General features: G+C 37.4%; 4 protein-coding genes across 4 annotated transcripts; all 4 read right to left on the bottom strand.

The window, feature by feature from the left end:
• Positions 1-1,103: 1,103 nt before the first annotated feature.
• Positions 1,104-34,363, bottom strand: LOC129755713 (cryptochrome-1-like). The gene is made up of 6 exons (XM_055752329.1): positions 33,932-34,363; positions 29,269-30,498; positions 20,151-20,448; positions 7,072-7,323; positions 6,112-7,009; positions 1,104-2,421 (listed from the first exon to the last, which is right to left on the bottom strand). Coding segments are annotated over exons 2-6 (2,640 nt in total). The 5' UTR covers positions 29,270-30,498; positions 33,932-34,363; the 3' UTR covers positions 1,104-1,230.
• A 6,624-nt stretch (positions 34,364-40,987) lies between these two features.
• Positions 40,988-48,857, bottom strand: LOC129753885 (uncharacterized). The gene is made up of 2 exons (XM_055749736.1): positions 48,460-48,857; positions 40,988-43,073 (listed from the first exon to the last, which is right to left on the bottom strand). The coding sequence occupies exons 1-2, from the start codon at positions 48,855-48,857 to the stop codon at positions 40,988-40,990; spliced, it is 2,484 nt and encodes an 827-aa protein (XP_055605711.1).
• Positions 48,858-48,896: 39 nt separating this feature from the next.
• On the bottom strand, positions 48,897-52,403 carry LOC129753884 (uncharacterized). Its single transcript, XM_055749735.1, has one exon. The coding sequence runs from the start codon at positions 52,401-52,403 to the stop codon at positions 48,897-48,899; it is 3,507 nt and encodes a 1,168-aa protein (XP_055605710.1).
• Positions 52,404-53,137: 734 nt separating this feature from the next.
• Positions 53,138-60,260, bottom strand: LOC129753883 (uncharacterized). The gene is made up of 4 exons (XM_055749734.1): positions 60,120-60,260; positions 59,949-60,056; positions 59,754-59,893; positions 53,138-53,286 (listed from the first exon to the last, which is right to left on the bottom strand). Exons 1-4 carry the CDS (start codon positions 60,140-60,142, stop codon positions 53,138-53,140), a joined length of 420 nt encoding a protein of 139 aa, XP_055605709.1. The 5' UTR covers positions 60,143-60,260.
• Positions 60,261-60,948: the final 688 nt, after the last annotated feature.

Below are 60,948 nucleotides of genomic sequence, written 5' to 3'. Positions count from 1 at the left end.
CCACTTCCTATCGCATAAATTTCGTTTATCTCCACTCGCGCGGGTCAAAACTTTTTCTGAATAAACAAACAGAATCGTTACCCGGGACGATGCAAATATATGGTTGCTATACTCCCCCTTATGCTTACCCCCAACACTGACAACTTTTACGGTGTGCAACCGCCTGCTTGAGGTTCAAATCTCGGGCAAAACTAGTGGACTTCTGAATTAATAACCGAACATAATAACAGCAGTTAGGGCAAAACTCGTGGGCAACTAGGTTGCCACTGCCAATAAACGAAAACACTAATAGTTCAGGGCGTTTTAATACTTTTTAATCTTGGGAACACGTAGGTACCTTATAAACGACCTTGTTTGTCAGCCGGCTGCCCAATTTTTGCACTGAAATTTTTTGAGGTTAATTTTCCCGTTCTCGTCCGTGTACACGCCAATGGGACACCAGTTAATGTGCGTGAGAAACGTCAAAAACAGCTCTATTCGACCACGGTACAAAAACAAAAACGGCAAAACCTTTAGAAATCGTCAAATTAACCGTTTATGATGTGCTCAAACGTTTGAGGGAGCGCCTCAAAGTAAGATAGGTAACAGAAAATTGAAGAAAAGTTTCGTCACCAAAATTCGAGTTTGGAGATTTGGCGAGTTAGCTCTACAGTCGGGTAGTCATTTAGTGGTACTGCGATAACAACGTAGATGACCGAAATGTGACCGAATGACAAACGTTCCAAGGAAGTTGAATTCGGAGGTGTGCAGCGTTCGATGGAAAGAATAAAAAAGAAAGTGCGAATTTTTATTTAAAATGGATAGAAATTACTTGTTTTGTACGTCAATCCGTTACTGGGAAACAGATCATTGCATTTTTCCGGATCCTTAATGGCCATAGCTTCACCTTCTTTATAGTCTTGTATAAAAGTTTTTCTTTACAAGACAAACCCTTCTCCGTATTTAGTTGATCTCGGGAGTACAAGGCGCGCGTTTAGTATCGTTCCTCAATGGCCGTGAATTAGGTTTCTCCTAAGTTCGAATACGTCATATCGTAAACCATGGTATGATCGAATTGTTTTGGATACAGTCATATGCTTGAACGTAATGAAACTCTTTACAACTACAATAGGAAAATAATGCTGTATTTTCTGGAATACGTCTACAACTACAACAATATTTCATTTTTTCATAAAATGCAAATCACAAGCCAATGAACATTCCTTTAACTGCAAGAATCAATCAATAAATCTAATCCGGCGAGTTCAGCTTCTCCTCCGCCATTGGTGACTGTTGCATCGCATGTTGCTGTTGGTCCGAGAAATGCTGCTGCTCTTGGCCTCTGTTGGTTATACAGATCCTTTGTTGCTGTTGCTGTTGTTGTCGACCACCGTCCTCGCACGATTGTAGTCTGCGTTCTGACGAGCAGTAACGTTCGTCGCCACCTTTCTGAGGGTGCTCGCTGTGTTCCGTCTGATAGACCATTTCGTACTGTGCTCGGTTCATTGGTTTGCTATTGTTCTGTGACTCGCTGACACTGTGAAATTGTTGCTGCGTCTGTTCTTCGTCTCGCTCGCGGCTGTAGAAGGCAGCGTTTCGCATGCCGTAGCCCGAGTTGAAGTTGTCCGTGTATTCCACCTTGAACTGACTGTTGTACAAATTCTCCTGGTTTCGCTCGTACTCGAAGGAGTTGTTCTCGACTTTCGTCGATGCCCCCAGCGATATCATACTGCTGTTCATCTGCTCCTGGAGGGTGCTGAAGTGTGCATTCATGATGTCATTGTTGTTCACAATCATTCCGGGGCTTTCCGGTTTGATCGATACGTAGGTGGAAACCGGTTGCGAGAGAATATTGTTATACTGATCGGTTACAACGGGTCGACTTGTGGAATTTAGCTGTTGACGTTGAAGCTCTTGCTGCTGGTGCTGGTGATGCTGTTGCTGTTGCTGGTGCTTAAGAAGAAGTTGCTGTCGCTGTTGTTGGTGGTGCGAGATTTGTGTTTGTTGTTGCTGTTGCTGTTGTTGATCATCACCCATCGAGGGATGATACGTTATAATCTTTGGTGGATTCGGATCACTTTGTGCTGACGGATTGCTCCGGCACATGTAGTGACCGGAACTGTTGACGTTGGTCATGATGGTCGTCGGACTGGGGCTATCGTTCAGGCTGCTGGCGTTCATGTGCTGCACCTTGGCTGCGGTCATCACTCCGGCAATGGCCGAGCCGCCCTTGTCGTGGCCATCGTTCTCGTAATAGCTGGCCGGGTTCCGGAACTTCGCTAGCTGCTGGTAAACCTGCTTGATGCGCTCCATGTTGGCACGACTTGCGATCGCATGGTTTACCATCGGCAGTGGGTAGTCCTTTCCGATGATGCATTTGGCGGTTCTCTGGACACTTTCCGGTGCGTTCCATGGCTCGTGAATGAAGCGCGTTGGGAAGTTCTGAAATTACAAACAGAGAGGTCATATAGTGTTATTTAAAAGAAACGATAACCGTATTTCTATTAAGGAGTGTATTCGAAAAAAATGCAACATTTTGTTTTGTGAATAACTATTGAATGCATGAATGAAAATTGATGAAATTTTAGTAATGTAATGTTTATATGTGCATATTTTGTGACATTCTGTCAAGAGGTTTTTGAAATAGTGTCCAATTTAGAAGTTCATTGACTATAATTTTTGAGCGCCACGTTTCAATTAAAACTTTTCACGCGTCAACTTTTGTTTTTTTTTCCTTTAGAGCAAAATTTTATTTACCAAATTTCTCAATTTTTATTCCATATTCCACATCTTTATTCTCCATTCTACAAATTTTATTTAACTTCTGCTTATCCTTCATCTAATCTCTACATACCTTCTCAACTCTATTCTCAATAGAATCTTTAATTTACAGACTTTTGTAACCCAAATATCACTCATCTCAATCCTACATTCCATTCTTTGCAAAAGCTTTTCAAATCTTAATTTTTTTTTGCATATTCTTCATTTCATCACATTCTTCACAAAAGCCTTCACAATTTGTGCTTTCCCTGTCGCTCTGCTTTTATTTACCAGAGCCGGAACAATCCGCAATAAAAAAAAACATTCTTAGCAACAGCTTTCTCAAACTGTGCTTTCCTTGTCACTCTGTCTCTGATTACCAGAGCCGGAATAATTCGATAGTATTCTTAGAAACAGCCTACCCAACCAGAAGGCTTATTCAAAACAAACAATCAGCAGCAGTAGCCTTAAAAATCCAAATCAAAATAAAAAATCAGAAGCAGCAGCCTTAAAAATCTATGTTTCTTAAGCCAATTCTGTCCATTTTTCACCAGAAGTCCACATTAAAACAAACAATCAACAACATCAGCTTTGAAAATCTGCGCTTTTAACGTCAATTCTGTCTTCTTTCACCGGATGGCCAAATCATAACAAACAATTAGCCGCCATAGTCCTGAAAATCTGTGCTACCAAAGCCATTGCGTCTTCATCCACCGAAAGGCCAAATCAAAATAAATAATCAGCAGACGCTGCCTGAAAATCTGCGCTTCCAAACCCATTCCACCTTTTTCCACCAGAAAGCCAAATCATAACAAACATAATAGAACAATTCCGTCTTATTCCACCGGAAGGCCAAATCAAAACAATCAGCAGTTTGCCAAAAAAAGCTTCTCATTGATCAAAATAATCCGGAGAATCGATTGCACTTTTCTGTAGGGGAGAATGAGGATACTTGATCCCTGGGGATACTTGATTCCTTAGCTATATCTCGAAACTGGAATGTTTTACAAAGATCAAATGTTCTATAAAAATGTGTCAAAATGAGCAAAATAACAATGCTTGTAGTTTCAATTTTTTTAACAAAATAATTGTTTGAGTAATTGAACATTGTTTGAAAAATTTCACAATATGTAACTTGAAGATCTTTTTTCATCACTTTAAAATGTTCCTTACATGGGAAAATTATGAAAAAAATATTTGTTCCAATGTATCAATCGTTCGAGCGTAAAATTAACTTCATAATGCCATATTTTCAAAGCAATGGAAAACTCTCAACTTTTTTCAGAAAAAGTTTTCTAAAATGTTGATTATGGGTACAATTGATCCCCTAGATTTGGGTACAATTGATCCCCCTTCCAAACGGCATATTCTTCTTCTGAATTGATCGTTATGATTGCTGATTACGAAATTACTAATATTTATCCAAAAACTAATATTTATCAAGCAATTGTCTGAAGAAAAGAGCAAAAATAATTAATTTTTTCTTAATGATAAAAAATAGCGCCTTTAAGTATGCAATGTTATTAGCATTGAGACAAAGTTATAGAATTTTCTTCTTATGTCTGCTATAGGGGAAAAGTTCATATAACGCCCCATGTGGCTAATACGCGCCACCCTTGTTTTAAAGAATCTGAAACATTTTAAGCCTGCAAAATATTACCAATTTGTTTTAAATGCTGTGATTTGTCATGGCAAGTATGAATTTTTCCTTAAAATGCCCCTATGTCGTGATAATTTCTCAATTTAGGTTTTTCTTAATTTCAATCTAAATTTTAAAACACTTTCAATAAGGTGTCACCAAGCATAGAAAAACGAATAAGACAATATTTTCTGACACATCGACAGAGGAGAATCTAAACTATCATTTTATGGTAGAAAATCATACCGAACTCGCTAAGGCATGCTTTTTATGGGTATGTTCTATCACGGTCCATGCGCTCGTTATAACGCGCCAATCGTAGCAGGCTGAAAAAAGCATTAATTTTTCAAAAAGGCCAATTTTCATTGAAAATGAACAATAAGTCTAAAACCATATTTTGAGCGTTAATTCAGCCCAAAAAATCTATTTTTCATTTTTTTTTTAATTTTGATTAGTCCATTTTGATTTTCGTTTAAGTCAAATTGTCTGTAAGTATTGGTGTGTTTTCGGTCTTCGGCTGCTCTCGGGTGTGTTCGGCTGCTAGGCGCGTATTGAATACACAGCGGCGCGTATTTGCAACACAGTTTTGTTCTGTGGCATTGAATATGGTTTTTAAAAATCAAGGTTTTGAAGCAACCATAGCAATTTGAGTTATAAAAAATCATAGGCACTTGTAGAAAACACTTTTCTTCAACGATTACACCCATTTTTAACACAATTTGTACGTGGAATACAATGAAAATCAGCGATTCGCTTAGGTGGCGCATAATAGGGCATGTTCCCCTAAATTGTGAAATGAGAACAAACATGACCAAAATAGTCAATTAACATTCTATCTTGGGGTTTTGTTTGATTTTTATACAAGGATTAGGGCTTCCTGAATAAAAGATCAAGTCTCCTTCAATCAAGTCTCCCCTAACTTCAGAAAAATCGCATTTTTTTACTCCCACGAAAATGCTTATAGCTCATCAACGGGTTCAAGTATCGTTCTAATTTTTGGAGCATAGAAACTTGAAGTTACAAGCTGTCAGAAAATGTCAAAGACGGCGAGTTGCTAAATTTTTCCAAAAAGATATGGTGAAAATAAGAAAAGGGGATCAAGTATCCCCACTCTCCCCTATTGTTTCAGAGCCCGCACGACCCTGTAAACAAAGATGTGATACCTATTTTGAACCGATTCACCACACAAATTTTATTAATCCGAAGACTTCTACTTGCATCGTATCAATCAAATGCGATAGATTTGTGTAAAATTTTCTAGATATTCCAATTTCCAAAAAGCTAATTGAGCTGCCGAACATGTAAGATAACCCCAGGTTTCTCTACTTTTTCAAATAATTCAAATTTAAGCGAGTTCGAACTCTTAAATATTTCTGCTATCATCGTAGAAATTTTTTTATGATGAATATTGAAGATATTTCTACCGAACAAGTTTGCCTAGATAGATTTCATAAAGATTTTACAGTAGTATTGAAAAGCAATTATGAAAGGCTTTTTTATGAAAAAATAACATCATTTGCTAATAAACACTTTAAGAGTTTATTGGTTTGCTAGGATAGATTATCATGGTAGGAACGTCGGCAAAACGTAACAACTTTACTTTTATGTAACCAAAAAAAAATTTTTAATGCGTCAGCCAGATTAGCAGAAACAATCGAACAAACTTCGAAGAATTTTCCCTTTTTCTGCACAAACTTTCCCCCGTCCCTTTGTGTGTATGTCTGTGAACTTACCTTCAGCACCGGCAGGTACCGCCGAATGTAGTCCCCGTTCGGGTCAGCCTTGCGTCCAAACTTCACCGGACAGTAGCAGTGAAAAAACTGCTGAAAGAATGACGAACACGACAGCCACATCCACATGCCGGCATTGACGGACCAGTCCGCATCCAGCAGCAGCTCCTCGAACACCTTCATACCCTCCTCCCAGGAGATCCACAGGTCGCCACGTGTCAGGAAACATGCTACCGCGTGCCGGGCCAGGTGATGAATCCAACCCTCCTCCCGCAGCTGCGTCATGATGGAATCGATCCAGGGGAACCCAGTCTGGCCGCTGGCCCACTTGGCAAGGGCTTCCGCATTCCGGTCCCAGGGAATCTGCACACATATAGGGTTGCCAGCCATCTTGTCGAAGTTGGGATTACTGGTGGCGGCACAGTAGAAAAATTCGCGCCACAAAAGTTGGCCATGAAGTGAGAGTGGAGGATAAGCCTTTTTGATTTTCTTGTAGAGATCCGTCAGCTGATAGTAGAATAGGCGAGTACTGAGGCACCCAAACCTAAGGTAAGGAGAAAGTCCTGTTTGGCTGGCGAGCAACGATTGGGGCGTCATTTTTGGTCTTCCGAAGGACGCTACCCAGGCCTTCCGTTCCAGGTGCCGTTCAAGTCGGGCCAGTGCTTCCGTTTCTCCTCCGACCCAAACCGGAGGTTTGAGGGCTTCCGTTTCGAAGCCCAATTCTTCCAGCGTCGGCACTCCGTACTTGTCGTCATGATCGTCGCACATCGGTGTCGATGCGTTCCCGATTGTTTCCAAGGTTATGGCCGGTTCCGGCTGAGGTGGCGCGTCCATCGATGAGATTATCGCCTGAAACTGATGATAGGTCAGGGGAGCTCTTTCGCCATTCTTTTCGATGATCCTGTAAAAAATTGAAAGTCGTTAATTTTTCTACAAGATTGAAGAAATTTATTCAAATCAAACCTTTCCAATTTATACAGGGTATGAGAAACCGCCGAAATGACTTCGATATCCAGTTCCTTGCACATTTCCGAAATATTATGATCCCGCACCTTCCCAAACGGTTCCGGATCTTCCTCGAACGTCAAACAGGTGGTGCCCCATTCCTTGAACAGCTTCGGCAAAGCATCCGCCGGTTGACCCCGGATCACAAACAACCGGGAGTTCAACTTCCGCAGATTCCGGTCCAAATCTTCCAAACATTGTAGCAGAAACCTGTACCCATTAGAAAAAAAGAAAGAAAAAAAAGTTCCATCATAATCAATGCCATCGGTCGATTGTCAATAGAAGCTATAGCTAGTTGTCGATTATGCCAGTCGCAGAGAATATTACGACGACGAAAACAAATTCATTCACTCCACCTCGAGCTGGAGCAGCAACAATTACACATTCGTCATCGTAACACAGTCATCGTCGTTGTTCAGGTCTTTCTACGATGCGCGCCGCCACGCCAGTGGCATGCCCTCCCCAGCCACCAGAGTAAGCTTCACATTGCCGGCCACGTGACTGAGCGCGGGCTAGCAAACCTGTGTTACATTCGTTCAACGGTTGGAACCGTTCAGTGGGGGCACTTTACTTTGCGTAGGGAGGATTTGAACAGTATTATTGAAATGTAAAACAAACTAAAGTGATTTTATTTCTCTTTTTTTAACAGTTTAATATTATTTTTATCATTTTTGGTTTTTTTGTATTTTTAAAATTTGTACCATTTTTGTCTTTTTTTTTCATTTTAAACATTTTTGAATTTTTTTCCTTGTCGATTTTGTCAATTTTAACAATTTCACTATTTTTTCTATATTTTATAATTTATCTCATTTTAGTAATTTTTTATCAATTTTGTCATTTTTATAATTTTTTACAAAACTCCGTGTTATCTCTCTATGAAAAACGTTGCTTTTATCGTTAATTTTTTAAATTTATACTATTTTTAGTAATGTACAGTAGGGTGGCAAAGGATGTAACGAAAAAATGCCATGGTCGAATTTTGAAAAAACGACCATTGAAATTTTGTAGATTGGTCCAAAAAACTGACCTGTGATAAATTTCAGCTCAATCTGACTTGATTAGAGGTGCAACCGATCAAAGTTTCAATTTTTAACCCTCAAAAATCACCAATGGAAATCGGATTTTTGTCAAAAAAAAAAGTTGAATAGGTTGATAAAATACGACCGCAAGGCTTACGAAGAATTACGTCAACTTTTCTTTTTAAAACTCAGGTCTATTCACTTGTGGCTAATTAAATGGTTTAAAAGGAATTTCATTTACCCAATACATAAATACATAATACTAGATTACGCTGCTAAGCATGAATAGAAATTTCCATGATCCAATGTCCAATGTAAAATTGGAAAATACGAAACTAGAAACTGTTTTCTATCGCCGAACACAGGGGAAAACGATGTAAAAAGGTGATCAAAATTATTTACGCTAAAACGGAGCGTTTTAGACCCAGAGTGTCTTCGGAACATTTTACCTACATTTATAGCACTTTAAAATGAGTTTTAATAAGGAAAATGATTAAATCACCTTGCAGTGAGATAGAAAAATTATTTTTTGTATTTTTCATTTTAGGGCACTTATGTCTTTGGCAAGTTTTTTTTTTTTTTTTTGATTCGGAGTTTAGCATTCGTCGGGTGCGGTCGCGTTTTTTTCGAGCTCATATGTTGCTTGATTGTGTATCGTTTTTTTTGTTACTCGCGATAGATAGTGGTCTGATTAAGGACAGACTGAGGTTCGGCAGTACGAAAACAAAGGGGTTTCAAAACATTCCGAAAGTTTCTACCGGAAAAGGGTTTTTTTGGGATCGAGGGGGTGAAAGAAAAAGTTTTCGGTTGTGTGGTTACCTTACGCGAGCAAAGGCATGCGAATGTGTGTATGCAGTGATGCCAACTGTTTTTCCGAAAAGTCTGGAAGATTTTGAAAAAAAGTCTGGAAAAGTCTGGATGGCTAAGTTTATAGGTGACGACCTTTTTTTTTTTTTTGGTCGCCAGATCGCAATATTGTAGTAGTCTAGGGATCGATACTCATTACTTGAAAATGATAAATGTCTGACTCTATGCGAATGAAAGCTTAAACAACCGAAAGCTTAGACCCATTCAGTTGTCAAAATAACTTCTATATTCTGCTTCACAGTAAATTCTTGCCGTTATGAGCTATTGGATTTCAAGTATATTTTTTTATTAAAACGTTGAGCTTATAGAAATTGCTGGACAAATCTGGATAATTTATGAAAAGTCTGGACCAGACAACATGAGGTCTGTATTTCTGGATGACACATAAAAATCTGGAAGATTCCAGAAAAATCTGGAAGGTTGGCAACGCTGTGTGTATGTATTTCCATTATGCGATGTTTTCTTTTGCACGGGTCACGCACGGGTTGCTTCGATTATCACTTGCGATGTTTTCGTGGATTTGTGCATGCCGGCCGCTCGAAGTTTCGCTATCCCCCGCGTGGTGTTTAATGTTAAAGGAATTGGGGGTAGTGCATAAGAAATTGAAAACCAGCAAAGAAACATCAAATAACCAACACTACAGCTAAGTGAAATATCTTATTACTTTATATTGAACTTATGTTAATTTGTTCTTGCAAATTTTAACAAGAATTCGTTAGGAATATTCAATTTATCCCATTAGTTACATTCTCGAAATTTTGGAAACCAAATTAATGATAACGTCGTTTGACACTCTACAGCATAAACAAAATATTTAGTGCTTACATTATATTTCTTTTTCTCATCATTTGAATAAACAATCCACGTATTCGGAAATAGATTATCTTAAACTCAAACTAATGCTCACATCATTATGTTTTTTTTTATATAACGTGTGTGCATGTTTTATTTGTACATTAGTAGGATTATCGAAAAATAATTTTCTCGTTTATCAGCGGACAACGTTTAACATTTTTTAGTTTTATTTTTAATTTTATTTATGAAAGGCATTTTAATCTTTGGATTCATGTAAAAGTTTTAGAGGCTAGCTAGGATTCACTTCATTATATGTCTTTGGACTATGAAGAATTCATTTGATAATTAATGTTTCTTATTTTACTTTTTATTAATTCCAAAAATATTCTTTGTTATTCTAAATTAATTAATAATCGAGATGGTAACATAAACATTAGTGCACGGAGTGCTTCTTCAGAAGGAAAAATAGAGACAATGTTCAGGTTTATTAAAATTTTGGAAATCATTTGACAACGACACTTTTCTACAATTTTTTTTAAACCATCTCACATTTTACAAGTTAGTTATTAGTTAATCCACGTTGGGAATTTTCGTCTGATAGGATAAGAAAATAATCATTTCTAATTTTAACAGCTTTATTATCTACCTTTGGAAAATCTTATGTTAAATATTATTATGTTTTTAAACGTAGATATAGTAGGTTTCAATAATAATGTTTTAAACCCACTTTCTTTGGCAGCACTCTTACAAAACCAATTCGGCATCGAATTTCGAATACGGCAAATGCGCCAACATCTCTGTTTCCAGAAAAAAACGCGTCCGAAGTTTGACAGCTCCCAGCAAAAATTTCATTTTGTTTTCTAAAACTAATTTTACTTCGGTTAAGCATTGTACTTTATCACCATGCTGATAACTCCATTCATTTGCATTTGGCGCATTCAAGATTCAATACCGAATTGCTGTTTAATTCTTCAGGGTTACATAAACCGAATGTTGCAGAGCACCTTCATCCGCTGAAAACCATGATGAGTTCATTAGGATGAGTTCAACAGCTAAGTTGATTTTTCCTTAGCAAATTAAAATCTCATTTCAGCTTTACACCAGAAAATGAAATGGACTTATCTTCATAACCAACCTTTTTTATTTTTAAATAATATTCTTTAGTTCTGTTTTGATATTTTGATTGTAAATTATAATTATACCATTATTTTTTATAATAACAAATTCATCAATAACATTGTTGAAATACCAACTTTTAATTTTAATCCCATTCAGGTATTGTTGGTGGAACTATTCTGAAGATGTGTATTTGAAATTTTTAAATGAAATTAGTCGCAGAATGGCATTATCACTGATTTAATATGAAATAATGAAAAATATTAATTTATTTATTTTTAATTGTTACATATTTCAGAAACAATCACGAATGAAAATACATTTTATATTTTAAAATTACACAAACAAAAATATATTAATAATGTTTATATTCCTGCTTCTCCTAACAGCATTTACATACTACTTTATAAATTTATTAATTAAGATTTATGTATTATTATATTTTTCTTTTTAACTAATAGCATAACAGAAACTCATTTTGGGTCGGACCCACGCATGCAGAATACACTTGAGTAGTTATTGCATACATTATATGCATATTTTTTTCAAATTACTCTATTCAATTATCACGTTTTATAAAACATATTTTGTTTCATTCGCAGATAATATTTTTGTTCATCGATATATTTTACTATAACATTTTCAATTGCATTTATAACCATATTTAAATTTTGATATTACCTATTATTTACAGGTATTCGTCATGTACTCGTATTCATATGTTTATATTTATATATTCATATCCTAATATATTCATATACATTCACATTCATTCACATACACTGGATTTTATTTTTAATATTTATTTATCTCAAACTATTATTTTTATCGATTTCCTCGAAATAAAACGATTTTCATGTTATACATTGTGGAAACAGGTCCTAAACACTCTTGCGTTTATTCAAACCACTCTTTAGTTTCAGCTGAAATGGACGAAGCTTCTTGGCAGAGTCATGGGCATCAAACTTTTCAATTGATATTTTTGTTTGTTGAAATTTTTTAAAATGAGTGTGAAAGCACATTTTGATTTTTTATTTCGAACTCAAGTTCCTGAATTATGAAATTTATACAGAGTAATTTTTAATTTAGTTCTTCAGGCCTTTTTTTAATATTTGGAATGAAACAATGTTGTTCGGTCAAGTATCAAATACCAGTTATCCTAGAAATTAATACCATATTTCAAATTCAAATTATGTATAAAAAATAACTGCTTAATTAGGAATTTTTGTAATTGGAAAAGTATACTCATGTTCATTTGTTACATTAAATTGTAGCAATCCAACTAACCTTTTTTATATCGTAGCCTGAGTAATAGGTCATGTACTTGAGTAGAGGCAGTAAAAAATGTTAAAAAAGCTGAAAGACGGAGTCAAATTTTCTAATAAAAAAAACAAGGTAGAACATAAATATTTACCTTTAATTTCATACAGGTAGTGTCGGAGCATGGATGGACTTCGCAATCAATACTTTATTTGCAACTATTCCAAAATAAATAACGATAATTTTTTACAGGTCTGATCAGCACTCATGTATTTTCTTCGTAAACTAATTTTTCAATATATCAACCAATAACAAAATGAAAATTATTACTGAATAAAACCATAAACTAAATACGTGTCTATCTTTTATTGGACATATTAGGGTGCCAATTCTATATAGTTAGACAATTGTATTAAATTTGTATCTGGATATGTCAACAATAAAAGATGGAAAGTCAAATCATAATTACATGACCCAATTGGTCTTGCAGCTATGATTGGACGGGGCTTATTGGCAATGAAAGTAGCCTCGGGATGTGCAGTTGCCATTCTGAAATGGGTTACTGGAATTTCAATAGAGCTAACACCACCAGCACCCGCGATTGAACAATGTTTATCAAATAGATTAACATTGGCTCTTTTGCATAACATACCTGCCAGCTCAGGGGGTCGTTGGATGGATTATACATACATACATACATACTTATGTCTTTGGCAAGTTTTTAGATTGTAAAATATGTAGCAATTTTGTTGAAGACGTCAACATCGTAGAAGCTAACCCAAAAAAGTTAGAAGGGTTCAAAATAAAAAAAAATGTATTCAAAATTTTCAGTTTTTAAACGATATCTTTTAAGGTCGAGCTTATTTAAGCAAAGTATGTTTGAAAGAGTTTTGAGACACTCAAAATCGAACACTTTTGTGGAACACACTTAATAAAAATATACCTGTATCTTTCTAGTTCGTTTCTAGTGTTTCTAGTGTTTATTCTGTAGCTTTATAAATGATTTGAGTTAGAGATTTTCATTGATTTCATTTGACTCAAAACTGATTCATTTTTAAAATCATAATCTTCATATCATCAAAAAGTCAAAATCTGAATAGAAAATCCAAGTGCAGGGCCCCAAAATCTACCATAGGTATCCAAATGTTGTCTTTTGAGTTATAAATTAAATTCTTCAAAAAAAAACTTTTAATAAGGTATAGAAAAAAATCTTTCTAAAATGCTAAAGCGTATCGTTATCATCTTCATAATATGTTTAAATTTATAAAGAGTTTATTCACCTTTTATTATTAAAAACAAGGATAGAAAGTTAGAAGAATTGAAAAGATATTGAAAATGAGCGAGTCCTTGTAGAACAAATTTTCATTTTTATAATCTTGAAATGTTTTTACTAAGAGAGCATAACTTTTACCAATAAGGCCGATAAATTAAATAAAATTTTTATATTTATTTTCTAATAAATTTTCCAAATTTTATTGTAAAGTTTTTTTTTAGTTAGGTTTATGTTATCGACCGTTTTTGATGTTTAATGTTCTAATTTTGGCTATTTTTCGTCCTTGGATTTCAGGCAAACAACTTTCTTCTGGAAATGCCCGACTGTTCGACCTTTTTGGTGGTCTTTCTCAAGGTACTGGAATTCAATTAGTTTTAAAAATTACAATGAGCATTGTTAAGACTCTGATTTAATGTCTGAACTCACTTGTCTAACAATTGTCATTGTCAGATTTTGTTTTTTTTCCAACGTTTAGGTCTTCAGTGTTCGCTGTTCTTCTGTGAGTATACGTTTGTTATTTTAATTTTTTTTTTCTTGACAATCAAATTTCTTTTTTAATCGGAATTATAAAACAATTTCTCATAGGATTTTCGATGGCACACTGTAACTGTCATTCCGTAACTCAAAACGCATATAAATATAAATTTTTATTTATAAAACTTAATTTCTTGCTTTTCTCCTTTCCAGGACCCAATATTCCAATTGACAAATTATTCCTAGCTTGAAATTTTAAACTATAACCATGCTGGAAAATTTATAAAAGTTGTACAAATTTTTATTATGTTTTAATGTGTAATGTTAGCAAAATTAGTATTTACCTTGTGCTTTCAATATTTGCAACAAAACTCGGAATTCCTTGTTTTTTTATCAGTTTCGTGTTTTTGGTCATTGAAGAAATCAACCATTTCTTAACCTGTACTTTGCCAGTGAACATGTTTTATTTTCTTCTTCTTCTTATTTTGACACTAACATGGTCGAAACTTGAATGCATCTTTTTTTTTTTTAGTTATTCGTTTATTTCAATCGGCTCAAACCTTTTAGTATTACGTTGAATGCATCTTGGAAAATGAAAAACTTACGTTCTTCACTTTTCTTTTCAACATAGCATCTGATACATAGAATATGCATTAGAGTGCCCCAAATCCGATTTGCGGTTTGCATTTTGATAAGAGTTAAGATAAAAAAGTTATGAGGCTTTAAAAATGGGCTAACTTTTTTTACGGTGGTATTCATCACTGTTAATGAGGCGTCAATATGTTCGACCGCCTCGATTCATTAACAGTGATGAATACCATCCTTAAAAAAGTTAGCCCACTTTTGAAGCCTAATAACTTTCTTATCTTAACTCTAATTGAAATACAGTCTTCGGATGAAATATTTTTCATAGTTTAGGCTTAAAGAAAAACCGTTTTGAAAGAAATTGGCCGACGGGAACAAAAGTTATTGATGAAAAACTGGTTTTTCATGTTTCTCCCGAAAAAAATGTCTCAAAATCCCATACAAACTTCAGGCTTGTTGAGCGACCCCTTCCCGTGATCCGATCTGGCCCAAATTTGGCATGAGATCTTGTACTAGGACTAGAATCAATTTCAGCCTGCAGCGTATAACATTTCACAGGTTTTGAATTTTCCATACAGATTTGGGGCAGTCTAATATGCATTGCAGATACTACTACGGCCAGGCCAACGATGTGATGTCAAACGCAAAAGCGTGAAGCGTGGTCTTCCCTGCCAAACGCTTCTCATGATTAAGTAGGGTTAGGTTATGAAATTTAAAAAATATTTTCAAACTTTGAATAAATGAAAAATTGAACAAAATTATTTAAAACCAATTCAAGGGACCTGGCACGATTTAGTCATTTTCCACTTGACGCGCTGTATTTTATAACATGGAACGAACTCACCAATGGAAAAAAAACATTCGTCAGGTTTTCGGAAACTAGTTTCAGTAGGTCTAAATCTTCCATCCCGGGCCAATTGACGTCGATTCTTGGGAAATTCTAATCCTATCTAACGAAGCTAGATTTTTTTTAAAAGTGGCATCTCCATGCTTCTAAAACACCGTAATCTTCATAATACTTCAAACTTCGAAACTTTCTAACTTGTTTTTAAATTTTCAATTTTTTCGGACCTTCTCAAAATTGCACATGTTGTATTTTAAATATATAAATTTATCATTGTAAACTTCAATCAATCATGACCTTTTGTAGCCATTTATTTTGATAATTGGAAGAATTTGAATATAATAAAGAATTTTATCTCTGACTCTGATCTCTGCCACTCTTTAAATATTTTTTTTATCACATTGAATTGTGTTTTTTCTGTAAGTTCTTTATTTGAAACGGCTTATACCTTTATGCTTTAAGGAGCCAAACTCGTTTTGTTTCCTTACAATTTGTATCCTTAGCTCAAGTGTTAAGCTAGGGATACAAATTGTAAGGAAACAAAACGAGTTTGGCTCCTTAAAGCATAAAGGTATAAGCCGTTTCAAATAAAGAACTTACAGACGAAAAATAGAGGGTTGAAAGGGAAATATGAAAATAAAATGAATTACAGACGAAGATCAATAGCTTTTAGGAAAAGATATATTTCGAACATGTAGGCCGCCAAGTCTAGCACAGCTAACACATCCCTCACTGGAACATCGGGTGGTTTATCTATGTGTTTTGAATAAATTTGCTGAAGTTCAAAATGGATTTTTTTTTTCTAATCGAAAATTCACATTTCAAATCTTGATCAAATATTATTTTTAATTGAAAAACATACATAAAAATTTCAAATCAACTCTTGGATTGAAAACAAAGAAACGAAATGTAATTTTAAATGATTAATAATTAACCATTTTTAACATTTTGCTAAAAAAAATTAATGGTTTATTTCTGAACTAATCTGAAATTTAATTTAGAATTGGAATTTCATTTCTTTTCAAATCTGATTATATATTCTATGTATTCTATTTCTGTGCACTGATTCTCATGTCCAAAGTTTAAAATTCTGGTTTAATTCAAAATTAAAGACTGAGTCGATTTGGGGTCATTTTTGAATTTCTCAAACCCTGGGGTCTAAAAAGCTTCGTCTTGGTCGAAAACTCATCCATGATTTTTTGTAGAATTTTTAAGAAACGTTTACATGAGTAAAATTGAACTTTTAGGTTTGTATGGGAAAATTGAAAATTTTGTACTGAAAAATCAACATCGTTTTTGTTTCTTCTGTGGAACAGATCCAGCTGCCTGTTATTGTGCCAATTTATAAAATTCCTAAGGGAAATTTTCTGCTGAACAACTGTGTCGAAGACCGTAACTTCGTATCTTATTAGGAAAAAAAAGTTATTAGCTGTTTATCAGAGGTATGTCTTTTCGCGTTGATAAAGGACAAATTCAATTGACATCACTGCTGGAGCATAGCAAAGTATTGCGAGAAATGTAGTCATGCAAAACCTCGTTAGGCGTCCTGCAGGGATGTCAATTGAATTTATTGTTTATCAATGCGAAAAGATATACCTCTGTTAAACAGCTGATAACTTTTTTGCCTAATAAGATACGAAGGTACAGTCTTCGGCAAAGTTGTTCAGTGGAAAATTTCCCTTAGGAATTTTATAAATTGGCACAAAAACTGTCAGCTGGCTCAGTTCCACAGAAGAAACAAAAACGATCTTAATTTTTCAGTACAAAATATTCAATTTTCCCATACAAACCTAAAAGTTCAAATTTACTCATGTAAACGTTACTTAAAAATTCTACAAAAAATCATGGATGAGTTTTGGACCAAGACAAAGCTTTTTAGACCCCAGGGTTTGAGAAATTCAAAAATGACCTCAAATCGACTCAACCTACTGTAATTTTTTAATTTCGGGAACCACACTGACGTTCAGGTACCAAAAATTTGGTAGGGGAAAGGTTTCCTAAATGGGCCTATCGGGTTAAATGACCCTACGGCTGTTTGGCGAAATGGCTGACTAGACAGTTTATCTGACCAATGCATTTTGAGGGTGATACGCTTAGAACATAAGGCAAGAAAGAATTTTATGAATTTATATACTCAAAAAAATTTAAAAAATCATACAAGGTTTTGATACATTTTGATGTAATATTTCGACTTTTAAAAATTATACGTAAAGAAGTTTAAAACAAAAACTATGATGGTTTTTGTTTCTTACTCAAATGAACTTAAGAAATTAAACATATTTCAGCTTTTGTGGACGTTTAATAATGATTATTTAGTGGAATAATAGAGTGTTTTTGTATGCCCCCTTCGTGTTTGTAAAATGCCTCCATCCTAAAATAACAGGTTAAATAGAATAAATAAATGATTTTTATCACTGAACCTTCAAATCTAAGCTTTGAATGACATCTTAAGAATGAATTGAAGATCTAAAGACAGATTTGATAAAGTTTTTCTCATGGATGAACTGCCTCCATTGTATGGCAACCCTAACTTTTGTTTTATTCCACAAAATTATAATATACATAGATTTTTATAAAACTTCAGCTTTGTCGTACGTAAATTATTACCGTCTAGCAGTTTGAATGCAATTATACGGAAATATTGCCCAAAAAACAGAAATTTTGTTCAAAACATAAATAGGCGCATTTAGCCCGCACAGTTTGAGGTTAGGCATTTTAGACAACACTTACAATAAAATCGTTTTCTTGGAAACAGAAGAAAATTTTAACATAAAAATTACTCCATCGTATAGAAAACAGATGCCTGCACACGTGTATCTAGTTTTTGTACACATATTCGATGTGATATTTGATTAAATCAGTGTTCTGCTTAATAGGCGCATATAGCCCGCTCCTCCCCTACGGTGCGTTTGCTAGCGATTTTCATCTGTTTCCGTCCTCTGCTAGAATGGCATTAAATGACGTTTCGAAATTGTGTTTATCTGTCGAAATCGACTGAAAAATGTAGGAGTTATTCTATGTTGAAATCGGATACATCCAGATGGCACATCCTGTATCAAATACAGATTACAAAAAAAAAATTAAAGTCTTCAGTGGTGACTTTAGTTGCTTTTTTTAGATGTTTATGACTAACTCTTTAATCCTAAAATCTCAACAATCTCTGATATGACTCCAAAATATTCACGTGTTTTCAAGATACATAAAGCTTAGTTCTTTTAGAAATGGGACACTTTCATTTGCTAATAGCTCGTTAACTAGTTATTGGATATTAAAAATTTGAACAGCATTTTGTTGCCTGTAAAAAGTACTATTCGACCTATTTTTTTCAAAATTTAAAATTTACGCGTTTTTGAGATATGTACGATGCTTGAGAAAAAGAAAAAAAAATTTTTGCACAGATTCCTTTAAAATTCGTCATTATCAAATTGATAGCTGAAAAAACCGTTGATTATTCAAAGAATTACTGAGTTTATGTGGTGGATAAGTATGCAAACACTGTCAATAATGTCCACAAAGTTCAAATCAAGCATTGGAGTGAAGCAGATGATCGGCAACAACGGTTAAGGATCATCAAGGAATGCAAGTCTCATACCAGCATTTTTAATTTTCAATAAACGAAAAGCTAAGGGTAGATCGCTGAAATGTCCAAAACAATTTTCTCCGATAAGCTGAAAGTGTTGCCTAGTGATGACTCATTGAAATCCAACCTCAAACAGCCATTTTTTGATAGTTCCAAAGCTCTTAAGCTGTAAAACCGGTACCGAAAAAAAAACGTTCAAAAATGTGATAAAAAATAACCAAATTTGTTCATTTCGAAACAACTGTATCCACTAAAATGCTTCCAGTTTCCAGTTTCCAGAGAAGTATTGGACCAAAAAGTATCAGAAATTGAAGAAGGAAGGTGAAGCCACCTAAAATATAGATTTTACAAAGTATAAGTTGGAGAAACTGATCAATACCATGACAGAAAAAAGTGTGCGCCGGCCAATGGGAGACACCAAGAATAAAGTAGAAATTTCTTTTACAAAAAACGGTAAATATTTTTTTTCAAATTTTTTCATGAAATATCATAACATTGCCTACTTTTCCTTCATAGAAAGTATTTCGTTCAAACGAATGGTTTTTGAGATACAGGCATTTGTAACTGTCCCATTTCTAAAAGAACTAAGCTTTAGCATGATTTTAGTAAGGGTTGTTGATTCACTTTATTCATAATCATTTTGCTAACATTGTTGCCACCGTTCTACGGTACCTAGTTATTACCTCGGTCCCGGAGAAACGCGTGTCAGCACCGGATGGCGGAATTACTGACTGACTGACGCTGCCTGTTACGTATTCATTCATCGCATAGTCTCAGTCAGCACATTGTTGAGGTGTGGTCGTCTACTGTCGCTGCTGCTGCAAACAACAAAACCATTTGGGTGCGTTTTTCTACACGCCTTTCCCGCCCGACTGACTGAGATAAAAAGTTTTTCCGTCCAAAGTTGTGATTGAGTAACCCGGAAGGACAACGCAGTATGACGCACTAAAATTTTGTCGCAAAGTTGTTTGCAACTTTACATTGGCTAGTTGACCATTTTGCGGTAAGACAAAAAGTGAAAGATTGGACAATGGACATTTTGCTTTTAGGAAATTTTCTCATATTGTAGGAATTACAACTTTTAAAGATTGTTATGTTGAACCAAAGCACAGTCATACGCATTCAAACTTGATCAAATTTAATTCAAAATATTTAACAGATGTACGTTGTTGTTAGACTTGGTCCTTTCGAAATTATTTACCGGAAATAAAATTTCCAACTCACCTCCACTTGTTGATGCCGACGTTGGAACTTCCGGCAAACCACGGGTCGATTACGAACACGCATCGGAAAGTCACAGCATCCCGTAGCCCCTCTCGGAGGGCAGGATTATCATGTAACCGCAAACCCTTCCGGAACCAGTGCACGGTATGCTTCTGAGATTGAGATTTCTGCTGCTGGTGTTGCGATTGACTTCGGTTGTCCGACTTGTGGGGCTGCTGCTTGATGCCCATCATTGGGTTTCTGGAGATTGCACTCGACGATTTCTGCTCCAGATTCTGCTGCTGCTTGGTCATTCCCACTAAAAAAAGAGAAAAAATCATTAGGATACTATTTATTCAATTATTTATTAAACAGATTTGAGACTTTATGTATATTTTTTATTCAAACTTTAATTCTATGAAATTTGGCTGAAGTAAAATTATGTCACTTCCAGCAAAATAGCTGAAGACACCAAAGGCCAAGGTACAATCGAAAATTTACATCTGCAAGTTTTCATTTTGTAATGATTTCTGTTTTACGCACAGTCAATTTCTCTGCCAGAATGAATAAGCTAGAGCACTACAGCACTTCAGGGGCTAAAATCAATCAACTTTTTAACATCTTACACGTTGTCTGTTAAAATTCACCCAAGACCTAGCAGAAGGTCCATGCAAAATTTGAGCCGGGTGGGACCACGGGAAGGACTTACGAAACGATCGTGATATTAGTATGGGTTTGAGTCCTTTGTTGAGGAAGAAATAGAAATGGGTTGATTTTTTCAAATAAGTTCTTCCCAAATATTGAACTATAACTAATATTTTATCCCAAGAAAGCATGTCGATAAGAGGTGTTTTGAAAAAGTTATCAAGCTATGGCAATTAGCTTTGGAAGCTATGTACTTTTAACGGAAGTTATGTACTTTTTGTTAATTGACTCTTCAAAAGCTCAGTTGGTAGATTGATAAATTTTTAATCACACCACAGTACTGGTCCGACCATGCTCAAATTTTGCATTGGACCTTTTGCTAGGACTAGGTTCGATTTCAGCCTGAAATATGGGTAAGGTTCATAAGTTTTATTTTTCCAACCACTTTAACCCAGACAACCTTTTGGTGGGTATTTCGAGTTTGCAACACAAATATACGTCCAAATATACGTGTAAACAAATCGTATCTAATGCAGCAAAACCAGTATATGTATACGTATAATTTTGGAGGCCATATAGGTACATTAGCACACATATTTTTGATTTGGATTGTATTGAATTACGACTTGCACGATTTGTCATGCGAATCACTTACGACTACCCTGATTCTTTTTGGAATATACTATGACAATTTACATCATCATATAGATGATTGAGGAATTAATTTGCATAGGTATACGATTGCATGGACATTATTACGAATCAATGCAGTTATATATATCTCCAAGTGGCAAGCACAGTGGCGAGCTTATTTTCGGAATTTCAATTTAAAAGTTCTGTTTAAATTACGAGAAATGTCATTATTTCCATCAAAAATATATTCACGTTATTAAAACAAATATAAGAACAAACACTTATGCTATCACAAAGTGAGTAATGCTTTCGAAACATGCTTACATTTTCATCGACAGGTACGATATTGGATACCTACAGCATCGGTCTGGATTTCGAGTAGACATTTTTCGCCGCCGCGCTAAATGTTAACACTCTGGGAAGAACTTTTATTACCAGCAGATACCTTAGTACTTTTGTATCGCTGAACTAATCGATTGTAGTTACCACTTTTCCGACATTTTATTTGTTTTTCTTTTCAAAATATAATCTCTCACTTTAGAAAAATGTACCTACTGCTAAGATCTAACACCTGGTTGTTATGATGATATAAATCTCATTTCATGTTAAAAAAACACTAATTCCGAACTATTTTATGCATAGCACGACAAAATCTGTCAATCACGTCTGATCAGCGTATATCTGTCGTTTCAAGGATTTTTTGCGAATTGTCGTACACAAAGGTCAAGTTCGTATGTATATAAATACGAGTCTTTTTATCTTGTCGTAATAAAATCATGCAATGCATTTAATTACGATAAAGAATATGCATGGGCTGCACATTGTAGGTGCAGATATACGAAAATGAGTTTAAATAACATTCTATACGATATAATCTGTAAAATAAAATACGACTTCTGGTTGTCTGGGAACTTTTGAACCACTTTACTCGGCACATCATAGTACTGAATCTCTTAAACTATACTCAGAACTGAATGTCTCAAAGAGTTTGTAATTATTGTAAAATTATTGACCCAAGAAGGGAACCACAACACTTGGAATAAATATTTCATATTTGAATCCTTAGAGTGAACAAAGTAGACCAACAGTAAAGTCGTTGAAGTTCCAGCTCTCTGGAGCCACTTTTTCCTTTTTTTATCGTCTTAACAGCAAAGTCTAGCCTTGAAGTAATGATACGAGTTACACAGGAAATCAGGATTTCGATGCTTGTCATATAAAATATGATTGAAAAAGGTTTTGAATGTGTTAATTCCAAATCTGTTGTTAAATATTGTCTTCTTTTGGTGTTGAAGTAATCCAAAGATAGGAAATTCAACAGTTTTGAGTAAAACCATCCGACGATATTAAATTTAAAAAAAAAATATAACCAAATAAAACGAAAACTGATTTCAAATCATTGAATTTTCTTAAACGTAAATTAGATTTCGGATTTTTCTTAGATTTTCTTGTGTAAGTTATAATTTATAACTTAAGAAGCTTACAAAAATTGGTGTATTCATACTCTTCAAGATTTCAATGCAATCATAGTCGAAATTAAGATTGGATTAAGATTGATTAACAGGAAAAGTTAGTCAAAAAAGGGAATAGAAATACAATTATCAAATTAGTATTTTGGTTGACAGAAATGAACACACGTTATGCTTTTCCTGAAATCAGTTCAATTGTATAATTAAATTTAAGAAATGTTGTGGATCAGAGTGCTGAAAAAGGTCTCTTATGTTAAAAAACAAGGCATCAAAATTTACTTTTTTCCGAAGGTGTCAAGTATTCAGACTCGTGCGAAGGGCGCGTCCATGGCGGGGGGAGGGTGGTACGAAATTCAAATTTGGCAAGAAATAATAACAATACCAAAAATTCAAAGAAAATTGATGTCTAAAACAATTTTTATACTCCTAACCATCATTCAAACCCGAAAAATTATTAAATTTTACTGATACGATTCAAAATAAATCAGATTGAAGCTTCAATTTTTTTTCCAGTAAGTTATTAATAAAATATTCAAAATGATGATTTTTACTAACTACTTGAAATGTTTAGTCTATATTTTCTAGACACCAGAAAACGAATGCAAATTTACATTTCAAATAAAACAACGGACATAAGAATCAGTGCACAGAAATAGAATCAAATATAACACCAGAAATAAAAAGAGATTAAAACCGAATTTAAAAAAAAATCAGACCAGGTCAGAGATGAACCATAATTGAAAATTTTCCAAAAAATTGAAAAACTCCTCTGTTTAATCATAAATTTTAAATAATATTTAAACACAGTTTTAAAAGTAAATTATCGATAAGAAAAAAATATTCAGAGAATTCATTAAAAACACATTGATGATGATTGATTTTAATTTAAAAAAATTTTTTTTTATATTTCAAGAATGCCAGCGATCAAATAAAATCCACACTCAGTGATAAAATCTGTTTTCATATTCAAACTAGCTGACCCGGTAAACTTCGTTTTACCTTTAAATTAGCAAATCGTTAACTTGTTTAACTCCATCTACACGTCCTTTCCATAAAATGTAGGATGGAAAAACCCTCGGATATCAAAATTCACCTCATTTCGACAGTCCGTTTGTACGTGATGGTGTTACAAAAAAAAGTCTCCATTTTTATATATAAGAGATAGCAAGAAGAGATGATATGGGAGCCTCCCTTCCATAAAAAGAAAGATTCTCTGAACTATTGTACAAAAAATAATTCAAGATTAAATCTTATATTCATTTCACCTCATAATAATGAAAATTTTGTGGCCTTGTGTAATTTATCAAAATCCTTTTGAATTTGGAGTTGAGGATTTAGAAAAACAAGAAACACAAAATAAAATTGAGGATAAAATTGCTTTCTTGAGAATTTTATTTGTATCAGCGTAAAATTTGTAATGATAGAAACGATTTTTTTTTGCTATTGATTGGTAATAAATTCATAGATGAACTTATTTGGATACATTTCTTTTAAAAAAACAATTTTTAAGACGAGGTAGGATTCATGACACACAGATTTGAATTTTATTACAAAGATTTATAAAATTGCAAATTGGAATTGAGAATTAAAAATTAGTTTCAAATCGTGAACGTCATAGACTATCGTTGAATGAAATGTCTCAGGCCCGGTATGATATATGACTAAATACCGCTGGAGGCGGGCGAATTTTTTGACATGTCCCATAACATTTATTTTTAAACAACTTTCCATTTCTTGAACTGAAAATTTCACTTGTAAAAAGTCCCCATGAAACCCCCCGCCCCCTACCGTTGGTACGGCCTTGCAAATATTTAAGAGCTAAAATTAACTAATTTAATGACGCTTATTCCAAATATGCAATTAGTTTTTTTTCTATCAGCTTCTGTTTTGAAGATAACTTTTGAAAATAAGTAAAAAATCATTTAATAAATTTGTTCGCCTGTACAGTTAAACTATAGAACATTAAAAATATATTAAAAATAAAGGTTAATTTAATGATTCAAAATTCAAACTTCCCCGAAGACCACGAGTAATTTTGAGTTCTAAGAAAAAAAAAAAAAGATATAGTTTTCTTTTTTGTTAATTTTTTTCCAAAATCTTCCCTAAAAGAGAATGTTCACGAAATTTCGAAGAAGTTTTTTATCCAAATTGAATCTTTCAAATTTCTCAAAGCATAAGTCAAATCGTTTCGCAGTCTTCAACAAAGTTGTTAAATGTGTAGAAATCTACAATATCAAATGCTCAAAAACTTTTTTGAATGATATAATAACACTGCGAAACATTTTTAAAGTCATTTGGTGGAAACAAATTCATTCTTCGCCATATAGTATTGAAGTTCACATGACAACTGATAAGCATTTTTTCCAATCTCATAAAAAAGTTACTTTTTGGCTCTTCGGAATTTTTACAGAAAAATCTGAAAATTCTGATGTTTCGAAATTAAAATATTTTTTATATGGTTACAAATCGTAAAACCTTTCGGAATTTTTCTTCAATTTGTTCAGCAAAGTTGTAGATGAAGATAAACAGTAATAAACACTGTTGAAACGTAGAATAAACTTATTAGAAAAATCCGGGTCCCAAAATAACAAAAGAAAAGGGCAAATACTTATATGTTTTCACTAGATTCTGTGACATTTTGTTATCAAATTTTTGTAGGGATTTATGTTTCATCTCTCTTTCCTTACTTAGGATTTTTTTTGCTCAAAAGTAAATCCAGAATGCTGGTAACTCTTTGACCTAACTGCCAATCATTTTTTCACATCGAAAAACACATTGACCAAAGATTTCTAAGGCTACCAAATTGATCATTTTTTGAAAAAAATAGGCTTATAACGATACCAAATCCACTTTCCAAAGTTTTTCTGTAGTGATCGAAACAGTTTTGCGGTTGATCGATTGAAAAGCATGGTTTATACACCACTTTTTTACGGACGGATAAGGGTAAAAATGTACATCGTTCTGTACATTGAAACATATAGCTTTTCGCGAAAATTACAAACCTAGGCAAAATCAGGCTTATTTCCAAAAATCTGGAAAAAACAGAGGCTTATCAAGATGGACCTCTAAAAATTCAGGCAATTTTCGAAAAATCAGGCTCATTGACAACACTGCACAGTACTTCAACGAGTATGACCGGTGCTCGAGAAATTGCAATTTTCGTTGAGCTAAAGTGAACCGAACCATACAAATTCTCAACTTTCTAAATAAGATTTTTTTAAGATTTAAGTAAGCTTCTTTCATAAATAAAAGTTAAAAATTCTTTCTACCATTAGGTAAATTGAAAAATAGGTTCGGTGTGTCTTAAGATATTCTATTAAAACGCTGACAATCCGCAACATGAAATTTTTAGTCACGAGAGCGTCTTTCATTATTAAATTTATCAGAATAAAGTCCTTAACGAATCCAAAAACAGTATCGAATTGAAAAACAGAACAGACTGAAGGTTATTCCGCATTAAACAAAATTTCGTGATCCAAACGTGCTTTTTGTTTTTCCCTCTAACGTGGCTCTCTGCTCTCTTTGGCGCAGCGCATTTTTGACAATTCCCTTGTCTGCAACATTGAATTGAAATTGAAATTTTTCCGTAAAATTTCAATAATTTAAAATAAAACCTGATTTTCAGTAGTATAACATCAAAGATATTAAATTCTATAACATGTTTTGCATCCGCTGCAAATATTTAGAATACTCATTTTTTTTATTTTTCTTTCAGTTCTGTCTGGTCAAATCCCGACCATTTAGCTCATTTGATTTGAGTATAGAAAAAGCTTTTTAAGAAAGTGAAATCATCCTTGAAAACTTATCCTATGTCCAAATTAAATAAGCTAAATTCTTTAGTTGTTTTTTAGAAAATTCAAACATTTCGATGGATGAAAGTAACTTTCTTTTTAATTATTGAAGGATTCCTCATACAAATCAAGCTTACAATTTTTAGGATTTTAGAATATATTTGCAATAGTTTTTATTTGATAAGAAAAACTTAATGTGAAAGAACTCAAAAAGTTATTTATCAAATAGTATTGAAGATTTTTTTGAATATTTCTTTATTTCATTCATTTTTTTTTAGCAAAAACATCATTTATCTGAAAAGTTTTCTTTACCCTACAAATGGGCAAACATCGATATTGATTTACCACTCTTACTTGTAACTAAAATTTGTATTTTCAATATTTAGTTATGACACATTTATTCCACAGAAAAGGATGCAAAATAATATATTATTTGAAAATATGCTCTCAATTCCCCGTATTTTTTTATTTCGATTTAATAAAGTTTTGCATTTGTTCAAATCAACGATTTTTTTCTTATATTTCAAAGATAAAATTTAAAAAAAACATGGTTTTTGTGGTAGAATGGACCATGCAACATTTGTCTGGGGATTTCTGCATTTTTGGCTTTCCCCTGGAATGTGATTTTCTTACTTTTATTATATTTTATTTTATTTTTTATAAGTCCGGAAAAAATTTGGAATCCGCCTTTTGTCACTTGGAATTGAAACATCACGATAATAAATAATGGGGATAATAAAAATCAATTAAAAAAAAATTGGACAAAAACATGCATGCAACAAACTTGTATACAATCTACATTCCAAACAAATCACAAAATCGAGATATTAAATCGAAATTTTTTAAATTTTTCGTATAATAGGTGATATAATTTCTGTCTACTACATTGTGGCTTTTAATCTTTCAACTGTTTGAATTTTTGAAGATTTTTTTCAATTTTTTGTTTTCATTACCTTAAACTTTATTGATTCCTGCAATTTATGGAAAAATTGGATTGACAAAAAACAATAAGATATTTTTTCCAGAATAATAAAACCCCATAAATGCTCTTGATTCTTATCAAAATATGTAAATGATGATTATTTAATGTAAATTAACCATCCTGAACATTTAAACATTCATCAATCAATAACTAAGTTGGTAGAATACCATTTCTCCTCTTGGTATAATCAGTGATGGGAACTTTTATTAGATTTTTCAATTGAAATAATAATCACTCTGTTTGTCAAATTAAAACTCATCTCTCCCTCAATTCGTATCAGTTTGATGACTTGTACAATTGTAGCCAGGAAAATGTCCTATAAGATCATGTTATTGACATATGGAGTTTGATCAACGCTAAAGGTGGACAAGCGTTTTCACAGTGAATAGTTACAGTATGCTAATGCTATGCTAATTTTCGATAAATAAAATGGTTTCATCAGAGACACCGCAAATTTAAATTTATGCAAGAAATTTTCTAATTGACGAGAGATTCAAGTAGGATGAACAAGATTTGAATTTTTAAATTATGTGAATGAAAGTTATATTAAAACATGAAATTCTGGTTTTTGCAATCAACTTATTTGTAACGTTTAAAAGTTTTCCAATCAGCAATAATAATTTACGCTGCTTTCATTTAGTAATTTTTTTTGAATGCTTTAAAAGTAACGAAAAACCCCCTTTTCTAATCTATTCATACTTAATATATTTGAAGAAATTTAAATCTTAAATTTCAAATCCTTCTTTTGTCACTCGGAGTTGGAAAATCGCGAGGGGGGGGACACTAAAAAATCATGTGAAAAACAAATAAATTGGAATAAATTTCACGAAAGCTTGTATGCAACGTGCATAAAATATCATTGCACAAAACCTAAAAAACAAGTAATTTTTAATAAAAAAATTCAATAAAATCAAGAATAAAAAAGGTGAAATAACTTCCATCTTAGAAAAATTTGTTTTTTTTCGTCTTGTAATCTTTTGGTTTCTTGAATTTTTTTTTCGAAATTTACATTAAATACTTCAAACTTTATTTATGTCCCCCTTCGGGTTTTTGGAAATCTCGTAGGGAGGGGGGGGGGGTGTGACAAAAGAAGAAATTGATATTTGTTCCAGCCTAATTGGGAAGCCAAATAGCTTGAAACATTTCTAGTTGCGTTGATTCAAGTTAAATCTCCAATGAAGTACCATTAACTGTAGTTGATCGGATGCTCTACAGAGTGCATTCGTCCGATCTGATCCGCCCAGCAGATGCATTCGTTATCGTAACCTAAGTGTGTGAGTTTTATTTACACTCGCTTACGATTGTAACTTCAAATATGGGCAGACATGCATACATAAGCTGTAACACTCTTGTAACTAATGTGTATATTGAACGTTCTACGTCAAACATCCAGTTGGCCTACAATTTATTCCTCTAGCTGTCTTTTGATAATAGAAGAACCTTTGTCCTATGTTGTTTATTTAAAGTTTTTCTACAACTATCTTTTGCAGAAAACTTTATAACTTTAAGAGATTTGAAAATTGTATTTTAGTTAGTTGGTTTTAGGACACTCAGAAACAATTGATCTTGGTTAATTTCAACTTAAATCACTTAACTTGAACGAAAAAAAAACCACTACTTACTTGTGTCGCTTTTGTTGCTCCTTCCGGTTCAATCACTATTCAAACTTCTACGATTTGATTAAAAATTCAGTAATTTACTGAGTTGAGATTATTTTGACACTGGTCCCATCTCAGGATAATTAAGTTTTTTTATTCTCAGCTAGTAACAATATTCAGCAAAAAAAACACTTGGTGGAGCTCATCTTTCTAGAATATTCCGTCAGCATATACTTAAATGCAACACCATACAACTGACTTCACCGAACAACTCCAAAGCTCCTTTTCTGATCAAATTTTTTATCTTCGGCCGTGTATTTAGCTGCCAATATTTGATTTCGATAACGTTTGTCAGCGAGCACACTTTAGGGCTTTGGCCTTAATTCCGCTATAAACACTCGAAATAGTGCAAACACCTGTTGGCACGGTTCTGAGGGATTTTGCCACACTTTCTCAATCAGCAGCAGCAGTACTAATTGATGTAGAAGGTTGTTTTTTCACACGTTCGCCGCCGCCATTGGACCCGGTTGCATCATCGAAGAACAAATCAAATTTGCTTTTTCCTTAGTTTGCTCCCACACAGCTTATTGTAAGTAACACCACTGGTAACACTGTAACTGGCACTGGACAACTACACGTTAAGTAACACACGTTCAAACACACTAAACTGCACTCAAAATTGTGCAGTGGAACATGTCCAGCTTATTCCTAAGGTTTTTCAAACGCCACGCGTTTGAGGGATGTCTTCCCCTAAAGTCACCGATACAAACGATTCCTATAACTGTTTTAAACTGTCTTCTATGCGCTTTACCATTTGTGTAAGTTGGCACTTGGAGGGCTGCAGTTAAACCAAAACTCACTTGTTTCGAAGGGAGGTTTGCTCTCAAAAGCTCAAACCTCAACAACACTTCCGGTAGCAACTAACTAACGCATACGATCCGCCTGCTTCGACGGTCCGATTCCTACTAGTACCCAGTGCTAAGGGAAGTTCTACATCAGCTAGTCAGTAGGCGCTTGCTACTAGCAAATTCTCTTACTTTAGTGCTTCAACCACAGACCGACTGTTGTTGTTGTTTTTGTTGTTCCAAGGGTGGATTGGATTTGCATCCGACTCAGCCCAGCGTCGCGTCGTCGTGTGTATGGAATAATTGGACTTGGAGGAAAACTACCTCAGCCAGAATGTTGTTGTTCCCCCATATATGACATTCGGTGAAGCCGTGCTGCTGGCTGCATTTGAGTGTTTATGTAACGTTGCTGTAAAGAGAACAGTGACGCGATGTTAGTAGAATAGGAGAAACTTATACTAAAGTAGTGACTAGAGTGACTTTTCACTTGTATTGTTACGGATGCTTGAGGAAATCGGAAGTGCAGCAATAAAATATGAACGTAGGCTCGAGATTTGACAATCCAGAAAGCGTTGTTGTTTTTAATTTCAATTCTAGATGTATATTCCAAAAGTTTCCTTGGCTTTGAATATAATTTTGAATCTTCATTATGCCGATTTAGTTATGAAACCCGTGGTAAAGTACAATATTATTTATGCCCGTTTACAGGCCCCCTAAAGCTTAGTTCTTTTAGAAATGGGACAGTTTTTTGTAAGAAAAATTTCTAATTTACTCTTGGTACCTCCCATCGACCGGTGCACTTTTTTTTTAGTCATGATATTGATCAGATTTTTCAAACTTATTGGGTAACGGATTTGTTTTGGACCGGGTACATATTTAGGACCACCTTTCAGCTTTTTTTTTCCAATATTTCCCTCATAAACCATTTTAATCATAAAAATTTTGAACAAATATAGTTAAAGCTACTTCTTATTCATCTAACCATATCTAATATTTTATATGAATAGGATGATAAAAGAAAGAAAATTTAAAATAAAGTTTTCAATTTTCACAGTCTGGCTGAATCAAGCCCATTTCAGGAGGACGTTCCATTATTGGAGTCAACTTTCAAGAGGTTTTCTGCATAGCTATGATGAATTCTATAACTACAAACATGTTCACAGCTATGAAAAACACTTAAATACTAGTTTGTATTTCTTTAAATCCGTCATAACTCTTTTGAAAAAATCGAAAAAAAAATGTAATTTGAACATATTACTAAATGTTTTAGTCTAAAACCACGAGATACATAATCTGTAGAAAAAGCAACTTCCGGTGACTACCGAAAGTGCCCCAACTGGCATGCCGAAAAAAAACTTACACATTTGCCGTTCGGGTCAATATGCCCTGATGACAGATGTCAACCGATTTTCATGATTTTACATTCATTAGTTAGGACATTTATTCTAGTTTCTGAATCTATAAAATTTCAGTTGATGAAACTTATCCGAACGTCTGGATTCTGCTCCGAATGGAAAAAAACCCCGAAAAATTTTCGAAATTGTGAAAAATAAATCTTTTCAATCATATACAAAAATTGTGGGTCATATGGAAGTTTCGGCCGCTAGCATGGAATTTCCGAAAAAAAGCTCTAATTATAAACTTTTGTTTTGCAGCGTTGTATCTTATTTTTAATTGAACCGATTTTCAAAATTCAAATTTTAGTTTAATTTTTTTTAATTCGTAATACGTGAATGAAAAAAAAAACAAAATCGTAGTTTTCGAACCCAACTGTTATGATACATTTGTCATTATGTTCTCGTGATTTCATAAAACTTTTCAACAAACCTACCCACTTTTAATATATTCAATGACAGATTTTAATCTCGGACATTATGCGTTTTCTGAGACAAATCGAACGTCGTAAATAGTGGAATAGTTTTTTTCAACCTTTTTTCGGAATAATGTGTGTGTGAAAATGTATGTTGCTGTAACCTCACAGCAAAATTTCTTGAAATACTCGAGAAAAAGCGTAGAAATATCTCAGAATGGCTGCGTTTAGCTCAAGTCGGCGCTGTTGCTAACGACGGTCACGACAATTTGGTGCAAGCAAAAGAAAAAAATTAACGTAGCAATGGATTGTTCCATAAGATTTTTTCATGAACTGAATTAAGAAGGGAAAGATCATAATTCTGGCCGGCTGTTGGGGTTTTGTGTTTTTATGAGAGATGACGAAGATTTTTTTTTTTGTGGAAAGAGTAGGCGGCTGTCAAACGAAGAGCACGCGTTTTTTGTTTGCTCCGAATTTTGCTCTGAAAAATTAAATCTTATATTTCAAAATAAAGTGGTTTAAGTGTATACCATTGGAATTTTGTGAACTTAAAGTGCTGAGAGTGTTTCGGGTCACAGAAATCAGATCCATGGGCAAGGCTTTTGGATAAGTTACTCCATGTTCACCTGGTTGAAATTCGTATCCTGCTTTCCAAAAACGGATGAATGAAACGAGGAGTTGTGGTTGCATTTTTGCACATTTAGTGAAAAGTGTTTGTTATTCCAAATCCATCCATCCATCCAAATGGATGCTACTTAATGAAGACATCAAGTTAGCAGCATGAACATTAAAATTGCTATACTATGTTGAATGTTATTTTCAAAATGAACTGGTTAACATAATGCTTGTGTAGGATAAAATTTTATGTTTGGACGATCGCTATAGTAATTTCGGCATGCTGCGACCAGAGAACCTTTTTAATATTCCCGATTCCTTTTATGGTTTAAAGATAAGTATCCTTTTCAACTGGTAAAAAGGTAAGATGTTTAAAATGTATTATATTCATATATTTAAAAAAGCTTAACTCTATTCAAGGGGATTCGTGGGGAGTTGGATAGGTCACCAAGCGAATGAAAGGCTGATATACGATGAATTGTGGGTTCAAGCCAGCCGGAGTATATGGAATCATGAGAAGGATACTATGGTTCCTGTTCATAATTCTAAATTTGTTTCGAACAGTCGGAAAAGAGTTTGGTAAGTCAAACCTATCCCAAACCAGTGGTAACGGGCCCATTGGTTGCACAGCAAATATTGTTAAACATGGACAAAATTTGAACGTGCGATCGAGACTTCCCGTACCGACTCGGGTCGAAACACCTATCAACCACTGGTGGGTTTAACTACATACATACATACATACATACATACATACATGCATACAAACACACATTTTGTCATTTTTATCATTTTTGTCATTTTTGTCATTTTTGTCATTTTTGTCATTTTTGTCATTTTTGTCATTTTTGTCATTTTTGTCATTTTTGTCATTTTTGTCATTTTTGTCATTTTTGTCATTTTTGTCATTTTTGTCATTTTTGTCATTTTTGTCATTTTTGTCATTTTTGTCATTTTTGTCATTTTTGTCATTTTTGTCATTTTTGTCATTTTTGTCATTTTTGTCATTTTTGTCATTTTTGTCATTTTTGTCATTTTTGTCATTTTTGTCATTTTTGTCATTTTTGTCATTTTTGTCATTTTTGTCATTTTTGTCATTTTTGTCATTTTTGTCATTTTTGTCATTTTTGTCATTTTTGTCATTTTTGTCATTTTTGTCATTTTTGTCATTTTTGTCATTTTTGTCATTTTTGTCATTTTTGTCATTTTTGTCATTTTTGTCATTTTTGCCATTTTTTTCATTTTTGTCATTTTTGTTTTGGGATGAATTGGGCTTAAAATGACGGAAAAAAATTGTTATTTTTGTCATTTTTGTTATTTTTGTCAACTTTAATTATATCTCTCGTTATAATTTAGGTATTTAAGTTTCTAATTGAAATTAGATATTATTGCAAGCTTGGATGCTAAATTTACTTACAATTTGTTTTCTGAATCAATAAATCAATTTATCGATGATTTAGGCGTCTCTTACCATCCATCGAAGGATTAGATAATCTCATTAATGATTCCCGCCTTGAAGAGGCCTATACTTTGGTAGGTGTTCAACGCCGTCACTCCACAGTGCAGACACAAGGATTGTTTTTGACTTAAACAGCTTTTTGCCAGAGCGTTCCTTCGTCCACTCTGGGGAATTTGTTTTTCAAACAATGTTTTATAACCGCGCATTGCACAATTTATGCCCCCATTTTGTCAACAGAGTCCTCCAGAGATGATTGCCTACACAGACATTCATGAATTCGATTAATTTTATTCTCTGCAAAACCACCAACCAACTATGGAAAACATTAAATACGTATTAATTTCACAATCGATTAACGAAAACGTCCGTTTCGAGTCAGATTCCCGAGGAAACTGTATTACGTTTCGATTTTTTCCCGCTGCCAGAGTGCATTCAGTCAGTCGGTTGATGGATGGCCGGGATAAAGTTCGTCAAAATAATCAGAGGCCTGTCAGGAGGGTGTTCGGGTGTGTCAGCCGGTGCTTCCTCCCTGTCCCAGACTTCAACCAGATCGACTACGGCTCAAGCCAGGCCAGACACGACGCTTTCAACGTGACTCTGTCGATGACTGTACCTCATCCATACTCTACCTCTAGAGCTAGCTAGTTGAATCACTATTCGGCTGGCTAACTTCTGCTTACTCAATACAATAAGTCAACTAAACTTTGCGCTTTCGCCTTGCCTTAGTTTGGCTTGGGTTGAGGGTTGGGTGAAGTCCCGTGTTTCAAGATGTGCGAATCGCTCAAATCGATGGGACAGCAGCGGGGCAAATGAGATGGATGAAGGAACGGAATTCCGCCTGCTTGGGAAGCCTGGCAAGGAAGTCCGTGGGAAATGGTTTACATAAATCATAGGGTTACGAGCTAGCATCCAGAATTGGATCCAAATGTTTTTTTGAGAATAAATAAAAACGTTAAAATTTTATTCACATAGATTTTTTTAATTTAAAATATTTTACAATCTCCAAACTTTAAGTTATCGAAAACTAGTGCAAAAGGATGAATTGAAAAAAAATCTATCTATAGATTAGTTTTGAATGATTTTTTTTTTATTTACAAGTAGCTTTATTAAGGCATTTAATGTTTTGAATGATTATGGCCATCAAATTTTAATGTAGTCAAAATTAACCATAATCAAAATTACCATCGTAATTTTTTTTCTATTTCTGTTGATTGGTGGTTTTGGCATTTGTAAGATGCTAGCCATCTTATCCTGCAAAAATGTACGCTTAGTGTTAATTAAAAAGAATAACTTCGAGCAAACATTAAATTTCATTGAGTTCTTATACGTGTTTGTGTTCGGGCAAAAGGTTGTTGATTGAACTTGAAAAGTATCCTGAAATGTTAGTCTTCAAATTTCCCCCATTGACTACTAGGACGTGGTCGGCGCCATTATTGATCATTTTAAAAAAGACGTTTTAGACTTTGTACAAAATTGATGGCCTCGATTAATCACGGTGGCAGCCATTGGTAACGTGGAACTTGTTCTGCTTAGCCATGCCAGCGATCATGGAATTCGAAATACATAGATTGAAAACGTAAAAAAAGTATTTCTACTAGAAACCTTTTTATGAAGCAGAGTTCAATGGTTTAAGTTGGATATGAGTAGTCAAACAAGCTAAGCTAAGGAAGCTAAGAACTTGTAACCATCGGTTCCCCAGATTAACCAGCTGAGTAGGACACCCCCGCTCAAGCCTCAGGGTCGGCACACTCGTAAGGATTTTCGGCACAAGGAAACACCTTAGTAGCTTGGATAGAATTCTCACTTTATTCTCCCCAAACACTCAACACATTGGGAGGGTACACAATGCCCTTCCCTCTTACTATAGTGGATGGTCCTACCTTGTGGTTCTGCTGCCCGAAGCGTCGCAAGGCCCAAGTTCACTTGGTTCGGTTGTCCTGTGGTTTTGCTTTTGGGCGACGATAATCGGTTCCGCTCTGATGTTGCAGCGGGACACATTCCGCATTTACCACACCTGCGTTGGACTACAATGGCGGCTCACCCGCAGGTCGGGATTCGGAAGAATTGAAGCGACCTCTAACGGATTACGGTCTAGCATGGCAGAGATGTCGGGCACGATGCTAGTGCCTCGATCTCACACAGGGAAGGCTCTCTGGTCGTCGGTAGCCAATACCTTCGGGTTCCGGCGATTGTTCTAGGAGCGATTCGGCACGAAGATCGCTAGCAGCTCCCACGAGCATGGCCGGCGGATTATGCTGAGCTCGACCTTCGGTTCTCAGTGGTTGCACAGTGCGTAGCGAATTTGGCACTCGTGGGTTTTCTGGATTTAAGCCAACAATTCGGGGCCCTGCAGAGACATGATGGGAGGATGTCAAGGGAATTAGTGGGTTGCCTGGTACGGGGTCCAATATGGCAGCTACCTGACAGTTCAAGCTAGTCCAACAAAGCTTTGCTTTCGTGCAGCGGACGTAGTGACGGATCTGAGCGCTCGAATCCAAATGAGACTGCGTTAAGTTCAATGGCTTTGTCTTCATCCACCAATTCTTCCCAACATGCTCTACTGTCTTCTTTTGCCATTTTCGGTAGCGTTTATGATCCTTGCTAATCTTAGCGCCATCTGGTACCAAACTACGCTGTTGACCTAAAGCACTGCTATGTGGTTTATCTATAGGTGGGGACAACCAAAAACTTTAGTATAAGTTCGTTGTAGAAATACAGTTGTTTATGAACGATTGTGACGTAACGCGACGCCACCACGGAGTCAAGTGTTAAGCGTCCAAATCTTACCATGGAAACTTATCAGGAGGAATGTTTGGGACGCAAACAAAGTTGTTTATTATTGAAAACAAACAGCGTCACCGTGCTGCGTGTCAGGAAGAAATAAAAGGGTACTTTGATTGTGATTTTCGAAATTACATGAAACATTGTATGCCGTCGGTGAATGGCGTCTTCAACGTCGAGACGCTCATGAACGTTTGTGACGTAGCAATCAAAACATTGAAAAAACTGATTCTCACACTCGTGCAAGGGTAGTCTTGTCCGCACCTATAGTTAAACCACATAGAAAGCACTGTGCTGCTGACGTGTTCGGGAAGGTTTAGGGCGGTCCTTCCTTCTCCTTTGGCTGGTAAATGGTGGATAATGTGCAACACGAGACCCCATAGTGGTCATATTCACAACTCCTATCTTTACCTCCCCGTGGTACCGGCTGGGATGCGAGTAACCTAAGCGGAGATCGGGTACCCAACCCCGGTGGATGCTTCGGTCGCATGCAGACTGAGAAGGTGGCCGCACGGGTTTGTTCCCCAGGTCAGGGGCGGCGTGCAACAACAACCGAGCGTCTGTTCTCCAGATCAGGGGCGGCTCAAGCAGCGTCTGTCTCGCAGCGAGCGGCTGAATTTATGAAATGCGACTCCCGCCAGCTAAGTCCAAGATGGCAGCCCCACCGCGGGATAGGGACTTTAGGCTAACAACCTACTGTTCCCGACTTGAAATTGTTACGGAATCCGAAAGAAATGACCGACCTGGAACTTTGGCGACGACTTTTAGCATGAAAACACGGACACGAATTGGAACTTGGAACGTTTTGACCCTTGCCCAACAAGGCAAACTGGAACAACTTGCTAGAGAGGCTAGCCGCCTCAAGCTTGCAATTCTGGGACTGAGCGAAGTCCGTTGGCCTAACACTGGAGAACACAAGACTCAATCCGGGCAAGTCCTGCTTTACTCTGGCATACGAGAAGAACATGCTACTCGGGAACGAAGAGTTGGTTTCCTGTTAAGCCCGCAGGCCTACGCGGCCCTCATTAAATGGGAACCAATAAACGAAAGAATAATCGTAGCCAGATTCAGAACACGGGTTAGAAACCTTACAATGGTCCAGTATTATGCGCCAACTGACGTTGCCGATTTGCAGGAGAAAGAGCAGTTTTACAGTCAACTGAACAGCGTGGTAGAGAGAATTCCAAAGGGTGACATTCAAATCCATTTGGGCGACTTCAACGCAAAGATTGGCTCCGACAATCAAAACCTTGAGCGCACCATGGGGCGCCATGGCCTAGGACAGATGAGCGAAAACGGAGAGCTATTTGTAGAATTTTGTGGCAACAACAACATGGTGATCGGTGGATCGCTCTTCCCCCATCGACCAGCACATAAAGTCACTTGGGTATCTCCAGATGACCGAACAGAAAATCAAATTGACCACATTTGCATCAGCCGAAAATGGAGAAAGAGCCTTCTTGATGCCCGCAACAAACGAAGCGCAGACATTGCATCTGACCATCACCTCGTCCTTGGCGAGATACGACTGAGAGTTGCGCGTGTCCAACGGCGCGAGGAGAAAGTCGGGTGTCGATACGACGTCCGCCGGTTGGAGAATCCAGAGGTGAAAAGGGCATACGTTGAACAGCTAGAATCCCGAGTCTCGGAGCTGCCGACAGACGGAACAGTCGAAGAACAGTGGTGTGGAATCAAGAATGCCTTTATCACGACGAGCCATGGTACTCTCGGTAAAGTTTGTGGAAGACGAAGTGAATGGATGTCGGATGAAACCTGGAGGATGATCGATGATCGGAGAAAGGCGAAAGTCGGAATTGAGCAGGCATGTACCGGGTCAGCCAAAGCAACCGCCCGCTTACGATATGCGGAGCTGGAAAAGGCAGTTAAACGAGCTTGTAGACGAGACAAGAGAGCCTGGACAAACTCCCTAGCCGAAGAGGGAGAAAGAGCCGCCGCCATTGGAGATATCCGATTAATATATGATATTTCTCGCCGCCTTAGTGGTGCAAGGACTAATGCAAGAATGCCGCTGAAAAACCGAGCAGGTCAGCTGCTGACAGATCGAACAGATCAGCACACGCAGTCTAACGGCTACCAAGATACTGGAAGCACTCCACTTTCTCAACTTGTTGTCCAGCTACCATAAAACTGGAGGGATTTCCTGTGTTGATCTCCATCGACTTGGTCTTTCCGACATTGACTTTGAGACCTGCTGCCTTGGAGCTTTCGGATCCAGTCAGAATCTCATCCATTACGATTAGCAAAAATAGCGGTGATAAGATGCATCCCTGTCTCACTCCAGCAGTTACCGGGATTGATTCGGACAAGACACCGTCGTGCAAGATTTTGCACGAAAATGCCTTGTACTGTGCTTTGATGAGATGGACTAGTTTCTCTGGGACCCCTCGTCCCAGATCAATGATTGTACACTCAGAGGAAATCTTATTATAAATTTCATAAGATACATCTTATGAACCACTTTTTTGCGTCCAAACTAATTATTCATAAGAGTCTTATGAAATTCTTTCAATTGTCATACGATGTTCTTATGAAAAATAGAAGAAACGGCATTGTGAAAAAATGATGAACACATTCATTCATAGCATCAGTTTTTTTTTCATCATCTAACAGTACGAAGCAATCGCCAGTTCATAGTTATTATAGTTTTCCTTCAATGTTAAATGATATTGTTATCTCCGGAATGGTAATTTCGATTTGATGTTTTTGGTGTGAACGTTGAATATATTTGTAAACTAAAATACATTATTTGTTTACTTTTCAGCAAGCTGATCGACAAAAAACGAAAGGTCGAAGATTAAGATGCGGCAAAAAAAACTTTGATGGAGCCGTCTGTTGATGCGCTGCTGATGGTGACCATGAAGAATTTAATTTTAAACAAATTTGGCTAACAATAAAGTGAATGTTTTCAGCATGAAATATCGAGAAATTTTCTTATTAGAAAGTGATTTACTGTTTCCATAAGAATCTCTTATGAAAAGCAACAACCTCTCATTGAAGTAGGCGTTCATCTTCAGAATTCATTCGCGTCATAAGACAATCTTATGAATTTCATTAATTTTTCTTATGGCGCCACTTCATAAGAGAATCTTATGGCATACATAATAGTATTTTTCTGAGTGTACACTCAGAAAAATCCTATTATGTAGGCCATAAAGCCTAGTCCACACTAGGAGACGGTTCGTCTAGAGACGGTCTCAGCGTCTCCCATTTTATTCGGGAGACACTGAGACAGTCTCAGGTTTCCAACAACAACAACAGACAACAAAGTTCGTCTCATAACAAAAATCGCAGTTCATGTTGCCTAGTGTGGACTAGGCTTAAGATTCTCTTATGAAGTGGCGCCATAAGAAAAAATAATGAAATTCATAAGATTATCTTATGATGGAATGAACTCAAAGTGTAAAATTGTTACTTCCGGATTGTGGTAACAATAAAGCTCAATTTCCAAATTCGTAACGTTTCCTTTATTCGAAGCTCTACCGGGACACGTTTTAAATTCCTACGATATGAATTGCAATTATAATAGGGAAATTCTAACTTATAATTCGTTTGCTTACGTTTAGTGAACTTCTACCGTATTCTTCTGCCTCGATTCCAGCTCTTCGCTTCCGCTAGTCCCTACACCTTAAGTAGACTTTGGTTAGAGATATAACTAAACTTTCTCTATGAATTTCTCACCTTTGTTCGTGTTTGGTTCAATCTGGGGATCCGGAATCAAATCGCTTTGCTTCGTGGTATTGTAACCTAAATTAAACGGTTGCACATTAGGATCCATCACTTTTCATGTCTAAGTACAAGCATACCTGGGTTCAATTTTCCTGCGCAGTTTCACTTCGCACCCTTCCGTACTACAAGTACTCGCTAATGCCTGGATTAAAATAGTTTAGGAGTTAGAATCTACGTTACGCTATTCCAATTTCATTTCAGGCCTACCTTAGCTTGTAAATTTAGGGTAAGTATTTAACTTCTACAAAACCACTGTGCACTAATTAGCTTTAGTTTCTTCGGATCACCAAACGATACTACTGGCATTGAAATTCCACAATCTTTGTTTTGTTTACAATCTATCTCGCTTTTATTTTCCCGCCTAGACTCCTGAACTCACTTCTCACCTACATTCTAACTCATCTTCGAATTCTACAGCTGTCACTTCAGCGCGAGTGCGTTCAATGGCACATTCGGTTTCGAAGGTCAGTTCAGTGACACTCCCCCCTAGTTTGCTGACTCCGCCTCTGAGTCAGCAAACTCCTCCTTAGCTCTCACGTCTATCACTGCAACCTTTACAGCCGGTCTCTCGTAGACACCTTTCGCCGTCTTTATTGTTACAGTACGCACCTGCCCGTCTCGGTTTACCGTTCCGATAACTCGTCCCTTGGGCCAGCAATTCCTTGGTAGCTCGGAGTCGACGATGACCACGATGTCACCCTCTTTGATCGGTGGTACGTTCTGATGCCACTTGGAACGCCTGGTGATCTCCGGCAGGTACTCCCGCAGCCATCTTTTCCAGAAGTGGTTAGCGATCTGCTGCGATAGATGCCAACCTCGACTCAAAGCGATGGAGTTGACTTCCAGTTCGGTCCATGGTTTGAATCCGTCGGAACTGCCCAGCAACCAATGGTTCGGTGTGAGCGCTGGTGCGGCCTCGTCTTCGATGGGTACATGGGTAAGCGGCCGTGCGTTGATGATGTCTTCGATCTCGACCAGAGCACTCCTCAGTTCTTCCTCCTTCGGGCGATGGGGTAGCTGCAGTTCCACTAAGGTGCGCTTGACGGACTGCACGAGTCGTTCCCAGCTCCCCCCCATATGGGGAGCTGCCGGTGGATTAAAACACCAAGTGGTGGTCGCCGAAACAAACTCCTGAGCCATCTTGTGCTGGTCGACGTCTTGCAGGGCTTGCTTCAACTCCCGATCGGCTCCGATGAAGTTAGTTCCTCTGTCGCTGTAGAAAACGGAAGGTGTTCCTCGTCGCACAATGAAGTTGCGGATCACCATTATGCACGAGCTTGTTGTTAAAGAGCTAGCTAAATCAAGGTAGACCCCGCGAATAGTGAGACAAGTTAACAGAACCCCCCACCTTTTTTCAACCCTTCTCCCTATAGCCACTTCCATCGGTCCAAAATAGTCGATGCCGGTATGTGTGAACGGTCGAACGAAAGCTGCTAGTCGACACTTTGGTAGGTCAGCCATTGCTGGAGGACGCGGACGAGCTTCCCGCAGCTTGCAGCGTTGACAGTTGGACCTGACCTTGGCGTATACTCTGCGTAGACAACTGATGCAGTATTTCTGGCGAACTTCGTTGATGACTGACTCGTGGTTTTGATGATGGAACTTCTGGTGGTAGCTTTCAACGATAAGATTCGTTATTGGATGGTTGCGCGGAAGGATGATAGGGTTTGCGATTTCCACTGCAAGGAACTTGCACGCTCCAGTTCTCCCGTGCATGCGCAGCAATCCTCTTTCATCGATAAACGGGTTGAGCTTGTACAGCTGACTTTGCTTGGGAATCGTTGCGTTGCGGTCGTCGCGTCGGAGAATGTTGAGCTCGGTTCGGAAGACGTCTTGCTGTGCGGTGCGGAGAAGGTATTCTTCAGCTTGGTGTATCTCCTCGCTCGAAAGGATTTCGATGGTGCGGGTGAATTTCTTTGGTCGAAGCTGGCGTAGATATCGGAAAACGTAGGCGGTTGTGTTGACCAATCGTCTCCAGGTTGAGAAGTCTTTAACTGGGATGATCTCGCTTTCCGTTGGGAAGTGCGCGTTGACGCACGCTCGCAGCTCTTCCACCGGTTCCGTCAGTTTTTCCGGGGTATCCGGCCATTCTTTTTCTGCTTGCCACAGGAATTCTGGTGCTTTGAACCATCTGCTGTCGTTCGTCAGAGAGGGTTGACACTGCCACTTCGTGCCTTCGTCCGCTACGTTCCACTTCGTTGGGACCCACTTCCAGCTCGATACGCTCGTGAGATCTAGGATTTCGCTGACTCTCGCGGCGACGAATGCGTTGTATTTGCGATGGTCGGCACGTATCCAGGCGATAACGTTGCGGGAGTCTGACCAAAAAACTCGACGGGCAACCTTGATCGATAGTCCCTGCATCACAAACGCAGCTAATCTGGCTCCAATTACTGCCGCCTGAAGTTCGAGCCTCGGAATCGAGAGATACTTGAGTGGTGCTACACGACTCTTAGCGGTGACGAGACTGCATTCGATGTTTTCGCCTTCCACGAATCGGAGATAGACAGCTGCTGCCGTGCCATTTTCGCTCGCGTCGACAAAAGTGTGCATCTGGATCTCGGTGTGATGACTGTGGTGATATGTGAATACAAGCTATGGAAAACTATTAGGCATACGAACAACTTTTATATGACGACACTCCAGGCATAGAGAGCAATGGTTCAACATGGTCGAAAGTGGAGTGCATTGTGTGAGTGGCACGCAGAATAGGGTAGCAGCCAGGAACTAGTAAATGTACTATGTTGAGTGGTCCTGTAGTGTACAAGGTGTTACGAGTGGACTGAAAGGAGGGTACCACAAATTGGCGACGAGGATGGGATTCAGGTAAGACTGATATTTTTGAATCCAATTGAATCGCGTGTGTTTGTTGTTATTTGCATTGTGTTTTTTCGAAGACAGCTAAGACCATGGAGGTCCATCATGTCGTGTGGTTGCGACGATCTAATCATGATTCGTTGAAATATTTGAGAGAATTAAGGAAGTTGCTCCTTAATTCGGCACTTCATGGCTTATTTCCTGCGTACCCTATGTACTGAACCTTTTGATGGTGTGTGATATTGGCCAGTACGAAGTGGGAAATGAGATGGAAAGAGAGATGATGAGAAAGAACCGTTGCAAAGATAGTAGTCAAGTTTTCCTTCGTAAACATAGCTACCATGACAAAAGTGACGTCACTACAGAACATTTTCGCGACGCATTTTGGCTAGGCTACCACCTTATGCCGTTTTCGTTTTCTCCATTGGCGCGGGGCAAAGCTAGTGGGCTTCTAAATTAATAAATGAACACAATAACAGCAGTTAGGGCAAACCCGTGCATACCCAAGTAACCATAAGCACTAAAATCTAGCATCAACTCTGCTCTAGCGTCAGCTATAGAGCTTGATTCTGTGCATCATTTTAGCTCTGTGAGCCAGGTTTGGCGAAATTAACTGCTGCATTAGTGCAGAAACTGGTATAACCCTATAAAAGCACTGTTATAGCATTGGTTGAAGCTACAGCGTTGGCGGGCAAAATGCTGGGAAAATGCAAATGGCGTTCGAATGAGGTTCGACCATGCGAAAAAAAAATTATTTTGGATTTTTGATCGGTTCATTTTTCGGCCATGATACTAAATTTGTAATTATTTTTATATTCGCTTATGCATATTGAAGAGATCTCTCGGATTGAATTTTCTACATGATATTTTTTTATTTTTCGGGTGAAGGTGACCTGGAATCGAACTCATGACATATGTGGCTCTGACATTTGACATTGACTCTGCCTGTGAACCTATCAGGTCCGCGTTAAATTTTTGAAAAAAAAGACCTATTTGAATCAAATTTCTAGCAACCGGTGCCCTAAATTTGCATTGATTCAGCATCAATCAATGCTAATGTGCTTTGGCCTAATGCCACTGTAGTGCTTACATAGTGCTTAAAAGCATTAAAGCAAGCTTGTGTGATGCCAATTTAATGCTTAGAAAATATAGCATTTGTTATTCTGATTTAGAGCAATGTTGCATTTCAAAAGCATTGTGCAAAGCTGATAGAATGCAAGTTGCATTTTAAAAGAGTGGTATAATTCTAACATGATGCAGCATACCACTCGAAGGGCTGTTGTAATGCAAAATTGCACTTGATGTGCTGATATAGTGTAATTTAGCCTTTGAATGCTGGTGTAAAGCTATAAAAATGCAAAGCTTTAGTGCTTATGGTTACTTGGGTAACTAGGTTACCACTGCTAATAAACGAAAACACTATAAGTAAAAGTGAATACAGGTTGCGTTGTGGGTACTGCGGAAGGCATTAGGGTTAGGATGCGACATATCGATCGAGTGTGAAAAGAAAAAATAAAAACAAATTGCATGGCCGGTGTTTATACCGCGCAGGGAGCGAAGTTTTCGCGACGTAAACAATTGTGAGGATTGTTTTGGCCGATACATATGGGTATCGTGCAGGGAGCGAATTTTTCGCGAAGTAAACAATTGTGAGGATTGTTTTTGGCCGATACATATGGGTATCGTGCAGGGCGACAGGAAATATCCTGTGAGAGATCTGGGCCCGAGAGAGGCAGATCAATTGGCCGGTATGTTGTACCGTGCAGGGTGACAGGAAACGTCCTGTGAGAGATCTGGGCCGAGAGAGGCAGATCAATTGGCCGGTATGTTGTACCGTGCAGGGTGACAGGAATTATCCTGTGAGAGGTTTGGATCCAGCTCAAGTTAGTATACAGAAGAAAAAGGTAGAAGAGGAGTAAAAGTACAAATGTAGTTTTTTAGAGATGGTGAATGGTGAAATTCTCAAACTCAAAAGCAGAAAGAGGGTATTCATTAACAGGAAAATAATTGTAATTGAATAATAGTACCTTTTTTGAGGATTGTATGTCTCAAGTTCTAAACGAAATTCCAGAAAACAAAATTAGTTTGGTATTGTAACAATAACATAGGACCACGGAAGACGATTAATAAAATAGATTAAATTCAACAAATTTGGTGTTTTTGATTCACTAAAACTTGAATCGCGTAAGAGATTTTAAAATTTTCTTTATGATTGATTGATTGTTTGGTTATAGAGATACTTAAAACTATAAAGTTCATGCATATCTGAATATTTTAGAATTCATTATTTTGAGCACGTCAGTTTCTTTAGGGGGTGATGATATTGGTAAACATATAAAATTAAAGTATAGATTTTTTTTCGCTTCCAGTTTTCAGAAAATATATATATATAAAAAAAAAATAATTGCAGAAGTTATTTTAGAGAATTAGTCTAGATTCGTTTCTTCTTTGAGGGTTATAGGATTCTCAAATCGAAAAGCGTCTGATAAAGAAGAAAAGGAGAGTAGCCAATTGTATTGGCAGTTTTGGGGTCGGTTTTCAGGAGATTTTTAAAATAGACTCGATGATTTAATCGTTGTTTTTAAAATACAACGGTCAACACAGAACAAGTCGGAGTGTTTCTGGTCGTAAGCATTTACCATAGTGAGCTCGGGACCATTCATGGCGGGCGTGGACGTTCAGAGGTCAGAGTTTTATACAGTGAGAGTGGTTTCAGATGTGGAGGAGACATTGTAAAGATATCAGTCTGAATAAAGGTAAGGGCAGAAACACTTGGAAAAATATTTACGCAGTCAACTAATGACTCTGTGGAACCAAATATATTTGAGGATATCAGTTATATTTTCTAAACTATCATCCACTATCGGTTCTGGAGTGAAGAAATGGTGCAGATACTGATTTACTCTGTAGGTAAATAGCCAATCTCAAAGTTTCATGATTTCGAACACGGTTGAGAAGCTTGTTTGTTGTTGTTTGGATGATGAAAAATGTTTCTGTGAGCGACCAGCGAAGACTAATTATATGCATAAGCGGTGTTTAGTCCTCGGATCGAAATGTTTCTCGGTGTTTGTAAGCTTATTTTCTGGAACGTGACTTGATATTATGAATATCACCAGAAGTGATGAAGCGCCACGAAATGATCAACAAGTTACTAGATTTTGGAAGATGCTTATACCGTATTGGTTAATTCCGAGTGTTGCACTGGTGCACCACTAAGTGCTGCCATTTTGTTTGTTTATTCGGGCAGTGTTGCACTGGTGTCGCACTGCTATCGGGCGGTAGTGCTCTGGAAATTTTGTCAATGTTGCTAGAGAGCGTATGAATGAGTGAGGTAGCAATACACTAGGCTCGATTTGTATTTGTTTTTATCAAGTTAAGTGCAACACTGAACGAGGGGAGAAAACAAATGTATAAGATACAAAACTTTCTGAGAGAGCGAGGAATGTGTGATCGTGTTTGTTTACCCGGGAGGTCGGGGACGCATGTCCTTGTATGAGGATTGTATATTGATAAGTTGTTCTGAGGACGAGTATGTAAACATGTATGTAGTCTCTTTAACTAACAAGCTCCGCACTAGTGTTGCGTTGAACTCCATGGAACTGTTGCTCCGTACTTAGTATTGGTTTCCATTTGAGAGTTGCCGATACAGTGAATATTTTCGCAAGCAAGAAAAGACTTATTGACTCGCTCAGACTTCTCTATGATTAGAAAGCACAAAGAAGGAAATTGTGGCTGAAGAACAACACGACGTTGCGTGTAGCAAGTTTTTCAACTTTTAACAAAGTGACGGAGTCCTTTTGTTTAATGTGTTTTGATTGGATAGATGGTTGTTGAGAGAAGCGGCGAGGGAAAGCAGGAATTGTCTTTTGGTGAGTCAGCAGGTAATAAGAAAGCTATTCCTGAGTATACTTTCTGTTCGAATTATCTTCATGGTGTCGGTCGTTCCATGTGTAAGGGTCAAGATTCGACCACTAGAACGGGGAAATGCATTACGACCTTAGCCCACAAATTCGACATACACACATACACAGATTTAACATATAAGATGATAAGCGATCCCGCTTATTCAATGGGTTGATCGTTAGACGCAAGTAAATAGGCCTGGATGTCGGATCATTTTAAAACTATTGTTTTTTTCTAAAAGCCGTTGAGGTGGATAGCAAAATTAGAATGCTGACCTTGTAGACAGGTCGAAGACATCGAAGTCCATCCTTAGTTTTCATTCATGAGGTTTTGCGAAGCTGGTTATGGATGCCTTGCCTTCTTTTCTGTTTTCTACTTGTTTGCCTTACGGTATCTGTCGGTTACGCGCTCAGGATCTGGAGGTTAGTCCAACTTCGTTACTCTCTTAGGCGTAAAAAAAAGGGTTAAAACCAACTATTCAACTGTTAGCTTAACAGTCATAATATCAGAGAGTATAGAAGCGGCGTTTTCGAGTTAAGATTTGATTATGCTGGGATGTAATAAAAATCCTTTTGTCAAGCCGATTTCGAAGTGGCAATCACTGGCGAGAGGACTCTGGAAGGAAATGAGGCCATCTTCAGGATTGTTGAAAAAATCGAAAGAAGATAAATGCGTTGAGTGTTGTTTCAGATATTGAAATTCGTTGTTCCTTTTTCTGCACATGTAGGTACCTTGCCAATGGGGAATAGCACGAGGATCTCGTGAGATATTTGAGTGATTGGGCAGCCACGAACATTGGCAGTTGGAACGTTTTCCTCGAGTATGACACTGAGTGTCCAACACGCATAAACGTGTTGGGTAATTCCTCAGTTTCGGGACACAGTTATTTCAAACATCTTGTTTTACTTAACGATGGTGATGTTGGAGTTTTGTACTACATCGGAGGATATTCACATTTCAATCTTTATAAAAAGGGAGATGTGGTGATATGTGAATACAAGCTATGGAAAACTATTAGGCATACGAACAACTTTTATATGACGACACTCCAGGCATAGAGAGCAATGGTTCAACATGGTCGAAAGTGGAGTGCATTGTGTGAGTGGCACGCAGAATAGGGTAGCAGCCAGGAACTAGTAAATGTACTATGTTGAGTGGTCCTGTAGTGTACAAGGTGTTACGAGTGGACTGAAAGGAGGGTACCACAATGACCAAGCGATGAAGACATCCTGTAGCACCGTGGAATACTGACGTTCTCAACGTCCGGAAGAAGATGCAGCCATTTTCGCCACTTTTCGAAGCACTTATCGTCGATGTTTTCGTCCCAGCCTACTCGGGTCCGCCAGATCTCTTGTAACAGGACCTTGAGAAACATTAGGAAATGCGCGATGAGACCTAGAGGGTCGTAGATGGTCATCAGGGTGCGGAGTACCTCACGTTTCGTAGGGCAACGATTGCCTTCCAGCAGCTCACGTCCTAGCCGATCCCAGTTGATTTTGTAAGTGAAACAGTCGGTCTTAGTACACCACCACATCCCCAATACTTTCTCGGTCGCTAGGCTGGATGACAGGTCGAGGCTTTTATCTGCACATGAATCTCCACGAAGCGCTGATAGTATGCCAACGGAGTTGGACATCCAATTACGGATTTCAAACCCGCCTCGATTGTTGATGTCTCAAACAGTCTTCGCCAACTCAATCGCCTCCTCTTCGGTCTCTGTGCTACACAACATGTCGTCGACATACGTACACTGCACTATGGCCGCAGAGGCCGCTGGGAATTGCTCGCTGAAACGTTCCGCGTTCATGTTCTTCACGTACTGTGCACTTGATGGAGAACAGCACGCCCCGAACGTCATCACCTGCATAACGTAAACACTGGGTTCACCTAGCTCTCTCTCATCTCGCCACAGAAATCGCTGGCTATGCTGGTCTTCATCTCTAATTCCAACCTGGTGGAACATCTCCCTGATGTCGCCACAAATACCAAATCGATGTTCGCGAAATTTGAAGAGCACGGAAACAAGCGGAGTGGTCAGATCCGGTCCCGTGAGTAGTAAAGAGTTCAGCGAAACTTCATGCGTTGTTGCTGCGGCGTCCCAGACGAGTCGAACTTTTCCTGGCTTATTGGGGTTGATGACCGGAAAAACTGGTAAGTACCAGACACGCTCGTGGTTTTCCTCCAGTTCCTCCTTCGTAAGCTTCCGAACATAGCCCTTGGTGACGTAATCAGCCAGTTTCTGTTGCAGTACTCCCCTCAGCTCCGGGTCTTTCGCCATGCGTCGCTCGAGATTCAAGAACCGCTTCAGCGCCATCGGTTTGCTGTCTGGCAGATGCGTGATGTTGTATCTCCAGAGCAGGCCGGTTGTATATCTCTCGCCTTCGAATTTGGTTAGCTCACGTAACAGCTTGAGGGCCCTCTCATCGTCGACGGAGCGCATCGTCTTAGTGGGTGCTGTTATTCCTAGACTTTCAAGAGAGAAGAAGTCCTTCACCGCGCGATCCAGCTTCCCGTCAGCATCATCTTGCATCTGGTAGTCACAGGCGTAAACGTGGTACGTATAGTGCACCATACTATGCGACTCTCCCGTCGGCACTCCTCCGTAGATCGTCCATCCCAGGTTGGTCTTAACTGCAATCGGTTGTCCGGATTCGCCCTCTCGACTCTTCCTGACCAACGTCGCGTTAGCGTGTTGCACTCCGATTAGCAGACGAGGTCGGACATCAGTGTACGAATCTACCGGCATTCCTCGTAGATAGGGGTTATCTCTCTGAAGCTGCGTCACGTCGAGCGTTTGAGACGGCAGTTGCAGCTCCTCCACTGTCCTTACATCCTCCAGGTGATACCGCTTTCCTTTAAGTCCGGACACATCTAAACTAACGATTTGACTGTTGTCCTCTGTTCGATATGTGCCTCCAGTCCACTTGAGGCCCAAGGGACGAAGTTCTCCTTTTAGGTTCAGCTCATCTGCTAGGTCTTGGTCCATAAGCGTTAGCGAGGATCCGTCATCCAAGAAAGCGTAGCATTGAATCACAATCCCGTTTCCATGCACCACGACTGGAACATAGCGAAACAGGACGGCGCTGGACCCGGACAGGTGAGTGTTGCAGGACCGCTCTTCCCGTTGCGCGTTGTCTCCAGTCTGGATGGGCGTAGACTCTGAGTTTGGCTGCATGGGCGCGGACTCTGGGTTTAGCTGCTTGTGCAGCAATGGGTGATGTTTGCATGTGCATCCGTTGACTCCGCAGTTCCTGGACACACATCCTCCTCTGTGGCGCTTCAAGCATTTCCGGCACAGCTTGGCTTCGCGTGTGATTGCCCACCGCCCATCGTATGACAACTCCCGAAAGCCTAGGCAGTTAGCGAGAGATGCACAAGATCCCCCGCAGACAATGCACGCTGTGGGGTAGGCTCTTCTGGCACCGGCTGATGATGTACTACCTCCTGGCAAATGAGCGTGGTACTCCCCCTGGTGCTCAACGTGAGCATTCACGTATGCCTTAGTTCTCCTGCGTGGCTCCTGGTTGTGGGACGATACTTTGGTCTGACGCGGCTTCGAAACCAGACATGCGTCTTCGCCTATTTCGTAGATCCATTTGCCGAAAGTCTTCAGGTTAACCTTCCGAATACTTCTGGAGTGTTTCGCCCACTGTAGTTGCATTGGTCCCGGAAGCTTGGAAACCAGTGAGTTCAGCAACGAAGCATCCTGCTTGAGCTCCTTCCGACAACAGGCGTCGATCGTAACCGTCAGGTTCTGGACGTCCAGCGCGAAATCGACCATCGCGTTCATCGACTCAGGGTCGACCGGTGGAATGGCAAGAACCTTTTCTTTCAGAGATTCGATGATAAACCTTGGCTGTCCAAATTTCAATTTGAGCGCATCCATCGCCCTGTTCACTGTCTTCGGATGGAGAAGAAAACTTCGAACGGCAGCAAACGCATCTCCTTTCAGGCAGTTCCTCAGCCGAATCATGTTTTCGTCGTCTGTGTAGCCGCACATCCGGGTCGTGCTCTCAAAAGTGGAGAAAAACATCGGCCATTCCTCGGGATTCCCTGAGAACGCAGGCAAGTCCTTAGCGACAACATGGCGAGCGGCGAGCTGATTGCGCGTCAGGTTACAAGTTAACCGGCTACTGGTTGCGTCTTTTCGCCTGTTTTCACCTTTCTTTGCTGGCGTAGAACGACCCTTCGGATTGAAGCTGGATTCGTTAGTTCCTCTCTTTTCGTCCTCACTAGAGTCATCGCTGCTGTCTGTCACCGTTTCCTCCTCGGAATCATCGCTGGAATCCATTTCTCCACCTTCTTCCTCTTCTTCGTCGTCGGAGCACTCTTCTTCTTCATCCGCACTAGGAGATTCCTCTTCTTCTTCTTGGCGCCTTCCACCAGTGGCGCCTAACCAGTTCTGCACCTTAGTATCAGCGTCCACTTCCTCTTCATCAGCGTCTTCTTCATCCTCCAGGTCGACCAACTCCTCCAGAATGCTGAAGTGTTTCTCCATCAGCTTCTTTTTCTCTTCTAGCAGCTTCTGTTCTGCTTCGAGTTTCTGCAATTGCAGCTCCAGGTGCGCTTTCGCCGACCTTCTCGATCCCGCTGACTTAACAGATGCTGCTTTGGGTGGTTTCGTGGTTCCCACGGGTTTCCTCGGCAAAGAATCTTCCATCTCTTTCGTCGTAGATGGAGTCTTGTTCTTCTTCCCGTCGCTGGTTTTCTCCGGCTTCGACTTTTCGACCTTCTTCGCTGCAGCGGTGTTCCTGGCAACCTTCGTAGCACCCGTCTTCTTCTTTTTCTTCGCCTGGCACTGTGCACAATTCCACTTTCTATTCTCCACACTTTGGTTCACACCCACACAACTAAAGTGGTTCCATCCATCGCAATCATCGCACTGAACCATCCGGCTGTTATCGACTGACTTACAGGTCCCACAACTGTGACCGACATTAACGACCGTGTTCGCGGAGGAAGTATGGCTAACATTGTTATTGGCTATAGGGTAGTGTTTTTCGGAAGAGGTTTTCTTTTTATTTTTTGTCGTGCCTGGTTTCGATTTGCCGTTCCCAGTGTTAGGGCCAAGAGCAACGGACTTGAGTTGAGGGGGGGTATCACTTTTCGCCTTAGGGGAACTACTCGCTAAGCTCTTACCTTTTGGGGCAGCAGTGGCTGCGGTGCTGGCTGAATCGGACATTTTCGTAAACGAATTTAAAATGTAAAATTGTTACTTCCGGATTGTGGTAACAATAAAGCTCAATTTCCAAATTCGTAACGTTCCCTTTATTCGTACGAAGCTCTACCGGGACACGTTTTAAATTCCTACGATATGAATTGCAATTATAATAGGGAAATTCTAACTTATAATTCGTTTGCTTACGTTTAGTGAACTTCTACCGTATTCTTCTGCCTCGATTCCAGCTCTTCGCTTCCGCTAGTCCCTACACCTTAAGTAGACTTTGGTTAGAGATATAACTAAACTTTCTCTATGAATTTCTCACCTTTGTTCGTGTTTGGTTCAATCTGGGGATCCGGAATCAAATCGCTTTGCTTCGTGGTATTGTAACCTAAATTAAACGGTTGCACATTAGGATCCATCACTTTTCATGTCTAAGTACAAGCATACCTGGGTTCAATTTTCCTGCGCAGTTTCACTTCGCACCCTTCCGTACTACAAGTACTCGCTAATGCCTGGATTAAAATAGTTTAGGAGTTAGAATCTACGTTACGCTATTCCAATTTCATTTCAGGCCTACCTTAGCTTGTAAATTTAGGGTAAGTATTTAACTTCTACAAAACCACTGTGCACTAATTAGCTTTAGTTTCTTCGGATCACCAAACGATACTACTGGCATTGAAATTCCACAATCTTTGTTTTGTTTACAATCTATCTCGCTTTTATTTTCCCGCCTAGACTCCTGAACTCACTTCTCACCTACATTCTAACTCATCTTCGAATTCTACAGCTGTCACTTCAGCGCGAGTGCGTTCAATGGCACATTCGGTTTCGAAGGTCAGTTCAGTGACACAAAGGATGAACACCGGTTTTAATGAGGGGTTGTTGCTTTTCATAAGATAGTCTTATGGGAAAAGAAATGTCACAGAAAATAAAAATAATTCTAGATCATTTTTCATTTTATTTTATTTTTTGATTAATTCGTATGAAAAAACATTATGGTGACAATCAGCTGCATTTCAATAGCCGGTTCCATAAAAGAGTTTTATTGCGCCTCGGGCTTTCGTCTTCGCGCTTTTTGCCGGTAACCAAGCTGAGAAGTAAATAAAAAATGAGTTTACAAATATTTTCAACTAAAAATCAATTTCAACTCAAACTTACCATTTAGAAGAACAAAATCACATCAAAGTATTCAGTAACAGTAGTAACTTTACAAATGATGAGTGCTTCTGACGACGACGAAATACATGACTGATGTAATGAATGTGTTCATCATTTTTTCACAATGCCGTTTCTTCTATTTTTCATAAGAACTTCGTATGAGTATTAGAAGAATTTTATAAGACTCTTATGAAAAACAATTCAGCAGCAACATGTGAAAAGGGTATAAAAGACAAAGTAAACAAAACCGGTTTTCAGTGGATTCTAATAGCCCAATATAAGCTCTACTTAACACAAAAATCGTTTTTAGTTTTTCAGTTTTCGTAAGATTTATAATGCAGTTTGAGTAAAGGATCTAAAAAATTTAGAGCCATAAAATGACATTATCCTCACACAGATTGTTTTATACACCCTTTACTCCACAACAAAGCAAACGGTCTAGATGCAAAACATTAAAAGGGGAAGAATGCGGAAAGCTGTTCACTCACTCCTATCGCGAGAACCATAAGCTTTTGTCAAAAAATAGGGGAAATTTTATCTCCATCTCACTCACACATATGAGACATACAGTACAAAGCGAAGGGTGTATAAAACATTTAGACGAATTTCATACTCCAGCTAGGGTCTATAAACAATTGCGGGCTATTTTTTCATGATAACACCGTCGTATCGATAAAAACATATTTAAAATGATCCTTCGCACCGTTTTGACCATAAAGACTTGGGAGATTCCTCGTGAATTTTAATTAGCGATTTAAAAAAGATTGCAAAATTTTCAAACGCGTTTTTCTCGAAACGTCATAAATGAACATAGACCCTTTTCTCGTGTTGCTGCTGATATGATTTTATTCAGCTACACTCAGGCAAATTCTTATTACAGTTTTCATAAGATGCTTCTTATGAACCGCTATTTAGAGTGTAAAATTCAGCAGCAACACGAGAAAAGGGTCTATGTTCATTTATGACGTTTCGAGAAAAACGCGTTTGAAAATTTTGCAATCTTTTTTAAATCGCTAATTAAAATTCACGAGGAATCTCCCAAGTCTTTATGGTCAAAACGGTGCGAAGGATCATTTTAAATATGTTTTTATCGATACGACGGTGTTATCATGAAAAAATAGCCCGCAATTGTTTATAGACCCTAGCTGGAGTATGAAATTCGTCTAAATGTTTTATACACCCTTCGCTTTGTACTGTATGTCTCATATGTGTGAGTGAGATGGAGATAAAATTTCCCCTATTTTTTGACAAAAGCTTATGGTTCTCGCGATAGGAGTGAGTGAACAGCTTTCCGCATTCTTCCCCTTTTAATGTTTTGCATCTAGACCGTTTGCTTTGTTGTGGAGTAAAGGGTGTATAAAACAATCTGTGTGAGGATAATGTCATTTTATGGCTCTAAATTTTTTAGATCCTTTACTCAAACTGCATTATAAATCTTACGAAAACTGAAAAACTAAAAACGATTTTTGTGTTAAGTAGAGCTTATATTGGGCTATTAGAATCCACTGAAAACCGGTTTTGTTTACTTTGTCTTTTATACCCTTTTCACATGTTGCTGCTGATATTTGAGTCACGTTACAAGCTTTCCAAAACTATAAATTTTGTAAAAATCGGTTGAGAAAAAAGAAAGTTTTAGCGGAAAATGTGTTAGGGGTCATTTGACCCCCAGCGGTATAAATAGGTATATATAGAGTGCCGGTATATTGAGTGTTAAGAAGATAGAAGAAAAAGATGGCAACTCGTTTATTTTTTTTCTTATAAACTCGAACGAATATTCGGCCGAATATTTGTTTTAGTATAATTTCTTTTTTTTTTTCAATGAAAAACACTCCAGCAACAGAAGCAACAATAATTAAATCATATATTTCAAAGTAGTCGATGATTTCCTCTTTATAAATAAAACATATGTCTTCTCTCTGGAGCCACTATTTTGCAGTTTTGAGCTGGTGGGAATAAATCTAGAACATTGAACTCCACAAAGCAGAACATTGAACCATATCGTTCTTTAAATACATTGAAAATTTGTAACTTCTTAAACTAAAAGTAGGTTATCATAAATACGGACTTCTGGTCAATAAGAATATTTTAGAGGAACAACATGCATATACTAAGTACTGTTAATCGTCGTTTTTGTATATTCCAGACAATATAATTAACCATAATTTTAGAAGTAAGAAAACAGTTAATATTTCATATTAAAAATGATGCCTAAATAAAAACCTTCTATGGTACTCGCGTTCTCATCTGGGAACATTCGTATAACGCCTTTATTTAGGAAAGATATTAATCAGGGAGCATAGTGTTTACTCTCTGGAGCCACGGTCTGAGTTGTGACAGTCATTTTGAAACATGGAAATCATAAATATACTATTTTTTTTAAATTTCAATGGTTAATGCGTTAATGGTTTACAAGTTTTCACCTAAATTTTTATCAGAACCGTTATTGTATTTTGTTGAAAGATTGGTGCTATAACCCTTATTCGTTCCAGAGTTTCCTACCCGAGTTCTTGGAGTGTCAGTTTGACACTCCTGACTAAAACCGCTATATCTCTCTTGTTTCTCAACCGATTTGTTCACAAATATTTATGATTTGTTAAACATCGTAGCGCAAATGTAATAATTTCACTGGAATTGGTATGAAATTGACTTCTGGTGAATACAAATTTATTGTAAAAATTTTTCCTTTCGTTAAGAGGAGTTTAGAAATTGCAAAATGACAATAAGTTTCAGAATCAGCTAAATTCTGTGTTTCATGTTTTGAGAATCTAAAGGTCCCAAAATGTGTCAAATTAAGTCAACCTTCCTTTCCAATTTTTCAAAATTGAATTCGACATGACCCATTTAGCTGCCAACCTGTTGGTTACCCTACAAATCCAAGCTGTTGAGTTTCCAAAGTTATGTGAACTGGCCACGACGGATAAAATGTGCCCGGTTCTTTCGTTGGTCGTTTTTTTTTTTTTGTTAGGTAGGCAGTCAGCTTGAGGATATTTTTCTGTTTCCAAACAACAAAAAAACGTCCATCAGGACGGGGCAGAGTATAGTTACGACGTCCACGTCGAGCTCTGTGTCCATCCCTATTCAAAACACCACAAATTGGCGACGTGCATTGTGTAATTGAGACAGGCGACTGAACGTAAATTGATTTGCCCGCATGCATAAAACGTACATTGGTACTTATTTCCATTGGTAAGGCGAATTCGATTACCTGCTGTTTTTGTGAGTACATATCTAGTAAAATTAAGAAAAGGTCAATTCTTCTCCCTTCCTCTAAGTTATTGGGATGCGGGATGCTACAGCTGCATGCGATGAAAAAACAGCCATCGCTTGGACTCGTAAATGAAATGAAGCAAAGTGGAAGATGTTACTGCTGACATCTGTTACCGAACATCAATCGTGGTATTGCACGTTGTGTCCATTAATTTAGTTTAGTCAAATTCTGTTGAACTTCTAACGAATGTCGAGCTTCAACATGAAATTTGGTATCATTCTAAGCAAAAATGCAATTTTTTAAGTTAAAGTAGTTTGTTATGTAAAATTGTGATTTTTCTTGGGATTAATCGATAAAGCATAGTGATCAAAAATTGCGTGTTTCATTGTATGTGCACGACCCGATTTTCCGTTGATTTCATTCACTTCCAGCAGTTGACATCGTTAAATGATCGGCTGCAAGAGGAAACACATTTCCTACTTTAACAATTGGTGAGTTTGTTCCATGATCCTTTTTATTCATTTATTTTCAACTGATGTTCCAATCCTGGAGTTTCTACCTCAGAATTTTCAAAATTGGAAAATATAAAAAACGTTCATATTTAATGAGACGTGCGGACGTTTGCGGAGAGCTCGATGGTTTTTTTTCTATTGCAATCTACTAGCACAGACTAATATTCCAACTCAAGAAATACAATTTCGGAAACATTTTCGGTTTTAAATTCTAATTATATGTTGAATAACTGTTATGCTTTTAAAAAAAGTGGCTGGATGAGAAGTGAGATGCGCCTTATGCGCATGAAACCGTCGTACAAATATGAGGATTCTATAAATTATGTTGCGCCTTGGAACCTGACAGTTTGTTCATGTGCTCGTTCTTGAAATCATGTTCCAGGTTTAAAATTTGCGAGATTTACCAACATTTCCTCTGCTCTGCCTAAATCAACGATAAGTTTTTGAATAATATGAATTTTTTTCTTCGTTATGATTCGTAACTACGACGACCACGACACATTTTCATTGTTTGGGTTACTGTGTCAGTCATGGTTACTGTCATGTACTGTAAATTAACTATATCGATATTCAAAAGTTAGTTTGACATTTCTCCTGCAAAATCCTTTGGAAGAGGTAATTTCGAAAAACTGCTATTTGTTTTTGTTTCTCTATTCTTCCAATATTTATTTTCAAGAGCGAGTATAGGCACTGTAATATCCAAAATGAATGTCCAGAGATGATGGTGCCTAAAAATCCGAAACATGTGGTTTGATCAAACGTTCAATACAGATATGATACAATTACAATTTATCAATTAATTCAATTTATACCGCAATGTTTTGGAAATCGTGCAGAAACACCACAGATAAAAAAAACATCTCATTTTTTTTTTTTTTTTTTTTTTGAAGAAACACCTAATTTCCATCCACAGAAGGATGCACTCTCAAGGGCCATCATCAAGGAGCACAGTAAATTTTAGCAAATGTGCTACCAACGTGAATATTAAAAACATTTTATAACCACACTGTACATTTTTGCATCGGTTTCCAGCAAAAAAAATTGCTGGAAACGTTCAGCAATCCAAATTTTTGCTGGAAACCAGCAATCGGTTTTCGAATTGCTGGATTTTTCAGCATTCGGTTATGCGCTTGTCATTTTTGCTGAAAAATCAGCAAACGGTTTTCAAATTGCTGTTTGCTGGAAAATCAGCAATCGAGTTGTCAATTTGGAGTTTGTTTTTGTTTCGTACGCTGAAGTAAGGTGAGATTCTATTTTACGAATTTAGGTTAAATTATTATAATTATTTTATTTTCCTCTATATTCTAGCAATCAGGCATCAAGTCAAGGATGTTTTTATTGTATTCCATATTCCATAGAAGATACTAATCAAAACTATTTTTACAGGTGGCGGATGATCAACACTTTGGCACAAAGCGGCCACCCCAGAGCCGGTGTTAGAAAGTGGTGAAAAAAAAGTTTTTTTTTAAATGAATAAATCCCTTATTGAAAATGGGAGAAAATAATTGTTTTTATTGCTTATTGTATGCACAGCCAATATTAAACTTTAATTTTGAATTGAAATAAAAATTTCATACTAAATACTGCCGGTTGTGTTGAAAGAAATAGCTGGTTTCCAGCAATCTGGATTGCTGATTTTCCAGCAATTTGAATTGCTGGAAACCAGCATTAACGTTTGCTGTTTTTTCCAGCAATTGAAATTGCTGGAAATTTTACTGGAAAGTCAGCGGGACAAAAACCAGCAAAATTTTGTTGTTTTCCAGCAAAAAAAAATTTGCTGTGCATGGAAACGTATGGTACTGTTGTCCACGTTTTTTCCTCCCTTGATTCCAGTTGTCTCTGCGTTCAATACTGCACAGTGGGCCCGGCCGAGTTAAGATTACTCATCTGTAAATGTACTTTTACTTCTCACCGGGATGCTGACAAGATCCGGCTGTGTATTTATCATAAGCATGAGCATTTAGAATTTTCTCAAGTGTGTGCTTTATTCACATGAAAAGAATTGCAAGAATCAAGGAATATTAAAATCCAGGGTTACATTTTTTTCTAACTTTCAGCACAATTCTGGTGGTTTATGAATACAAAATTGTGTTTTCCCATACAGGACTGAATGAATTGCTTTCAAAATCTGTATTGCTATTTTGTGACATTAAGAACAACATAAAAAGTTATGGGAGGTTTGTTATAAAACCACACGCTAGAAATTATTAAACCATTTAGGAATCAAAAATAACCATTTTTGACCTTTTCCCGGGAAATGCCATTTTATGAGTTCTCCATGAGAAGTCATAAAATGACTTCTAGGGGAGAAGTTTGAATATGGTTATTTTTCAACCGAATAAAATTTCTATGGAGATGTTGAAAAATGGTTAAAATTGAACCTTAATTGAAAGAGCCGTTTGTTTCGATCAACGAATTTAATTGAAATTTTGCAATATTTAAGAAAAACGCAGTAATTCGCAATAGTTTATTTTGTATATTGTGATGTACAATTGGTTGGGAGGTTGTGTTTGAGTTCAATTGATGCTGCCATCATCAGATGCATGTCCGGGATTGATTGATTGCGGGAAAATTGTTCTTCGAGCGAACTGTTGAACATCTTCGGGTGCTTGTTCCAATCCAACTGAGCACTAAAAAGCAAAATGAGGTGTTAAATGAAGGTGAAAACTTTTTTATCTAACTTACTTGATGAGATTGTAGAACGACAGGGCAAAAAATGATTTCCTGAACTGATATTTAATGTTTCCGGAAACATACAACGAACGTAGTTTCGGATCCGCCAAATCAGTGGAGCTGAAAAGGAAGCAAATGGTCATGGTTCTACGGTCGATAAAAAAATAGTAAAAAGACTTATACTGGCAGATTGCTTCATGATGCATTGAAAGTTGGTCTAGCCTCTTGGGAAAACATAAATCCGGATGCGGGAAATGCTGCTCGGATTTAGGTGTTCGCTGTGCACTGACACGGTATAATTCTGTTTGCTCTTGTCTGCTGGTATACATCCATCCATCCTGAACAGTTATAACGGTTGATTCGCTGGGTCGGATCCGGAAAATGCTGCTCGGCACCGGCTCGCCAAGTCTCTATTTGCTAGCTGGGTGGCTTGACTGGATGATTGATTTCCTCCGGCTCCGAACTTCTTTCTTCTGCTCTGTTCTTCGCGTGATTGTTCATGATTTTTGTTATCTTGTTATACTCTTTCAGAAAACACAGAAAACACCACAAAAAACAAAATTTGGACTATTCAAATAATCGAATACAAAATAGGCCCGATAAGTTGAGGTTAAATTTTCAACCATATTATGGTTTACGCTCCGAAACTTCGAATATGGTTTAAATTTTAACCATATCGTTTCTTAAAAAATAACCATATTTACAGTTCTACAGCAAAACCCGAAAAATGGTTATTTTTCAGCCAAATATGGTTATAGAAAAATGAGCGTGCATGGTGATTAAGTAAATAGCGATTTGATATGGTGTTTGAAATGTGGTAATACAATTCGTAGGGGAGAATGAGGATACTTGATCCCCTATTCTTATTTTTATCATAACTTTTTGGAAAAATTTAGCAACTCGTCGGCTTTTGCATTTTCTGACAGCGGGTAATTTTAAGTTTATATACTCCAAAAGTTGGAACGATACATGAACCCGTAGATGAACTAGAAGCATTTTCGTGGAAGTAAAA

The sequence above is a fragment of the Uranotaenia lowii genome, chromosome 3 (assembly GCF_029784155.1).
Source record: "Uranotaenia lowii strain MFRU-FL chromosome 3, ASM2978415v1, whole genome shotgun sequence".
Lineage (NCBI taxonomy): Eukaryota > Metazoa > Arthropoda > Insecta > Diptera > Culicidae > Uranotaenia > Uranotaenia lowii.
This window is presented reverse-complemented; position numbering and strand designations above follow the sequence as displayed.

What these genes read in the sequence shown, in the direction of transcription:
- LOC129753885 (XM_055749736.1), bottom strand. Translation starts at nt 48,857, where the DNA reads ATGTCCAACTCCGTTGGCATACTATCAGCGCTTCGTGGAGATTCATGT. An exon ending in GAGAACGTCAGTATTCCACG is followed by an intron (nt 43,074 to 48,459) that starts GTGCTACAGGAT and finishes ATATCACCACAG; the next exon opens with TCATCACACCGAGATCCAGA.
- LOC129753884 (XM_055749735.1), bottom strand. Translation starts at nt 52,403, where the DNA reads ATGTCCGATTCAGCCAGCACCGCAGCCACTGCTGCCCCAAAAGGTAAG.
- LOC129753883 (XM_055749734.1), bottom strand. Translation starts at nt 60,142, where the DNA reads ATGCATCATGAAGCAATCTGCCA. An exon ending in CATCATGAAGCAATCTGCCA is followed by an intron (nt 60,057 to 60,119) that starts GTATAAGTCTTT and finishes CTTCCTTTTCAG; the next exon opens with CTCCACTGATTTGGCGGATC. An exon ending in ACACAACCTCCCAACCAATT is followed by an intron (nt 53,287 to 59,753) that starts GTACATCACAAT and finishes TTTTCCCATAAG; the next exon opens with ACTATCTTATGAAAAGCAAC.
- LOC129755713 (XM_055752329.1), bottom strand. An exon ending in GTCGGCATCAACAAGTGGAG is followed by an intron (nt 7,324 to 20,150) that starts GTGAGTTGGAAA and finishes TAATGGGTACAG; the next exon opens with GTTTCTGCTACAATGTTTGG. An exon ending in ACCCTGTATAAATTGGAAAG is followed by an intron (nt 7,010 to 7,071) that starts GTTTGATTTGAA and finishes AATTTTTTACAG; the next exon opens with GATCATCGAAAAGAATGGCG.